The 72,089-nt window shown below is 41.4% G+C and overlaps 1 protein-coding gene across 1 annotated transcript; it reads left to right on the top strand.

Moving 5' to 3' along the window:
- Positions 1-16,008: 16,008 nt before the first annotated feature.
- On the top strand, positions 16,009-47,978 carry LOC147441673 (uncharacterized). The gene is made up of 6 exons (XM_086483776.1): positions 16,009-16,501; positions 16,602-16,624; positions 16,884-17,207; positions 17,326-17,406; positions 17,543-17,705; positions 47,619-47,978. The coding sequence occupies exons 1-5, from the start codon at positions 16,095-16,097 to the stop codon at positions 17,689-17,691; spliced, it is 984 nt and encodes a 327-aa protein (XP_086339902.1). The 5' UTR covers positions 16,009-16,094; the 3' UTR covers positions 17,692-17,705; positions 47,619-47,978.
- The last annotated feature ends 24,111 nt before the right edge of the window (positions 47,979-72,089 follow it).

Below are 72,089 nucleotides of genomic sequence, written 5' to 3'. Positions count from 1 at the left end.
AAATTGAAAACGCCGAACTTGAAAATGCAGAAATTGCAGAAATTGAAAAAACGCAGACAATAGCAGAAATTGAAACTTGACAGCAAATGCAGAAAACGCAAAAAACAGAAATCTCCACACACTCCTTCCCTGCCTTTCCTATGATAGAAATTGCACCACAAGGAAGCGTAAAGTGCTAACCGAGCTTAGTGTAGGGCATATCCTCGGCAGCGGCGCCAAAAATGTGCGCTCCTTGCCGCACTGTCGAAGCAAGGGACTTGCCAATACACCGTATGCGAGCCACAAACAGCTCCAAGCACACAACAAGCCTAAACTAGCAAGCTCAAGAAAACAAAGGGTGTGTCACTCACCGCTCTACGCTCGCCTTCGTGGTGGATTCCTCGCCGCGATGAAGAAGAAGCTACAGTCGTGCCGCGCTCAACCGCTTCGCTGCCGTCGTGCCTTCGTAATGCTCGATTGCACACACACTCTCCCTCTCTCTCTCTCTCTCTCACACACACACACACAAGGAGGTGAAGAAGAAGAAGATGGAGATGGAGCAAGAGCACTCTTCAATTGCACAAATGAGAGAATGAGTAAAAATTAGGTTTAGTTGGCTTTTATAGGAGCTCACCCCATTCACACTTGGGCGCCCATGCTTAACCAACTAATCCCTTGAATGTCCAAGTTAAAGTGCGCCTCTCATCGGCGATCACTCTACCTTTCCCTATTGGACCGACAAGCCCGGTACCTGACTCTACCAAATACATAATACGCGTCCATCGTAGGTGATGGGTGTCCGTGAGCCGTGAGGGTTAACACATCCTCAATGACAAAAGGACCATGTCCCTTTTTCTTGAGTTTGGGTATATGTTGTTGTTGGGTGTTCAAGACCAGAGTCCAATGTGTCAAGCCCATGGTGGGAACTTCCTTTATAATCTTTTGGTTCGTTGATCTGATTTTTTCATGTTTAGATATTGTCCCATTATCTTATCTTTTTTGCAGTCCGATGCATCTACTTTCATCAAGAATTGAATTTTGTTTTCCTTGCTGGTTTAATTGTTTTCCTTTTCATGTTGTTTTCCCATTTTCGTTGATATCTTTGTTGACTTCTATGATGCTGGTTTGGAAATTCAAAAAAAAAATCTTATCCTCCTTTGAGTAGAATTTTTTCTCTTATGTGTTCTTTTTTAGAGTCTGATTCCTCTGTTGTAAGTGTTTCTTCTTCCAAATCATTCGTAGCATCATAGTAGTGATTAGAGAAGATTGTTGCTCCGTGATCATTTCAATAAATACCATTCGGATAGGAACTATGGCATAGCCTTCCTCATCACAAAAGTGTGTGGGGGTGGCTTAGTTAACACACACATCCATGGTGGCCAGAATCTAAGTCCACTCAAAGGGTTCAAACATATGTTCAAGGAAAGGTTCATGTATGTGTTCTACATCATTTACTTCTTTATCCAATACACAGTCTTCTCGTTGTAAACTATCCAATTTAGAAGTCCCACACATCCAAATTGGAGTTTCTTTTTGTATCCATGATGACAGTTTAGTCTCTGCAGAGGTTTCAGAGTCCAGTTTTTGTATAGGTGTCCTCAAGACATCCTTGTACGGATAGTTAATCAAATTCATTCGAGTAACCCATCCAATTTGTGAAAGGTATAGGTAATCATTTCCCCGATCTTGGATCAATTGTGTTTGTATCATGAATGGTCTTCTCAGGATGATTTCATAATTGAGTTTTTTTTCCAAAATCTACAATGGCAAAAGTGTGTTGGTAGTGAATTTTGCAGAAGCTGACTTTCACATTTTCTAGTAAACCTATTGATTTCTCAATGTGTCCATCTACTAGTTGTAGTTTCATACATGTTTGTCTAATTGTTGGTTTCCCCCAGGCTTCCCAGACAGCTGTTGTTGCTATGGCAATGCCTGCTCCATTGTACAAAACAACAATGGTTGTTACGTCATTGTATAGTACCGAAAGGGTTGTGTTTTCTTTATTCCCCTCATAGTAGTCTCCTACTTTGTTCATGGGCACATAGTTGAGAATTTTAGCCCGTATCGCCTCATTTTTCAATGCCGCTAAGTTTGTTTGGGTTACTCCCTTTAACCTCATCTTTTCAATAGTAGATTTCAAATCTCCCCATACGTGTGGTCGTATCTTTAGTAGCTCACCCAATGTGATTGTTCATTGGATGGGAATTGAAATATGGATTGAAAATTTTCCACGTCCAAGGTTTTCTTGGGTCTATTTAGTTTTGTTGATTGTAGACCAATGATTTCTCTTCATTTTTACCTAGGTACAAAGGTAGTGCCCACAGTGTTCCCGCTTTTGTTAAGCATGATTGCAGACCAATGATTTCTCTTCATTTTTACCTAGGTACGAAGGTAGTGCCCACAATGTTCCCACTTTTGTTAAGCATGATTGCTTTGATCCCCAATCTCCATACAAAGATTGTTCATCTAATTCCATGGGTGGTCTATCTAGCCATACTTCTTCAATGATCCAAATCCAGCGTTAGACTCCCATCTTTTGCTTCCCTAACTCGTTCCCACAGGTGGTTTGACCAATCTTCCTCGAATATGGGCACTCCGTCCCATCCTCCTCGCTATCAGGAACTATCAATTCAGATGAAGGTGCATCAATGTCTCCTAGAGTTTTCTTCAATTCTTTATTCTCTTGTGCTTTTTCTTTGTTGGTTTTTGTCAAGATTTTTGCTAATTTTCCTATGATTTCTAGTTGACGTTTTTGTTTTTCCAACATATACTACATGATTTTCACCAAGTTTTTGTACGCTTCTAGTTTAGCAGCTTCCATATCAAGTGTTGGATAGTTTTTCCATTTGGTTTCCAATGTCTGACTTTCTTTCAATCCAGCTTGGAAGCTTCCAAGATTGTGTAGATTGGTTCGTAGATCTTGTCAACCCATACAAAGACTACTGATTTTGGTAGTGGTTCTTTGAAATCTGATGACAATGTCTGCATCTTTTTGTCTACCTTCTTGTGTATCCTCTTTTCAACCTCCTTTCATAGTTTCCTTCTCTTGAGTTCACATTGTCTGCATCGTTCTTCCTGGAGTCTTTGGACGATTAGCTAGGTACATCCAATCCACTTGAATTTTTTTGTTTATCCCCCTTAGCATGTTCCCTAGTTACTACCCGAATTGGAATTGCGGGTTCCCCTTCTGAGAATCTACTTGACACAACTTGAACTATGTTTTTTTCTTTGTTTACTGGATTCCTAGGGTAGTCTTTTGGAGAATGTCCACCCTTGCAACCCCACACTCCGCAATATAACTCTATAGGTCTTGCATTCTTATTTGATTCATTTTCCCAATGGCCTGCTCCGTAGTTATGGCAAGTTTTGGTTTTTGGTCTTGGCATTGGCTTGATCATAGGTAGTCGCTCCCAAGTTTGCAATGAAGTAAACAAGTGCTATATCCAGAGGTGCTTCATAAACAGGTGTCGATTGAGTGTACCATTCATCCTCTACTCCCATTGTTGTAGAACTCACTTCTTCATATGGTGCGATTGATACTATAGCCTTCTCACTCACTTGCTCTTCTGGAAGCATGTACGTGACTGGTACAGTAGTACTCCCTAGAAGTGGTGGGATGTTGGCCCAATACTAGTTGTGGTCTCTCCATAGCCATCGATGGTCACAGAACTAGTGCCACATTTTGTTGGGTTTCAGACCCTGTGGTCGGGATATGGCCGGGCGAGCACCCATCGCCCACCTATTCTTTTGGTTATAATGAATATAAGGAGATAGAGAGTTTACACTCTCTAGAGATCCACCAAAGATCTGAGCTTGCTCTTCTTCCCCTTCCCCTTCTCTCCTTCACTCTCTTGCACCAATCACCCCGATCCTTCAAGTGGTATTAGAGCCTACGAGCACCCCCCATCCCCACTCCCCCTACATTCTGCATGTACAGCGATCCCGAGTAAAGAGAATATTGGAAGCTCTACAAAATTAGGCCTCATGGCAGGCAATTGAGTAGAATCGGGCAAGGAAGTTGAGTGGAACGAGGCAGCAAGAGGCAGGAGACGAGGCTTGAAATTCAAGGCGAGCATCAAGCAGCAAAGGAACAGATTCGAGCAGCATCGAGAGCAGGTCGAGCAAAAAGAGGAAACCTTTGGGAGGCAGAGAGAAAGTCGGGCGTGCTTCAACCTTGGCAGTGGTGGAGAGAGAGTCGAGGGGGATCTGTCGCGGCAGCAAGAGGAAACGAGCTCACTGTGTGTGTGTGTGTGTGTGTGTGTGTGTGTGTGTGTGTGTAGGAGTAGCAGAATCGAGGCAGCAAGATCGGGAGCAGCATGAGGCAGAGCCATAACCATAGCCATAGCCATGGCTTGAGCAAAGCAAACTAGATGCAGTAAGACCCGAGTACACACACACACCTGTCGTCGTCAGGCTTGTCAAAGATCCAGAGCTGCAACATTTTAGTAGTTTACAGAAAGGAATTCAATTTTTTTTTATAATGGCAATATCAAGCTCACACACCTTTGTGTGCAAGCCCCTGTTCCTGCCAATCCTTCCCCTCCTCTCCATTGTAGCCCTCAACTATCCAGGCCCCTGACCCTTGACTCCTTTGACCCTACTCTCACACACCCCAAGCTTGACAGATAGAGAGCTATGAGAGACAGTGAGAGTGTGCTTGGGAGATTGAGAGATTGAAAGCAAGAGAGTGACAGAGAGAGAGAGAGAGAGAGAGAGAGAGAGAGAGAGAGAGAGAGAGCCGATTTGTAAGAGAAAGTAATCGAGTGAGAAAAAGAGAGAGCAAGATACTCAACATTGGCGATGCCATTTTAGGGCTTCGTCTTCAGGATCAAGAAACTCATGAAGAAGGCAAGTTTCTACCTCTTCCTAGAAGGCTCCCTCTATCAAAGAGGGAAGGATCAAGTGTATAGAAGAGAACCAACTATCGAGGAAATTCCAGCCATTTTAAAAGGTTTACATGAAGAGGCATGTGGTGGTCATTTTGCCCAAGAGTTAACTGTGAAGAATATTTTGCTTGCGGGGTATGTTTGGCCAAGTCTGCATGTGGATGTCCAACATTGGTGTAAAAGTTGTCACAATTGTCAGATAAATGGAAATAGAAGATTGGTTTATGGTCCAAGGCAAATTGTGCTTGCAAATGGACCCTTTGAAAAGTGGGGCATTGATGCTCTGCCTAGGACAAAAAAATGGTAAACTCTACATTTTAGTGGTTGTAGACTATATGACTAGGTGGGTGGAAGCACAAAGTGTGGCAAAGGTAAATGAGAGGACAATGAGCAAATTTGTCTACACTCACATTTGTTGTAGATTTGGCACACCTTTGGAGATTGTGATAATGGTCTAGGTTTAGAAAGGGCTTGCTCATAGAAGTTTGTGAAGAACTTCACATTCTACATCATCACAATACACCCTACTATCCCCAACTAAATGGTTTGGTAGAAAAAGCTAATGGTGTCATTGCAGGCATCATCAGAAAAATGGTGAAAAACCAGACAAAGTTGTGGGATGAATGCTTGGATGGAGCATTATGGGCATATCGAACCACGTATAGGGAGGCCACAGAATTCACACCATTTCACTTGGTCTATGGTCAAGAGGTTTTGCAGGCTATTGAGCTCAACATTCCAACAATGCTGCTTCATAGCAGAGATGCACAAGATGGTCAAGAGGTATGGGTGGATCGACTTCTTACATTAGTGAAGCTTGAGTGGAAAAGAGAAGCAACCTATGAGTGCTACTAGAAAAAAGCTACACAAGCGAAGGAGAAGCTTGACAAGAAACTGAAGGACAAAGGCATCAATGAAGGAGATCTTGTGCTGAGGTATGACAATCGACTTGATAATCATTTTGATGCCAAATTTGAAACTAGATGGCAGGGGCCATACATTGTCAAAAAGGCTTTCAACTCAAGTTACTATCAGCTTATGGACTTGAATGGGAAAGAGAACTCTAGGAAGGTAAACGGGTATCGCTTGAAGCCCTATTTGAGTCGCCTTCTACCAAAGGAGCTACCAAAGATTTGTCAAAAGGCAGCTATCTCATGTAAGTTTCATTTGCATGAAGCATGAGTGTAGCTCGAGACAAAATTACAAGGGGCCAAAAAATGAAAATCTTGTCAAGGACTCTGAAGCACTCTCTTTGGAAAAGATGCTTTATGATGGTACATGAATATACCATCATCTTGGGGGAGGGCTAATGATAGCCATTTTTTGGCTATCCAAATTGTCATAGTGAGCTACCTCACCCTACCAAATTCACCCAAACACTATGGATATCCTCACCCTTTCACTGTACATAGGCGTGTATGAGTTAGGGGACTTTTCCCATATCTCCTTTAAATCCTTAGCTAGTTAGTCATTGGGCTAGTTGAGACAAAAATAAATAAATTATATATATATATATATATATATATATATATATATATATTATGGTCCATTTGTGTGTAAATATTTCATTGTATATAGGGCCTAAATATAAGGATTTTTCATAATTATTTTGGTATTTATTTAAATATTTCTGCTTAGGTGTGCGTTATTTGCCTATGTATGCTATGTGCATTGACTCATCATTACCATAATTTTTCTTATCATTTTGCATACTCTTTATTTTATATAGAAAAATTTTCATGCAAGGTTCTCTTATTTTTGTTGTAACTCCACCTCAACAAAAATCCAAAAAAACTAGTTTTATTTGTGTGTATATTTTTTCCTTCCTACATCTATTCTCTTTTACTCTCATAAATTAGAACACTAAAAATATTCATCTTTTTATGGTAGGCTCATAATGAGAGAGATTTATTTTTAAGTTGATCCCTTTATATTTTTTCTACCTATATTATTTATATTTGACATGTACATATATTTTAGACCCCTCAATATTTGATTTTCTTAGTTGTATTATTCACTTATATCATGAGCTCAACAATATCTTCAATTATAGACCCACAAAATAAGGTCAAGGATATGTGGCATGCATGCATGTATTATGGAAGGCTCACTCTTGGAGGCATTCAAAAGAATCATTCAAAGAGGGACCCCACAAGGACTAAGTGCAGTGGAAAAAGACAGTCGGTTTTGCAGAATTTTTAACGGCCACTTGCTCTCCGAATTTCAAAAGGTGATAAAAACAAAATTTCTAGCTTGTGAACTGAACTTTAGACTCAATTTTTTCATATTTTTTTGAGCTATGAGCTCTGATTTTATTGGTGGACCCCAGTTTGTCCATGCCATGCAACCACACTCCCTCTTCCACTTTATCATTTCCCTCTTTCACACACTTCTCCACTCATCATCCCCATCTATTTCACCTCTCCTCTCTGCACCCTACTCACCTTCTCCTCAACCTTGAAGACTAAGAGAAACCATGGTGAACTCATGCCTCTCACACACACTTCCATTCCAAAATTGACCACCTAGTCTCATTTTTTCTCCTCCAAATTACCCATATCTATAAAAAAACCACAAAATTCAGCCTCTTCTCTTGAAAAACAGCATCATGGTGATTGATTACTAATCTTCAATTACCTTGGCTCCCAAAGAAGGTCAAGAGTGGAAAAAAAATGTATCATCAAAGCTAGTGGACCGTCAACAAGCATCAAATTGGTGCTACTCAAGACACTTGGAGCATCAACATTGTAAGAAATCCATTTTTTCTTACCTCTTAAGAATTTATCTTTCTTATTTGTATCCTACATGGATACTCCCATTGTAAATATCCAATTCCATTTGTAAATTAATAAAAATACTAACTCTACTAATCTACTAACACTAACCCACTACAAAAAGTCCTATTACTTCCATTTTTCTCCTCTCTCTTTTATTCATCTATCCCACCAACTTCTTGATAATTCCAAGAAAAAATAGATAAAATGTTGAAAATATAACCCAACCATGGTTAGAGGAGTAACCCTAGCCCTCAAAATTGCTAGAAAAGGAGGGTGTAGCTAGCACAAAAGGAGGGAAGCCATAAGCAAGAGCACTATGCTCTAGCTTTAAAAGCCAAGCTCAATCTCTTAATAAGGAGCTCTTGAGTGGAATCTCATTGGCTTATGCACATGCATGTGTTGTATGAGGGGTGATTAGCAAGGGAGCTCTATGCCATTGTAAGAGAGAGTGATCATATACTTGAGAGTAGGAAGCCCTTATTTCTCCTACAAGTGTAAGCCCAACATTTGCTGAATCAAGGAGGGTGGATTTGGACTAAGCATGGCTACTTTGTCTCTCTTCCAACATGAAGTCATGGAAAACAATGATGTGTAAGTGTCTTGGTGTTTTATTTAAGTTCTTGATAGCTTGTCTCCGGGTGTTGTTATCAATTTAGCCATAAATCCCACATGCTGTAAGTGGGCAACAAGGTAGAGAGGACTCCCCTGGCCTTAAAACAGTGGCTTGTCTTGTGATGTGTTGCGGTGTAATTTACTCAAACTATGTTGAACAAATGCTAATCTCACTTTGATTGGTCATGACAAATTTGTAATAAGGTATTAGTGCATCAAGCACCCCCTTCCCCCCTCTCTCTCTTTCTTATGTATATATTCGTGTTTGCTTGATCACTACCGATACGTTTCAAAGCAGCCTGAGCTCTCTCTCTCTCTCTCTCTCTCTCTCTCTCTCTCTCTCTCTCTCTCTCTCTCTCTCTCTCTCTACCTCTACGCATCCTAGTTTGCATCCAAAACTAGGTGGTGCCCCAAATTTGTGTAGGGTTAGGTTACGGGTTTGTGTGTGTGTTTGTTGTTTTTTTCCAACCCCAACCCAATTGAGAAGCACGGGAGCCTAGAAGGGTTCTTAGAGGACGCTCTTCTTGTTGCCCACCTCGGACCGCCTCAACAACAGTTCTTGGTGCATGTTTGAACGCGGTCACTCATGTGCATTGAGTTGTGGACACTACCCATTGTACTTCGTGTGGAGCCATTTTTTGGCTATTTTGACAGTTTTCTCGGCCGTTTCTCATACTCGGACGGGAAGAGCCCTTTCTGAGACTGTGGCTAGTCCTTTTGTGTCTATATTAGCCTTTGGAGGGTCAGTAGCGTGAGGTTTTCTTTGAGCCGGGCTATTCTCGAATGTTGAGATACCTTTGGTGATACATGTAGCTGGAGTTCCCCTTTATGGTACCCTCGCCATACGACATGTATCTGGACAATTGTTTTGTGCTTTTGATGACAAGTTGGCGGTCACACACCAGTGGTTTTGAGTATTTAATTCCTAGTGGTTCTTTTTGAGTAGTTTATGCATTTTTGAGTTGAGTTTTAACTCCTCATACAAAGGATACTCTGTCGGATTTTTCACGCGAGTCCATTTTATGCATTCTTGGTACTTCTAGCTATTCTTAAACAGTGATTGTACTACATTTTTGTTTGAGTTTTCGCTCTTGTTCTAGGGGAAACTCTACCAAAATTATCTCAAGAAATTTGCCATAAAGTTTTTGCCTAAATTCTCTTTATCATGGCTACGAGTAGTGCTTCCAAAAGAGAAGAGTACTACATCAAAAAGTTTGATGGCTCAAACTTTGTCATTCGGTGGCAGTGTATGCAAAATGTTTTGATCAACAAAGGCTTCATAGCACCCTTGCATGCAAGAAGAGAAAATGTGTACACTAATAATGAGTGGGATGACTTGAATGAGCATGCTACGGTGACCATTTGCCTACACCTTGGTGAATCCATTCACTTTACCATAATGGATAAGATCAATGCCAAAGATTTGTGGGATGCTCTATGTCAGGCTTGGGATGGCAACAACGCCTCAAACAAGGTTTTCTTGATGAAAAATTGATGTGCATGAACATGAAAGAAGGCAGTAATGTTAGTTCTCATTTGAACAAGTTCAACAACGTTTTTTCATAGCTTACTTCAAAAGGTCTTAATTTGGATGATGAAATGAAGGCCATTTTCTTTCTATGTTCGCTACCATCATCTTGGGATACCTTCAACACAGCCATAAGTAATTCTACACCTAATGGAAAGCTAGATTTCAGCAGTGTTGCTGGTGCATTGCTCATTGAGGAGATTTGATGTCAATCCCTTGATGTGAGTGGGCATGGTGATGCATATGTGGCTAGTGGCAATTGTGACAAGAAAATGTGGCATGGTTGCCCACAGGCTTCACAGGATCTCAGAAAAGGTTGTAGCAAGAGTCGCGACAAAGACATCAAAATGTAGACTGTTACTACTGCCATAAAAAGGGACACTTGACGAAAGATTGTCACACAATGCAACGTGATAAGGACAAAGAAAAAGCGAAGCCTGACAAACCTAAAAGCAATGTGAAAATTGAAGAGATCAATGTGATTGAGTATCCAACCATTGAGACAGTTTCTGACGCATCAAATGATGTTTTCATTTTCACATCGGATTTGGGTCGTGATGCATTATTTGCTCATGATAAGTGTTATGCACAGAATTGGATTGTGGACTCAGGTGCTAGCTTTCACGTGACTCCTCACAAGGAGTGCTTTTCTACATACACTGCCACACATAGCACAATGAAGCTAGGTAGTTCTTATGAGCTTGATATATATGCGGTGTGGGTAGCATTAATTTTTTTATATGTAATGGCATTGAGTTTATGCTGCACAATGTCATACATGTACCCAAATTGACAAAGAGTTTGATGTCAGTTGGACAGTTGGATGATTTGGGTTACACTACCATATTTTCTCATGCTTCTTGGATTATCAAGAAGGGAAATTTGGTCATGCTTAAAGGCCAGAAGTCTAGCTCAATTTTCTCACTTTATGTCTCTTTTGTGAAAGAGATTTCTATTTGTGTAGCGGAGCTGCCGTGTGAGATCCCCAACCCGCCGACACCAAAGTGGGATAGGGTCCTTGACAGGTCTCTAGGCCTAATAAAAATCAGAGTCTCTAAACAAGAAAAATCCAAGGAATAGACCTTTACCATTGACAATGGCTTGCGTCTATAGCCCTAATATAAGACCTAGTCCTGTCTTGCAGTGTAAACAGGACAACATTTCAAAAGTCCAAAATATTTCGGCCCTATAACTTCCACAAGTTGGGCTAAGATATCCTCAACCAACACTTTTTGTCCCCCCTAATATATGTGAGGACACAGCCACTGGTGGACTTCTCTTCCAAGTGAAGAAGTTTTCTAAACATTTTTAGTGTGCAAGGATGGATAGTTACCTGACTAATAAGGTCCACCCGTCCATGATTGACAACCTCAGTCAATCCCCACTTACCACCCCACACCCACACATGATTCTTTTATTTTCTAATTACTATCACATTGTTTTAACATTTAAAATAATGGTTTCTTTTAACTTTTCATTATAGTAATTCCTTCAATCAAGTATTAAAGACATTATTGAAAAGCATTTTTTTAACAAACAGACATATTTAAACTTAAGACAGGGTACTGTCAATAAAAAAATTGTCCATAATAACCATGACCAGTACTCTTCTTGTGTCAAGACCACCTAAGGGTTAAAAAACGGCACCCATTCCTTGTTCACAATCCGGGGTGGATAAATCCCCACCCAAGGTTCGGGGTGCCCATACACCAAACCAATTGCCCATACAACTGGGTGGGTCCCCTAGGATAAAAACGATATCCTGACTTATGTAGAACCATGAAGACATGACACGGAGTAGAAACTCATCTTTCATGGGGGTAATTGACTTGTCCATGGTTGGAAAGCCATCAATATTCATCAAAATATACCAAGGAGTCTGAGGTGTCTTGAGATAAGCTTTCTTAAGCATGATCAATCATATCTTTCTTAATTCAACAGTCTTCGCCCAAACAATTCTTTCCTAATTACAAACAATGCATGTTGGTTTCTTGGAAGTTACATTCCATTTACGATCAATTAATCCTTGTTTGATTATTATTCACTTCTTACGTATGCAATGTTAACTTATAAAAGAACTTGAACTATTTAAAGACTTAATTGAATAATGGAAACCCGCCTGGGACTGATCGGCCATCTGCTGCTGCACTGGTGCCTGATGACTCTCCTCCGTTGGGCCCTGCTTCGTCGTCGTGCGACGCTCTAGTTTGTTTTGGAGCTACGTCCTCATCATCAGATAGGATTTTCTTCGGTCCTTTTGCGTGCCGTAACTTCTTATCCATGGATAATCAGCTAGAGCTTTGCTCTCTAATGATTTTTGGGTAGAGTTTCTCTCTATGTGAGAGAGAAATGGCCAAGACTCCAAGTTTGTTCCAAATTGTGAAGCAAGGGTCATATTTATAGGTTTCTGGTTACTCATAGGCTGAAAATGGAAATAACTTATATCCCAAGGCAGTCGTAGAGCTCCACAAGCACCCCTACTATTAATTCTAGCCTGGGCAAGTTCATTAATGTCCCACACAGCCCCCCAGATACACAAAAATCAATTTTCTGCTATTATCTGACCCTTGTCATGATTAATTTTGGAAATATCTGCATTTATCAGTAAATATCTATGGATTATATGATAAAAGTATTTTAAAGTAATGATTACCAAAACCTTATAATTTATTTATTTAATTTAATCAACAGTGTAAACTTCCAGGATCCATAACTATGCCAGTTTTTATCAGAATTCAGTTCATACTTAAGATTCCAAAAATACCATTTTTTATTGCTTTTGAGATAGTGTTTTCACCTGATTGCCTGATCAATGCTTTCTCCTAAAGCTTGAGTTCATTCCCGATAGCTAGAAAGATGGAGACCTTACAATCACCCCAACTTAAGAATTTGAGATGCCCTCATCTCAACCGAAACTGGGGAAGTCTTTGAGAAAAACGGTTTCATTTTTCCAAGTGGCATCTTCAATGGGATAATCTTTTCACTTTACCAAGCGTTATTGACTACTCTAAGAGTTCTTTTTAGTTTCAAGGATTCAATATGGTTGGAGTTACTTGCTAGTCAGATTTTCCCCAAGAAACTCTCAATGTTGAGCCCATTTTAAAAACCTTTACAAACCAATTGTATCATCTCAAAAACTTGGTTAAATCCTTTCTATTATCCACCTTGTCAACATGAACGCGCTCGCTCTAACCGACCATTCAGAGCAACCAACGTTTGACAAGTATCATGTATTCGAGCTTTGTCAATATGAATGTGCTCGGCGTGTTCTTGCCATCTTGAGCAATTTTCATTTGGCACAAGCTTCCACTATTGCACCAGAGGTACCTCCTCTGTGCTCTAACATGGTTGACCAACAATATGTAAAGGGTTTTAAGAAGTATCTTTTCGGCTTCCTATTAGTCTCGTACATTAATACTTTCATATCTAGGTCATTTTCCAAGGAAGGCTATCATGTCTACAAAGAATGTGAGTTGGTTTCTTGATAACTATCTCATTCTCAAGATTCAAATTCTTTTCTTACTATCGAGAACCTCTGTCTCATTTGCTAGATCAACCCTTAATTTCTTGATTGAATGCTAATTTAACTTTAGATTCCTTGATTAATCTAGGGAAAGAAAATAATGTATATCGTTATAATATATAAGTAACTCAAAGTTTTACATTGTCGATTTATAGTGGTTTACAAAATGGCCTATTGTTGTTGAGCTCTAGGATTACTAAGTGTAGCCAAGCAAGTGGCTCTTTCATCTTCCACATTCATCAAGATTGGTTCTCCCATGATTGCATAAGATCCGGCTCCTCTTGCTCTTCCTCTACCTCGTCCTCCATTTCTACTTCCTCTTAGATTGTCTCCTTGATTTTGAGGAATGGCTCTAGCAGTAGTTCAAGGGGTTTTCTCTTCTGGACAATTATTTCTGTAGTGCCCCATTTGATTGCATCCATAGTGACCTAACGTTTGGGAAGTTCTTCTCCAAGTTCACTGCTGTAGCTACTCCACGTTGTTGATATCCTTGGTTGAAAGTTCCCCTAAAGGTATTAAATCCATTTTAGTTCCTTGTAGAGTTGGTTCCTTGAGCTGCAAGAGGCTTGGCCCTGAGAAGGGCATCCTGAATTGATGTAGGTCTCATGACTTCAAGACGTGTACTCAAGGGTTTATTGAGGCCTTGACCGAAGTGGGCAATTTGTTGCTCCATGGTCATCTGGGGAGCATAGCGTCGTAAAGACACAAACTTGGTGTAGTACTCCTCTAGTGAAAGTCCTAACTGGCATAGACCAAAGATTTTGTTCATCTTGATAGCCTGATGTGCAGGAGGGAGATAGCGTTCTTTGATTGCCTGCTCCAAGATGGACTACTTGTGGGATTATGTCTGTAGTGTTGCTTCCACCAAAGTAGTTTTGGCATCCCCGCTGAGATGGAACATACCCAACATTGTTTGGTTTTCTAGAGCAGTTCCTGTAGCTTTAAAATAGTCATCCATAGCATCTAACCACGCTTCAACATCTCACTCTAAATTGGGTCCCTCTCCCTTGAAGTAGGGAGTTGAACTTGCTTTAGTAGATTTTTTCTCTTGACTAACAGTGTAAAGGCTATTTAGGTGAGTATTCCCTGAGATTGAATTAGTGGAATTTAGTACCAGATGAAATCTTTCTTACTTATTCTTTTAACTTATCTCATACTCAAAACTTTTGCACAAAGGATGAAGACCATTGCCAAACCATAAACAAAACTGCTTATAGCATACCCATGAGAACCATAGTATGTACAAGAGTTAATACAATCCATGAAGGTCCTACTATGTACAAAGGTGATGACAATACTATACTAGAATCTTGCGGACTTTAGGTGGATCAGATATAGGATCAAAATATACAACATCTTTTGGTCCACTAAAACTAGGGCCTACACCTATGGGCCTAAATCTACCTGGGTCCCGGGGGATTCATTGTGTTTTTTCGTACGGTACCATGTGAGTGTACAATAGGGGGGTTTTTGGATTTTGTACATAAGCGTATACAATAGGGGTAGCCCCTCATTATTTCATACTCATACCGTACACATAAGGAGGGGGGGGGGGGGGGGGGGGGGGGGGGGGGGGGGGTTTACATTGGGGCTACATTGTTGCTAAATACACTAAAACTTATGTAAATTTCCTCGTTTTCTTCAAGCCAAGCTCAAACCCCTCTAACTTGTCGAAATTCCCAAAATACCCTTCAAATTTTTAAAATTCCCAAAGTACCCATGTATTTACTTTGGTAAGATTGTTCAAGATTTTCTACTTTTTATTCCTTTTTGACAATTGAGATGCATTTTTTAGTGTTTAGCATGTAATTTGTCACATATTACCTCACAAAACAGGCGATTATGTCCAAAATAGTGTTAGAAAAAAACCGGGGTCCAATGTATTTTAACCGGCTGAAATCCTAAAATCCCTGTTAGATTTTGAGCTTGCCTTAAGAAAACCGAGAAGTTTTCACAAACTTTAGTGTAACTACCAGCAAAAGATTTAAATTTTGACCTAAAAACTGGGAGAATTTCAAGCTTGCCCTTATTTTCTTTGATTAGGAAAATTGTATTTTTCTAGCCTTGGTCCAAAAATAATGAAGTGATTCATCTCCAAAGCCTACATAACCAATCTACTGTACCCTAACATACTTTCGACGCCACCACTAGGATCTACGACCATAATAAAAACTAATCTAGGGTACCCTAATTTTCTTTCATCGTCGTCACTGGGATCTACAATCCACAAGCCCCTGTCGTAGATCCCACCCTCCCATGCTCGTGCCACTTAGGGTGAAGTCAGACGCGATGGCCGATCACGTCTGACTTGGCATACCATGGCCTGAGTGTCCATAGAAGAAAATCTGCATGCTTCCACATAGCCTGTCACACAAGGCGGCACCTGTTGGAAGCTTTGCAATCGTATGATGAGCACTGATTGGCTGATCGAAGCCATGGGCGAGGATGGGCGACGATGACCCCTCGGACGTTTTTCTCCATCCCTGGTCGTGACTCAGCAGTCCAGCGTGGACCTTTTTCTCCTTGGCCACCGCCTAGTGTGACTTGAAAAGCTGAAGGCAGCGAATTTTCTTGGCTGCTCTCCCTTTCATGCGATGACCGCCGACCTAGTGTGACATGGGCCTTAGTCTTGAGAGAGGCCTACCATGTGGGGGTGTTTGAAAATCCAGAAGGGGGTTTTGAAAATCAAGGATCGGCGGGGACTTGCTGAAAGTCATGGAGGGCATTGGAGCCCATGCGTAGACGGGCAAAGAAAGCAGCTGTGCGGAGAGGGAGTCGAGGAAACGGCGATGGCTCGTGAGAAGCAGGAGGAGCAGCAGCATCATCATGTGGTGGCGGTGCCCTTGCCGGTGCCGAGACATCTCAACCCGCTCATGCGCCTCTGCAAGCTGCTAGCCAAGCAACAATCCGACATCATCATCACCACTTCCGACGCCGTCGATGCCTTGCCTCTGGCACAGGAGCACCACAATCCTTACCCAGCTATAACCCCTACGGCTACTGCTGCCCCTCATTCACTTGTCCGCAGCATCCGCCTCCCGCTCCGTGGCATCGACCTCTCCAACGGCTTCAAGCTCTCCTTGCTGGAAGCCTACGATGCCTTGGTCTCCATTGCCCCCGATCTCGAGCAGCTCATCCTCTCTCTCAGCCTACATGGCCCTCTTGTCACCTGCCTCCTCTCCGACTTCAACATCACGTTCCCTACCCAAGATGTTGTCGACAAGCTCGGCATTCCCTGATTGTGCTCTACCCGTGCTACGCTTCACGCCTTCTGTTCACCCATTACCTCACATTAGGGGAGCTCTATCCCTTGAAGAAGGTCTCTCTCTCTCTCTCTCTCTCTCTCTCTCTCTCTCTCTCTCTCACACACACACACACACACACACACACACACAAAGTTCCTTCTAGTTTAGTGGCTACCATCGTATCCTCAAAAGGGCATCAGCGTTTGTAAAGTCAAGCTTGCCTTTGCTGTCCTTGAGGTCTCAAGGACATTGAAGGTGAATATTTTCATTGTTTGTCTCTTAAGATTTTAAGGCTTAGGCCACCCTCAACATGTAGAATTTGGTGCCTTGCAGTGAAGGAGGCAACAACAGCAATAGGTGTAGAAATGCAAAAGCTTTTTCGGGAACTTTCTGGTTTGCCAACATTATGCAATGAAGATATTCCTCATTTTAGGTATGTCACAGATGAAACATTCTCTTTGTGGACCAACTCAACCAAGTCATGGCAAGTGTGCGACACTCGAGCCCACGCTGTCGTTGTCAACAGCTATGAAGATCTTGAGGCTTCCGCCATTGCCACTCTATCTAAATGTTGCAATGTTCTGATTTATGATGTGGGGTTTTGGGTAGAATCTCTCAATGAGGAGAGCGCCACTAGCTTGTGGGAAGAAGACAAAGGTTGCTTGGCTTGGCTAGATCAACATCCCATCTCATCTGTTCTATACATCTCCTTTGGGAGCACAACTATCCTTTCAAAAACCCAATGTGAAGAGTTTTTGAATGGCCTCCTTGCCAGCCAACAACATTTTCTTTGGGTTCTTCGAGCTGGGCTGGTGGATGACATCGACTACTCCTCTAAGGCCAAAATTTAGTACAGGTTAGCCAACATGCAACTTTGGACATTTAACTTCAACTTTTAGACAAATAAAATTTGATTTTCCGTGTTACAAAAGCTACTAGCTATTGTTTTTTGCTTAATTTTACAATGAATTGCACCTTGGTTGTTGTGCCAGTTATGTTGCAGCCTGCTACGCCTACTGCAAGAGTTCCTGAGTCTGTTCTGAGCTGCTTGATGCTGCGTCTTGGAGGCTTGGAGCTTGCTACGCGTGCTGCAACCAAAGACACAAGAGGTTTCAAGCTCTACCCAAATCCCGACGAGTGATATATAATAGCATTGTGAGTAATTCAATTATATCATGCCTTTGAGCTTCTCCATTTTAATCAATCATCTTGGTCTGCCTGTATGCACCGAGTGATTCCTCTAGCATAAGTTAGGTTGTCATTTGTGAGCAGCATGCTCCCATGATTGTGTGGAATTTGGTAGAGCAAGCAGCACTTGCATTGATCAATAGTGCCCTTTGGCAATTGAGCTTCCAGTAGACAATTAGGAAAGCTATGTGTAAGGACTGATAGGACAAAAGACACCCTAAATTTATAAAAGCCGGGTACTCTTCAATCTTATCACACTAGCGACTCAAATGAATTTAAACAAATTAACCTAGAATGATGCATTATGCCACTGAATTGAGTGTGATCTTCAAACTTCTCAATTTGCAACCTTTTTTCTGTCCCAATGGATGCTTCACAACAGGTAGTTGAATAGGATTGTGCCCACGAACCCACCCACATCTACATTTTGTAGGGGTTGAACCATAACCCCTTGTCATTACCACAACCTAAACAATTGGTTTTCCAAAGAGGAACAATAAGATGCAGCTTAGAAAAGTTTGCCATTGGGGAAAAGTTTGTCTCAGCTTAGCCTTGAGTACATTACATAGCGAGAGAGAGAGACGCAAAGAGGGGAAGGTGGACAAAGATCAACAGGGGTAGCTCTTCAGCCCTTCAAAGGCATTTAAAAGTTTCGGGTGTGTATCATGCGTTTTTATCATACGTTTTTATCATAATGCATGATGGCGCAAAGTAAGCCACATCCGCATCCTAGATATTTCAAGCATCGACAAGTGTGGGCATGCAATGTTGGCTCAATGCTCATATTGGAGGTTAACTCACCTAAGAAGGTTGCGAACATGAAAGCCTTGAGCTAGGCCTTAATGGATTAACATTTGATACCCACACATACTAGATCACATGCTTTACCTAGCCACTTGGTCAGGCCTTCAACTCGACCACCTTAGTCGGCCTTGTAATTTCATGACCACTTTATCGTGAGATTGATTTCTCAATAGGGCATGCAAGAGATAGTCACATTAGCTTCAACATCGTACTATATATATATATTAATAATACTTTAAATAATCTATAAGAGGAAAGATAATTGTAGCTAAACTATTTGTGATGCGCTCTAACTAAGATACAGTTTTACCAATCTCCAAAAATGGTATAATGGTAGGTACTTGAAAGAATCCAGCACTTATTTTCTCTTGTGTGTTACATCACTGACGCACCTGTGCGTTTGATCTACGTCTTGATGATGGCCCCAACGTAGGTGTCACTTTGCAGTGCCCTGGGGGTTTTGAAGGATCAAACTAGCATCTCCTTAGCCAAGGTAGCAAGTGCAGGTTTTCGTTGACCTTGAAGTAGCTATTGTGAAGGCTACGAGCCATGATGACACTCCGATGGAGGAAAAATACGTGCAAGAGGTTCTCCACTTGATGTCCTATTCAAAGTCTTATGTGAGTTCATGCGTCTAGGCTATTTCCAAGCGTGTGAGTAAGACTCATGGTTGGATTGTCGCCATCAAAGCCCTAATGCTTTCCCATCGCCTGTTGAGAGATAGAGATTATGCTTTTGAACAAGAGCTTACACTCTCTGGAAACGGGATCTGCGTGTCGTGAATGCTTCAGATTTTTAGATGAGGCTCATTCAAATGGTTGGGATTTTTTTTGCATTTATTCATGCTTATGGCCTCTACTTAGATGAACGTCTGGATTGCACTCGATCGGTTCGTTTGTATCTTGGTAAAAGACACGTCTAGCATACCTTGGGTCTATGTGTCACACATACACAATGTCTTTATTTTGTATATAATATAGTCTCAATTTGTCACATGGTCATATGGCTTGATCGGGTGTGCCATCTTGAGCTATCGATTTTCACCTTCAGTTCTTCTAGTTTCCAAAGTGAAATATGGTATACCAATGCCACATTAGGTTAATGCAGGAGCTCTGATGCAAATATAGTCTCAATTTGTCACATGGTCATATGGCTTGACCGGGTGTGCCATCTTGAGCTATCGATTTTCACCTTCAGCTCTTCTAGTTTTCAAAGTGAAATATGGTATACCAATGTGTCACATTAGGTTAATGCAGGAGCTTTGATGCAAATATAGTCTCAATTTGTCACATGGTCATATGGCTTGACCGGGTGTGCCATCTTGAGCTATCGATTTTCACCTTTAGTTCTTCTAGTTTTCAAAGTGAAATATGGTATACCAATGTGTCACATTAGGTTAATGCAGGAGCTTTGATGTGATAGTTTGACGTTGATAGGTGCAGCGGAATGATTGTTTGCGCTTTGCTGAAGATGAGTGCTCCGAACTGTGCTCAAGGTTCCTTTTGATTTTTATGGAAGGGAGAGCCTTCCATTCTTAATGGAAAGTGCTATGATCATGAACAAAGTGAGTGGACAATGTGCGTACAAGTGTATGAGTCTGAGAGATAGAGAGAGAAGAGAGATACGACACCAGAGACGTTGTAAAACCCTCCTCCGAAGGTCCCACTCTCGTCGGTGAGAGTGGTCTACTTATTGATTGCACAAAGTGGTACAATGTGTATGCAATGGACTGATGCAACTTGGGACTATGTGATGACGATGACGGTGATGATGACGACAACTTTAGGGCTGAAATCTGTGATCTTCTAACTGCTGAATTTCGAGGCTGTTTCGGTGGCTGAAAATGATTGTTTTGGTTGTGTTTTTGAGGGTTGAAAATGGGGATCTTTCGTCCGGTTACGACCAGTTGATATTGTGCTAATTATTTCTATCTTTTATGGTGTGTATGCCCTATCAACTACCTCATTTGTGTGCTAATTTTTTCGATTTAATGCTTCTCTTAGTGCTATGCTTCATTATGGCTAAGTCTGCCCTTGATCTCCGGAGTCATGACAGAAACTCAGTACGCTGAACTTTGTGTTTATGTATGCTCATGTGTGTGCACGTGTGGTGTGTGTTGTGTTTGGGAGCATTTGTTAGTACCTAGTTCTACACCCACTATTGGGCACTGACGGCGTTAGTGGGGATGTCGTGGTATTTAGTCAATATGCATGATGGAGTTGATGGTTATATTGTCTTGTGGGTGACTACCATAGGTCTATACCTTGCACTTTCCTTTAAGGGTGAATCTGGGTTTATCATGGATTCATCTAGGTATATATATATATATATATATATATATATATATATATATATATATATATATATATATATATATATATATATATATATATATATATATATATATATGTAGGTTGACTTGAATGCTTCTTATTTTTAATAGTATATCTATATAGTCATTATGGCAGAGGGTAAGAAGAAGGAATTTCTTTAGTCTCTAAGGTCAATTCTCTGCAAGGTGATTAGTCAATTACAGGAGAAGCAGGTACAAAGTATTGTGCAAAATGAGACGCTCATAGACAAAATGCTTGAAAAAGAAATTGTAAGTGCGGTCTTCAAGGAAACCTTTGCTATAAGCAAAGACAAAGCTTGTCAGTTTGCTTATAGTTACATTGGTAACATGGAGAAGTACGTCCATGATTTATATGAAGCTCTTCATGAAGGTGTTCAGTCGATAAAGCTCAAAGGCTTGGGATTTGGCTTGGTGTGTAAAAAGAGAGAAGAGTAAGCGTGCCAAAGATATAGATACACAATATGTGTTATCTGAAAATCTACGAAGGGAGCAAGTAAACCAATCAAGTGGCAAAGATGAAGGATGACTATGCTTTGAAAATATTGACTTAGAATTGTGCTCAGTACCTAGATAAAAGTATTTGCATAAAAAGATGATTTGCTCTATGAAAGATGTTTGTCCGACATGGCATGTGGACCAGTGAAATGTTGATCAAGGGATGCGCACTTCATTTAGGAAACTTTGTTTAGACATTTCATTTTGATGTTTTGATTTATGTATTTTATGCACACGGCAGCCATATGACATGGACATGCCATTTTGTTGATTGTGTAGTATGAGAAGCATGAGATACTAACAGTTGGAATGTAGTTTGATTTTCAGGGTTCTTAAGTTAATTTGGTAGGCTACTTTTATGTTTCATTTTGTGTTTTCTTTGTACATGATCGCCTATCGATGTGGATGTGGCCTTTTGGTAATCATGTGATTAGACTTTGTGATTGGAGGTTTCCTATGTACTATGATATGCAGGTCATACTACCACTTTGAAGTTAGATTACTTCGACTCTATTGAAAATGTTCTTGATTTTAATGTGTAAGATAATTCTTAAATCCCACGTGGGAGCCCAAGATGAGGTGGACATTTTTTTTGGAAAAAGAAATTATGTGATGAAAATCCCATGTGGGAGCCCAAGAAAAGGGTGTACTGGTTTTTTTATAGAAATAGGTCTCCGTACAAAGGAGACTCTGGCAAATTTTTTAAGATTTATATTTTATGTACAAACTCAAAATTAAATACAGATGGTGCTTTTTTAAAAGTTTCACTTTGCTTAAACATAGACGTGCATTCATATCACATATAATTGTTTTTTTTCAAAAAGATTAATCTTTTAATGGGTTGTTTTGTAATGTGTTTTGATTTGATGAGTGAAGTTTTTCATGGTTGTTTAAGAGTATGCATTATTTGTTATTTAAAGAACAATCCATTTCATATGTGTGCCTTAAATCCCATGTGGGAAGCCTATTAAGTAGGTGGCTACTATCATATGTTTTGAGATTGAGATTTGTATCAGTTTACAAGGTAAATGCTATTCGTTTTTTGACAAATTACATTGAAAATGATTGGTTTATTTTAGTTTCGTATTCATTATATTTGTTGCTTTTCATGGTTTGTTCTCTTAACATCTATTGTAAATGAAAACACACTACACTGTACACTTGCTGTTCATTTGTAGTTCATCATGTATTTTTACAACAGCATGTGCTTCTAAATTGTTATGTTACTAGTATACATAAAATAGTGGGTCATTACATTCCGTACAAAATCCGTATGAGGGGGGATGGCTCATTGCGAGAACGTCCGTATCTTGTCCGTATGTAGGGGGGTAGGTTAGCATGTAAGATACCGTACATAGGGGGGTTTCTCTAATTTTGATGCACGCAGGTGACATCCCCCCATTACTAATAGTGAATCCCCCGGGACCTGGGTAGGTTATTTTAGACACCAAATCAAACACCCACTGATTTTGTGATACTTGGATATCATCTATTACAAGGGTTTCTTCTCGATTCTCCATCCCAATGAGAAAGTATACTTCAATCACTTGAAGATCTTCAACCCATTTGAGTCTCTTCATATTTAGTTCTAAACCTTCTAACTCTCTCACATCAATGAAGAAAATTCCACCAGGATTTGACCACTTGATCCTCCAAGTGGAAGGAGAAAATCTATTATCTAGCCATTTCATCACGCTTTTTCACATTGAATAGTGTCGGGATAGGCAAGCCCTCATAAACCTAATATTGAAATCCATGGATTTGCGGTATGCCTGATGGAAATATTCCTGCAAAGATGGGGATATTCTCTTTCTTATTTTCTCTCCCTCTTTTCAATTAAATACCTCTTTAATTGAGTTTGCCAAAGATCACTTATTTCAACCAAACACCTTAAACTTTTTCCTAGGTCCAAGACTTTAATTAACACACACTCTGATATCACTTGTGAGATCCCCAACCCGCCGACACCAAAGTGGGATGGGTCCTTGATAGGTCTCAAGGCCTAATAAAAATCAGAGTCTCTAAACAAGAAAAATCCAAGGAATAGACCTTTACCATTGACAATGGCTTGGGTCTATAGCCCTAGAACAAGACCTAGTCCTATCTCGCAGCGAAAATGGGACAACATTTTAAAATTCCAAAACTATTTTGGCCCAATAACTTTCACAAGTTGGGCTAAGATATCCTCAACCAACGCTTTTTTCCCCCTAACATATGTGAGGGCACAGCCGCAAGTGGACTTCTCTTCTAAGTGAAGAAGTTTTCTAAACGTTTTTAGTGCGCAAGGATGGATAGTTACCTGACTAATCAGGTCCATCTGTCCATGATTGACAACCTTAGTCAATCCCCACTTACCACCCCGCACTCACACATGATTCTTTTATTTTCTAATTACTATCACATTGTTTTAACATTTAAAATAATGGTTCTTTTAACTTACCATCACAGTAATTCCTTCAATCAAGTATTAAAGATAGTATTGAAAAGCATTCTTTTAACAAATAGACATCTTTAAAGTTAAGACAGGGTACTGTCAATCAAAACATTGTCCATAATAATCATGACCAGTACTCTTCTTGTCTCAAGACCACCTAAGGGTGAAAAAGTGGCACCCATTTCTTGTTCACAATCCGGGGTGGATATACCCCCACCCAAGGTTCGGGGTGCCCATACACCAAACTAATTGCCCATACAACCGGGCGGCTCCCCTAGGATAAAAACAGTATCCTAACTTATGTAGAAACATCAGGACATGACACGGAGTAGAAACTCATCGTTCATGGAGATAACCAGCTTATCCGTGGCTGGAAAGCTATCATTATTCATCAAAATATACCAAGGAGTCGGAGGTGTCTTGAGTCAAGCTATCTTAAGGATGATCAATCATATCTTTCCTCATTCAACCAGTCTTCGCCCAAACAATTCTTTCCTAATTACAAACAATGCACGTTGGTTTCTTGGAAGTTACCTTCGGTTTTTGGCCAATTATTCCTTTTCTGATTCTTATTCACTTCTTACGTATGCAATGTTAACTTATAAAAGAACTTGAACTATTTAAAGACTTAATTGAATAATGGAAACCCACCTAGGACTGATCGGCCATCTACTGTTGTGCTGGCACCTGAAGACTCTCCTCCGTAGGCCTACTACTAGGCTCGGTTTCGTCGTTGTGCGACGCTCTAGTTTGTTTTGGAGCTACGTCCTCACCATCAGATGTATGATTGCTCCGGTCGCTTTGGGTGCCATAACTTCTTATCCGTGAATAGTCAGTTTGAGGTTTGCTCTCTAGTGATTTTTGGGTAGAGTTTCTCTCTATGTGAGAGAGAAATGGCCAAGACTTCGAGTCTGTTCCAAATTGTCAAACTGTGAAGCAAGGGGTCATATTCATAGGTTTTTGGGCACTCACATGCTGGAAATGGCAGTAACTTGCATCCCAAGGCAGCCCTACAGCTCCACAAGAGCCCCTTGCTACTAATTCCAACCTGGGCAAGTTCATTACTGTCCTACACAACCCCCCAGATACACAAAAATCAATTTTTTGCTATTATCTGACACTTTTCATGATTAATTTTGAAAATCTATGCAGCTATCAATAAAAATCTATGGATTTTATGATAAAAGTCTTTTATAGTAATGATTACCAAAATCTTCAATTTATTTATTTAATTTAACCACCAAGAGTGTAAACTTCTAGAGGCCATAACTATGCTTGTTTTTATCGGAATTCACTTCTAAAAATTTCTAGCCCGAGGTTTGTTGAGCTTAAGATTCCAAAAATACCATTTTTTATTGCTTTTGAGATAGTGTTTTTACATGATTTCCTGATCAATTTTTTCTCCTAAAGCTTGAGTTTCTTTCTGGATAGCTAGAAAGGTGGAGACCTTACATGCCATCTACAGAGTTGGCATAGCCGGCTAGTACATCTGATTCAAAAGGGAATGAAAGTCTCACAGCGTTTTGGTTTTATCCTTGTGTGTTAGATTACTCTAACTTCTCCTTACGTTAGCATTGTATCTATGGCAAACAAACTAGATTGTTGTCAGCGCCTTTGGACAAGGAGTTAGGGAGTCCTCTAGATCCCATTCATAGCGACTTGTGCGGACCTATGCCAATCAAGTCTTTAGGGAGAGAGTTATACTTCTTAACATTCATAGACAACTCTACTAGAAAGTTTTGGTAAAGAACCAATCGGGTAGAAAGCTTAAAGCTATGCATAGTGACAATGTAGGCGAGTATCTTCTCCGATTTCAAGGACTTTTGCAGTAAACGAGACATTAGAAGACAATATACCATGCCTCATTGAAAACAGTGTAGCTGAGAGAATGAATAGAACCATTCAAGAATGGGTCACATCTATGTTGTCTACGGCCAACTTACCTCAAGAATTTTGGGGAGACGTTGTTACGATGGCTGCTTACTTGATCAGGCGTTCACCTAGTACATCACTAAAATATAAGGTTCCGTAGGAGATGTGGATGGGCAAAGAGCCCAATTATGACAGATTATGTTGTTTGGGGGTGAGGAATTCTCACATGTGCCAAAAGCGCTTAGAAAAAAGATGGATCCCAAATCACACAAGTGCATCTTCATTGAATATGGTGTGGATGGAGAGATGGGATATCATCTCCAGAACCGAGAATCTAAGAAGGTTTTATGCAGCTCATAGGTGATATTCAACAAGTCTAAGATGCATAAAAATCCATTGAAAGACATTGAGTATCGCAGAGTATGATTTGAGGTTGTTTCCTGACCGCCAATTACACAGAATATTGGACGTGCTAGTGATGCACCTTCCACTAGAAGGCACACACTTGCTGCTCCAAAGAGAGCAAAATTGAGCACTCACTTCAAAGATCTACTTGTACCTCTCGTGCCCCTAAGCGTTTGGAGTCAGGATTAGACCACTTACTAGTCACTGATTGCGGTGAACCCACTTGCTACAAAGAGGTCATTCAAATGGATAATAGCGTGAAGTGGAAGAGACTATGCAATCTAAGTATAACTCAATTTTAGCCAATGAAACTTGGGATCTGACAGAGTTACCTATGGGTGAATAGACATTGCCATGCAAATGGGTGTACAAGAAGGAGTATATCACAGATGATCTCGAGTGTACGTATAAGGCTAGATTGGTTGCCAAAGTGTTCAAGAAAAGGAAAGCCATGGATTTCAATGAAATATTTTTTCTAGTGATCAAGATGACTACATTGCATCTTGTGCTTGGTGTGGTAGCCATCAAGGACTTGGAATTGGTCCAAATGGATGTGAAGATAGCGTTTCTTCATAGGGATCTGGAAGAGGATGTTTACATGAAATAGCCAGAAGGATTTGCGATAAAGCCTCAGAAGCCAACACGGATAGAATTGGTGTGTAGACTCAAAAAATCTTTGTATGGATTAAAGAAACACTCAATGCAATGGTACATCAAGTTTGATAAGTACATTCGATCCCAAGGTTACATACAAAGCCAAGAGGATCACTGCTTGTACACAAAGAGGTTGGACGATGGTTCCCTCATCATTCTAATATTGTAAGTGGATGATATGCTCATAGTCGGGAAGTCAAAAGATGTTATTGCACTTCTTGATGATGCCTTAAGCAAGAATTTTGCTATGAAAGATTTGGGCGATGCACATCACTTTCTTGGTATGTGTATCAAAAGAGATCGCAAACGTGGTATACTTGAACTTCTGCAGGAAGAGTATATTCATTAGGTCTTGCAATGTTTTAATATGCAAGGGGGAAAGCATTGAGTACCCCAATGGAAACATACAAAATACTTACCAAGCATGATTGTCCCAAATCGGATGCTGAAAAGGTAGAGATTACAAAGGTGTTGTATTATTTGGCATTTGGCAGTCTCATGTTTGCCATGGTTAGCACACAGCCAGACATTGCATATGTAGTGGGAGTGGTCAACAAGTTTATGGAAAATCCAGACAGAAAGCATTGGGAAGTAGTGAAGCACACCTTGAGATACATCAAGGGCTTAGCTACAAGCAAGTGCTTATGCTTTGGGAAAACAGTGATGCATCCATAGATGGATACATTGATTTGGATTATGTGGGTTGTATGAACAATAGGCAATCCACATCTAGCTATGTTTTCTTGTTTGTTAGAGCGGCAGTTTCTTGGAGATCGTGTATCCAAAATTACACTTTGTCTTCCACCATTAAGGCATAGTATGTTGCAGTTTCTAGTTCTAGTAATTAAGGAAGCTATGTGGTTATATCATCTAATGAGAGATTTTGGTTTACACCAGACTCCAATGCTACATTGCGACAACCAGAGTACAATTGCGTTAGCAAAGAATCCCATTTTTCACTCCAAGTCGAAACACATAGAGGTCAGGTAGAAAATGCATTGAGTTAGTCAAAGTTCACACGGATGAAGACCCAATGGATGCTCTAACAAAGAGCTTAGCCTGAGAGTGGTTCGCACATTGCATAGAGATGATGGGCATACGGTGAAGCTAGGATCATGCTTCACGTTCTGGACATTTGTACATAGTAGCCCCTATATTCTTTAGCCACTTGGGCCACGTCAAGTGGGAGATTGTTGGGTTTCAAGCCCCATGGACGGATATGGCCCAAGCGGGTGCCCGCCCACTTATTCTTGGGTTATAATGAAGAATAAAGAGATAGAGATTTTACACTCTCTAGAGCTCCACCAAAGATGTGAGCCTGCTCTTCTTCCCCTTCCTCTTCTCTCCTTGACTCTTTTGCACGTTGTCGTGCTGTGACACGTACATAGTGGGAACGCATGCTATAAGAGTTATCTTGTAACTTTTTAGATACATAATTATATTTTCTATAATGTATATATGCATATCTAAGTATAATAATAAGCTTTCTATCTCATCCTATTATCTCAAGGATAACATATTCTTACTTTACCCGCCAAAAAATACTAATGAAAAGAGTCAATAGCTCCGTCTCTTTAACTTGGGACAAAAAGAATGGATTATTTCTTTCTACTATCTCATTATTATATCACACCCTATCTAGATTGTATATCTAGGGTAACTTTCCATATATATATATATATATATATATATATATATATATATATATATATATTCTATGCATTTTTCTTTTATTTTTTTTAAAATAGCTACTAGGAAGAAATCAAATCCTAGTGGGACACTAGCTTGAATGATTCTCAAAGATACCCCTATTTTAATGCATTATTGCAAGCATGATTACAAAACTTTGTCAAGGAGCAATGTCATGCTTTTGTATTGCCCACATCATGCAGGGACAACTCATTTCCAACTTTTCCAGTTTCTATTCACACTGGCTCTTCTCTTCTTGTGTAAACCCTTGGGGGTTCCCCTCACCTATAAAAGGGACCTCTTCTTCTTTGAAAACCATTGAAGCATTCAAGCCATTCAAGCCATTGATGAGAGGAATTCATGAGAGAGTGAGTAGTAATGCTTAATTGTACTTAGCCATTAACATAAGCCTAAGCCTACACTTTCTTCTAGAGGAATTCTTGTAAGCTATCATTGGGAGATCAACTCTAATCGAAGAAGGTCTTGGATTTGGTGTATCAATCAAAGTTGAATTCTTCCCTCTTCTTCTCTCTCCATAAAAAATGGTGCCGAAGGGTTTGACAAGTAAGATGTATTCTACATTACTACTTTTTTGATTTCTTGTTGTTTTCTTTTTCATCTCTAATCCAACATATATATACCTAATCTCATCTCCTTAACCAAACCTATCTCTCTCACTGTTAGAAATTCATTCTCTCTACAAATTCTAGGTTCTCCTTGCTACAGGTACATCTCTCTCCATCCTTATTGCCTACGGGTAAGAATAGGGCTTGGGAGGGAAACTTCTCATCTCTTCACTTCTCTTATATCTACATCTCTTACATACTATCCTAGATGAATAATCCACATGATGAGAATTTATATCGCTTCTACTCTGTGCCGTCTATTAGGATTAACATATAGATTAGCCGTAAAATATACTTTCAACAACGTATAGTGTTTCTCTTTGGTCCAGAAAGGCTCAATGAAATACTTCTTTCACTGGATCCCATCATACTACCTCTTATAGACTATAACTTTTCTTTTGATGTAAGTGCAGTTATCTTGCTATGAACCAAGAGTATTTGTATACATAATTAATCCCAATCACTAGACAAAACATATATATTATGGTGACCACAAAACTACAATTCCAAAGAACAATTCGTAACCTGTTTGGTCGGCAAAGATTAAACGCCATTAACTCATCTATTAACCGTTTCATATTACCCATGATACGATATGACCATAGCCTTGATGTTTTCATCTTTGTGTTGTTTTCATATTCTCTTTTGTGTTCTTTCTTTGTGTGTGTGAGTACAAGAGAGAAAGAATGAAGCTTCTTTGATTGCACTTCCTTCCAAACCCTATATTTCATGGCATCTATGGTTTAACTCCTTCATATAGTTTTTGGAGGTTTCTCACAAACTCTCACAGCCAAAAGCCCGGCGCTTTCCTGGCAAGACGACAAATTTCGCGACATATTTTTGGTGAACCCGACACAAATCTGCGAGGGTGAGAGTTTTTTGATAACCATGGGTGATCATGTTGAGCAACAGGGTATGCATTTTGACCCAACAACAATGCAAATGTTTCAAGCATTTGCAATGTTCACGCAACAACAACATGCCACTGAAAGAAGGGAGATTTCATCAACCAAAGCCATACAAGCGGTCGTCAATAGAATGGATCATTTCAATGGAAAAGATGTAACTAAGTATGTGCGCGAGTATGTGAAGGGGGTGGAGCTGCATCGTGTGTCAGAAGGTGAGATGATTCAAAGCTTTGAGCTAGTTGTTGCTCCATAAATTAGGGAACATGTTTAAGGCAATTAAAGATGGGCATGCGAGAGATTGAGAAGAACTCAAAGTAGCTTTAAAGGAGGAATATTTCATGGAGGACTCTGAGAGAGTGACCAAAAGGACATTCTTAGAATGGGTGGTCAATCCAAAGCAAGGACTATCAATAATAGAGCTACTTAGGAAATTTGAGCGACGCTATGCACAACTCACCAGGACAAAAAGGGCCACACTAGATGTAGAGAAGACATATCTTTTCTTACAAGCTGCAGGTAAAGAGTTTCAAGAAAATTTGGAGCTTCTTCTTGAAGATAAAGATCCTAAGCAAGGACTAAAGACCGGCTGGAATGAGGTTGAAGGTGCTGTCTCACTGCTTGCCAAACGACAAAGAAGAAGGGACAAGATGGTAGTAAACACTACAAGTCCTTCCACCTCAAATTCTGACAAATGGTAAAGCCTACTTTTATCGCTTCTAAGTTTGATGAGTCCATGCTAGATGAGCTTGTGAAGGGAATGTGTGACTTGAAGGTGAAGCTTGAAAAGCTTGAAGAAAAAGGCCAACCGTGAGGGCCACTTCCTAGGCAAAGGCAATAGCCCAAAGAAGGGTTTGTTAATAGATGTATTTGGTGTGATAGTACAGATCATGTAAGAAGGGATTGTGATGATTTTAGTGATGCTTTGTCAAAAGATGTTGTCTTTTTTAAGGATGGTAAAATACACTTAAAAGAGACAGGTCTACCCTTGAGAACTAACTTTGGGAAGGGGGGAATGCAAACCTTACTTGAAGTTATGGAAACTAACCATGCCACCTCTTCAGTTGAGGCAGCTACTTATGGAGTAAAATTTATCTTAGTGATGAAGAGGTGAGTGGCCATCATGGTCAAATGTGGCCAAACGTCATGCAATTAGCTAAAAAGGGAAAGCGTACAAAAGAGATTCTACATGAAGCAGGTGATTGCATACGTCTAGAAACAGGATGGAATGATCCAATGGACTCATTGTCAGTGCATGCCTACATTACAAAATGCCAACAAAATGAGGCTATTGTAGAAGAGAAGCGCAGACGTGAGAATGATGATGAAGGACCATCAAAAGGATCTTCTAGAAGTGGGGGAAGAAGTGACTCAAATGCGTTCCCAAGCACCCCCGACACAAGGAGCACCTCCACTTGAAGTATTCATGGAGGAGTTTACAACAGGAAAGAAGAAAGAGCCAACAAAAGGTAAGACAAAAGGCCCAAGTTATAAACTACAGTCTGATATTGAGGTTGCTACAGATTTAAGGAAAGTCTTGGAGGAAAGGATCTTGAATACCAAGATTGAGTTTACTCTGGGAGAAGTTCTTGGCATTGCAAAGCGTGAATTCCATGAGGAGATCATTGACATCATCAAGAGGAAGAGGCAAACTCTTGCTGAAGTTTCTCGTCCACAGGTTGAAGGGGAAACCTTGAAGACACAAGGGATGCAGTTGCAAAATAAGGAGAATGGAGCTGTGGTAGGATGCTACCAATCTAGTGGGAGAGTAAAGCAAGTGCATTTCTCAAATGATGATGAAGAAGTTGAAGCTATTCCTAGGAGCTACTATTCACGAAGTCACTGAGCAAGGGCTACTACAGAAACTTTGGTCAAGGTAGGTGATCTTGAAGAGCCATTTGTTGCCTTGATTGACCATGGTTCAGAAATAAACATAATGTCAAAGGGTCTCTACAACAAGTGCAAATGGCCGATGGACACATATCATGGTTGGATGGTAAAAGTGGCAAACAATTCATCCGGTGAATTGTATGCAACTTGTCCAGGTGTGAAGGTGATAATAGGTGATTTTAAGATTGACCAAAACTTCTTTGTACATGATACATCTTCATATCATCTCATCCTTGGACAACCCTACATCGTGGGAGTTCGAATGGAAACAAAGGTGATGGATGATGGTTCAGCATATGCTAGGATACGTAGCAAAGATGGTAAACGAGTTGTCCAATTTCTCACAGTTTGTGTAAACCATGAAAGAAATTGTGACAACTTCAGAGAACATCATCTACCAAAGGTGAGCAAAGAGTTTCATGTTCATAGAGAAATGATGGGTTTTGGCCAAGTACCATTGTAAAACGGGATTGCAATGGTGCAAAAAGAAAAAGGGTCTCGCCTGATCCAAAAATAGGTAAAACTTTCTCAACGAGCTCCTTGGTAACAAGGAATGGATCAGTATGTTTTACAAAACTTGAAGATTTGAAGAGATGTGAGAGGCAATATGTACATAATGCACAGATAGGCATTAAAGAGAGTGCGTTGCTAGAGCCTACTAAAAATGTTTTGGGTTTGTGTGAACAAGTTTCGTTTGTAGATACTATGGGTGAGCTTGATGCTATAATGGGTGTTGGGGTATAGGCGCCTGTGCCTTGCCCGGCCGCCCAGAGTCTGGGCGCCCACTAACTTGTATACCTTATACATAGCATAAGTGTATAGGGGGCTGCTCACTCTTTGAGTCTCCCCACCCACATAGTGTGTGTCTCCTTCTCTCTCTCTCTCTCTCACTCTCTGTCTGTGGTGCTCCCCGATCCCCTTCAATTGGTATCAGAGCTATGGTGACCGCGGAGAGCACGACGGCTTTGAGAGCTTCGAGGCGATAGCTCGCTCGCTCTCGATGGTGGAGTTTCACGGAGAGCGATTTTAGCTTGAGGAGCATTGTCTTTGGAGCTTAGAAGCTTGGTGTGGTCAAGCTTGGTCGAGGAGGCGGTTGCGGCTTCCTTGGTGAGAGGAGCTTTTGAGCTCAGTGGAGCTCGTTAGAGAAGTGCTCGGCGGAGGAGAGCTTGACATTCGAGTGCTTGGATGCTGTTGTGGCAGAGCTCTTGTGTTGGAGCTTGCATTGAGAGGACATTGCATCACGTAGAGTGGAGCAGGAGCAGCTTCAAAACTGTGTGCAGCTCGTTTTTGCCATTTTTGGGCTCTAAAACGCAGTTTTTTGCGTAGCTCCGTCATACAGAGTCAGATCTACATGATCCAGGAGTCTAGGTCAGGGTTTTGGCACGCTCCGGACGCGATGGTGATGTCTATTTGCTGAAATTATGCTTTGAATTACAGCAGGTACAGCAGCAAGTTTATTTGTGCACTCTCGGGTCCCAAAAACACTGTTTTTGGCATAGCTTTCACACCCGGACTCGGATACATATGATCCAGGAGTCTACCTTGGGGTTTTGGCACTCTCCGGACGCACTCGTCATATCAGAATTGTAAAATTCTGAATGCTGAATTTTCTGCAGCAGCAGTTGTTTATTGTGTGTCGAGGATTCCACACATGGTTTGCTCTCAGATGTGAGAGTGATATTTGCTGCAAGTTTCCTCACAGGTGGGAGGATACGATGTATGCCTTATGTGGTTTGATGCTCAGGGAGACTAATGTGATTGCATTTTGAGCTCGGCAATGTATGCCTCGAGCATGTTTTTTGGCAGTCACAGGTAGAGCAGATATTTGTGTACTAGATTTGCAGGTGTTTGCAATGATGTATGCAAAGTGTGGAGATTGGTGCATGCATTTGGAGTACGGTTTGATGCGCTTTGGTTGCTCATGGTTTTGAGCGTGCAGTCAGTTTGGTTACTGGTTTTGTGGCCGTTTTACTGACGAAACTCTGGCGAAATTTTTCCAGGAGTTTTATGCGCATCATTTATGCGATCTAGGTAGAGATTGCGGGTTGCACTCAACATTTGCGTGCGGTGTTCTCTGCATGTGGGAGATTTGTGCGTGTATATGCATCGATACCGCACAGTGTGGGCTTGGTGATTAGCTCACAGATTGCAGTGTGATACTAGAGCAGGCGAGGCTTGTATTGACATTGCGGGAGCTCTATTTTGGAGTGTGTCTCACAGGTTTTACATTGTGTTTCTGGCCATATTTGTAGACAGTTTCCAGGTGTTGTTGGTGAGGTGGTTTTGCTTTCTAGTTTGCTACATTGTGCTCATGGCAGAGACAGGTGATCGATTAGATTGTGACCTCTCACAGATGCGCGTGTTTGATGGGTCAGACTTTGCAGCATGGAGAGAGTGTATGCTTGATGCATTGACACAGCGAGGGTTGCATCGACCATTGAGTGGTGATGCAGGTAGACCTTCAAACATGTCTGACGATCAGTGGCAGGAGCTAGAGGAGATGGCACTATCTACGCTCTCTTTGCACCTTGCGGAATCTGTATATGCTCTTGTTATGTATGAGACTACTTCGAGAGCACTTTGGCGCAGATTACATGATATGTATGATAGATCTGAGTCATCACGGACTCGTGTGAGACATGTACATTCACGAGCACGCCGACAAGTGACATGTTGGTATTGTGGTCATTCTGGACACGTTAGACGGCGTTGTTTTCGTCGTATGCGACATCGTAGGAGACATGGCAGTCTCAGAGATGTATGTAGTGATGCCATGGACTCAGTTGCTTTGACAGTTGAGGCAGATGTAGTGTCGAAGTATACTAGTGACGGGGATGTCACTTTTACCTCGAGCTATGCACGAGATGCTATACATGTAGATAGTGCACTCCCTTCGCAGTGGTTGCTAGACGCAGATGCTATGTTTCATGTCACGCCGCATCGTGCATGGTTTTGTAGCTATTCTAGCGGGATGCTTGGCAGTGTACGTTTGACCGATGGATCGGTGCATGCGATAGCAGGTGCAGGAGATGTGAGACTGTCATTACCGAGTGGTGCATCTTACTTGTTACGACATGTGCGCTATGTACCAGATTTGACAGTGAGTTTGATCTCGATTGGTCAGCTAAGAGATTGTGGATGTCAGATTTCGCTACGAGAGCGAGATTTTGTGATGCATTTGGGTTCGCTAGTGATTGCGAGAGGTGCCAGGAGTGGTACAGGTTACCCATTGCATGTGGATCACGCGAGAGACGGTGTTGTCTCTGTGATCATGCAGCCAGGTAGAGAGCGAGAGAGCAGGCGAGTCTCTTTTGCTTGTGGGTTGCAGGATGCTTTGCATGGAGTGCAGAGTAGTGAGATCGTTGTGCACACGGTTGGGGCACGACTTGAGCAGTCACATAGAGAGGTGACAGAGTCAGACATGCATGCTTTGCTAGTGACTGAGCAAAGCAGAGACTCAGTTGTGCTAGATACTTCTATGCAGGATAGACAGGTAGAGCGGTCTTGCTCTAGTGAGTCACGACAGGAGGACGTTTTGCAAGAGTCTATGCATACGGAGTTAGAGCATGAGAGCTCTAGTGAGTCACAGCAGATTGAGTGGTCATGTTTGCAGTGGATGATTGCAGAGGAGGCTGAGATGTCAGCAATTATGCAGTCATTCCTTTCTATGCTCGACAGTGAGCATGGGGATATAGTTGTGCAGGATATGTCTTCCAGCAGACACCTAGAGCAGCTGGTTTGCTCTGAGGTTGCACGACAGGTACATGTCTGACGATCAGTGGCAGGAGCTAAAGGAGATGGCACTATCTACGCTCTCTTTGCGGACAGTCAAGAGATGCATGTGGCTGACACGCCTTGTCACTCAGAGATGCCTATTGCCAGGGATATATATGTTGATGCATGCTCCGTAGAGCTAGCAGGGCCCGCTAGCATTGCATCGGCATTCGGTGGTCTCATGTACGAGATGCTGATCTCGAGGCCCGACATAGCAGCTGCAGTGGGAGCATTTGCAGCAGGGTTGATCAGTCGTTCGATGACTGATCTTGGCATAGAGCATAGGGGAGGTTTGCAGGTATTGCGTACATACTTGCAGTACGTGTGCGGTACGTCTGGTGGTGTATGGACTTACACGGGAGCAGGACAGCCGGATGCACACAATCACAGCCAGCCAGTGGGCATCGGTTGAGAGCGGTTTTCTCTCACCTTTTTTAGTCTTTAGACTAGGTTCCCTTGCTTAAAGGCACAATCGCCTTTAAGTGGGAGGTTGTTGGGGTATAGGCGCCTGTGCCTTGCCCGGCCGCCCAGAGTCTGGGCGCCCACTGACTTGTATACCTTATACATAGCATAAGTGTATAGGGGGCTGCTCACTCTTTGAGTCTCCCCACCCACATAGTGTGTGTCTCCTTCTCTCTCTCTCTCTCTCTCACTCTCTGTCTGTGGTGCTCCCCGATCCCCTTCAATGGGGTCTAATTTGCATCTTGAAAATGAAGTTGTGGAAGTTTGCTCTATGGAAATGTATCAAGTGATAGAAACCTTTAAAGAAAACCAAATAGTTGGCCCATAATTCCATGTTGAAACTAAATACAAGAGTGTAGCAAAGAAGGTGAAACCAGCAGCTTCACCCTTACCACCCAACAACAAGGAAAGGATTGATCAAACTTCTTTGCAACCAAGTTTAAGGAATCGGGCATACCTTCACAAAGGAGTCTTTTCAAGAGTTGCAGATCGGTTGCGAGGAGTTTCTAACACAGGAGGAGACAAAGTGCTTCAAAGAAATGCTTTCAAAACATGGTAAGGCTTTTGCATTTGAGCCACACGAGATAGGATGTTTTGATCCTTCTATTGTAGCTCCTATGGTAATTTTCACAATATCTCACGTGCCTTGGAATCTGCGGCCTATTCCGGTTCCAAAGGCTCATTTGCCAAAGTTAGTGGAGCTACTGAATGAGAAGATCAAAATGGGAATTTTGGAGCCTTCTTGTGCTCCATACTGAAACAGGTGGTTCATAGTTCCAAAGAAGAATGGTTCTCTACGCTTCATCCAAGATATGAAACCAATAGGCAAGGTGACAATTAGAAATGTAGGTACATGTCCAATTGCGGATGAGTTTGCAGAGGTGTTTGCAGGAAGAGCAATCTACTCGATGGGGGATCTCTACTCAGGGTATGATCAATTTCAACTTGCAATCGAAAGCAAAGACTTGACAACCATGAGGACACCTTTGGGTTTGGTAATGATGTGTACCTTGCCATAGGGAGCAACCAACTCGGTTGCACATTGATGAATGGGATGAATAAGGTCTTACGTGACTTTATTCCTAAAATCACAATGCCTTTCATTGATGATTTACCTATCAAAGGATGTGAAGAAATTGACAAAGATGAAGCTTTGGATCTCAAGGGATGTCGCAGGTTTGTGGTAAATCACATAAATGATTGTGATAAAATTTTGTCTAGGTTGGAAGAAGTGAATCTTACATTGTCAGGGAAAAAGTCTATGTTTGGTGTCAATGAAGTGCTCATTGTGGGGCACATGTGCGGGCCATATGGTAGGAAACCTTGTCCAGCAAAGGTAGATGCCATCCAAAGAATGAAAGAAACATGCACTAGCATCACTGAGGTTAGAAGGTTTCTGGAAGCATGTGTCTTCTATGTTATTTGGATTCCACATTATGCACATGTAGCTGATCCTCTTTAGCAATTGCTTAGAAAGAATCAAAAGTTTAAATGGATAGAAGCACATGTAAAATCCATGAAAAAGCTAAAAGAGTTGCTCCAGTCAGCACCAACTTTGAGAAAGGTAGACTATGAGTGTCAGAGGCCAGTAATAGTGACAGTAGACACCAGCCCTATAGGGATTGGATGGGCAATAGGGCACGATGACGAAGAAGGACGCAGGTATGTGGTAAGATTTGGAGCAAAGGTACTAAGTGCTCACCAATGAAAGAATCCATAGATGAAGAGAGAGCTATGGGGCATGGTTATGGCCTTGAAAAATGGAAAAGAGTACCTAATAGGTGCATGTGTGGTTGTAGAAACAGATTTTCTACCACTTCTTGGGATGATTACAAGCTGCTCGATGCCACACATTGCTATGTTGCGATGGATTGCCTACATTAAGTCCTCAAATCCCGAGTTGAAGCACATTGCAGGTAAAGACAATACAGTGGCAGATATGCTATCAAGGGCAAGGTATGAAGATGAGTCACAAATGATTGATGAGGGAGATGATGTAGGCACAAAGTTCTATTCTATCTCTCATGTCAAAGGTAACAATGTCTGCATGACTAATTCACTTGAATTGTTCTTGAAAGATATTTATGAAGGTGATTGGCTTCTTATTGGAAGCTACTTGAGTACTCTAACAAAACAGGATGATTGGTCTGAACAAGAATTCAAGAGGATATGCAGGAAAGCATATGGGTACTTTTTGAGGGATGGTTACTTGTGGAAGCATCCTAAACAAAAGGGTGCTATACCACAACGGGTTATATGTAAAAAAGAGACTCGAGTAAAGCTCATGCAAGAGTTTCATGAGAGTCTATGGTCTAGACACAGGGGTGTGTGGGCAACCTTCTCTAAGTTGAAAGAAAAATACTGGTGGAAGGGTATGTATAAAGATGTATCTCAGCTTGTAGAGTCGTGTGTAACTTGTCAAATGTATTCAAATGTCCGAAATTGTGATGAATTGCACCTTACATATCCATTGGCCATGCAATATAAATGGGTTGTGGATCTAGTCACAATGCCTTTAGGACTCTGGCAGATGAGATACTTGGTTCTTGCACGAGAGGACCTAACTAATCAGGTTGAAGGAAGAGCATTAAGAGATAAAACCACAGAAGCTGTGTGAAAATTCCTTCTCGATGAGGTGATTTGCCGTTATGGTTGTGTGGGAAAGATCACTGCAGATAGAGGTGAACTGGATGCCAAAGAAGCTCATTTCCAACATTTCCAGTTTCTATTCACACTGGCTCTTCTTTTCTTGTGTAAACCCTTGGGGGTTCCACTCACCTATAAAAGTGACCTCTTCTTCCTTGAAAACCATTGAAGCATTTAAGCCATTCAAGCCATTGATGAGAGGAATTCATGAGGGAGTGAGTAGTAATGCTTAATTGTACTTAGCCATTAATATAAGCCTAAGCGTACACTTTCTTCTAGAGGAAGACTATCCATTCTTGTAAGCTATCCTTGGGAGATCAACTCTAATCAAAGAAGGTCTTGGATTTGGTGTATCAATCAAAGTTGAATTCTTCCCTCTTCTTCTCTCTCCATAAAAAATGGTGCCGAAGGGTTTGACAAGTAAGATGTGTTCTACATTAGTACTTTGTTGATTTCTTATTGTTTTATTTTTCATCTCTAATCTAGCATCTATATACCTAATCTCATCTCCTTAACCAAACCTATCTCTCACACTGTTAGAAATTCATTCTCTCTACAAATTCTAGGTTCTCCTTGCTACAGGTACATCTCTCTCCATCCTTATTGCCTACGGGTAAGAATAGGGCTTGGGAGGGAAACTTCTCATCTCTTCACTTCTCTCATATCTACATTCTCACATACTATCCTAGATGAATAATCCACATGATGAGAATTTCTATTGCTTCCACTATGTGCAGTCTATTAGAATTAACGTATAGATTAGCCGTAAAATACACTTTCAACAACGTATAGTGTTTCTCTTTGGTCCAGAAAGGCTCAATGAAATACTTCTTTCACTGGATCCCATCATACCACCTCTTATAGACTATAACTTTTCTTTTGATGTAAGTGCAGTTATCTTGCTATGAACCAAGAGGATTTGTACACACAATTAATCCCAATCACTAGACAAAACATATATATTATGGTGAGCACAAAACTACAATTCCAAAGAACAATTCGTAGCCTATTTGGTCGGCAAAGATTAAACGCCATTAACTCATCTATTAACCCTTTCATATTACCCATGATACGATATGACCATAGCCTTGATGTTTTCATCTTTGTGTTGTTTTGATATTCTCTTTTGTGTTCTTTCTTTGTGTGTGTGAGTACAAGAGAGAAAGAATGAAGCTTCTTTGATTGCACTTCCTTCCAAACCCTATATTTCATGGCATCTATGGTTTAACTCATTCATATAGTTTTTGGAGTTCTCTCACAAACTCTCACAGCCAAAAGCCCGACGCTTTCGTGGCAAGACCGCAAATTTCTCGACAACGTATCACCCTGATCTTTCACATTTGGCTGATATCAAACAGAGGTTGTCCTTGTGATCTCATTGGAACATATTGGATATTTCATCATATTTGGGCTTTATTAGCACTTGTTTGTCTCATGATTTGTCCATGTTCCTTCAATGGCACACCATTTGAATGGCCTATGTTGTCCCGTAGGTTGTCCCTGAGGTGGTGTTGGGACAAGGATCCTAAGCCTAGAGGGTTAGGGACCTGAGCCAGGGGCTCGAATTGGACCAGTGTGGACTGGGGATCCATATGATGGCTAGGGCTAGGAGCCGGTCTATACATAGGGTGGTGGATCCGGTATCACAGTTTCCTAGGCCTTACGTTGGTATCAGAGCAACGTGGGAGAAGGAAGAGGGGAGATGGAGGTCTCGCATAAAGTTTTGCATGCTCTCTCTCTCTCTCTCTCTCTCTCTCTCTCTCTCTCTCTCTCTCTCTCTCTCTCTCTCTCTCTCTCTCTCTCTCGTCATGGAGAGCAAGTCAAGGACGAAGAGTCGAAGGTCACGTAGGAATTGTCCCCTGAGGAGGGTTGAAACAGCGGCAGTGGGAATACCCGCTTGCAAGACACAATCTCGGGGTCAACCACCACAAAAACGCAGGCAGCTTGGCTCACAGAGTTCACGCTGCGAAGGGGGAGATTTTTTGACATAGGAGCTTAAGCCCTCGTGGATTGCAGGCGACACCATCGTTCTCTCCTTCCCTGCACTGCAGACCCACCATCGCCATGCGTTTCCTCACGGTGGCTTACACAAGGTGGGCTCCCTAAGGGTGCCCTAAGGTCACCCTAAGGGCCTTATTCCACAGCAATTCCTCGGAAGGACAATCCTCTCACCTTGGGCTGCATGCAAGGTCGTAAGGGCAGTGAAGGACAATCCTCTTATCTTGGGCTGCCATGGTTTGCCGCAATTTTGATAGAGCGATGATCTTGTTAAGGCAGGCAAGCAACAGGTGAGTCTATCCGACATTGTGAAGGTTTGCGATGCACGAGATCTATCAGCTATGTAATGATCTCGCGCGACTACCCTTGGCAAGGCCAATTGGGTGGAAATTCTATAGTTTACATGGGTAACAAATTACAAGTTGAACAACGGTTTTTAGAGGAGTCTCAATGAGCAGTTCTTGTCTTGTGAAGCTGACCATGAGTATGGCCATGCCGAGATTGGCCTTGCATGGAATTTCTGAAAATACTCGTCACGGCCATGCGGCTAGCAAGGTTAGTCGGCACAAGTCAGTAATGAGGTATGCATTTGTTTTTGAAGTTGTTTGGAAAATTTGTTTGAACATGATGAGTGATTCTTGTCCCAGCAAGGCTATTGTACAAGTGATCAATCTCCATTCATTTGCATAGTTTTGCTAGCATGCATGATCATCACTTGCACATGCAACTGAATTATGCCTATAATGTGCATGCTGCATTGTTACTTTGAAATTTACATAACATTTCAGGCAAACAAGGCTTGCATGCAATCAAGGGGAGTGCACTTTAGGCATTCCAATCACAAGCATGGATTGTGACAATTGTTTTAAGCATTAAAATTTTGTTGGCATCGAACCAATGCTTAACCTGCCAACATGACTCAAGCATGCCTTGAGTACCTGCAGTCTTGATCTGCTGCATGGGTCAATAGCAGCTCACTTTTGATGCCCATGGAATCTCAAGGAGATTGGCACACCCTGTGGTTCGACTTCATGAAGGGTGCATAGAGCTCGGCATGGCCGACTTCTTATCACCGCTTCTAGAAGCCGGCGAGCATCAAAAGTGAGCCAATCTCAATTGAAATTGCTTGACAAGGTCAATTCTCGTTTGCCATGATCTTTGTACGTCGTCTATTGACTACGATTTGGGCATCTTGCATTGAAGATTCTCTCAATTGAACTATGCTATGAGCATACAAACTTGGCACGAGAATTGGCAATATGATTGCAGGTTATTTCATTACATACCAGACGGGTGTATCTCAAGACAACTGGTTACAGCATGACAACCAGGTTAGCCAAATTTATGTTTTGTTTGTTTTTTCATGAAAACATATTTACGTTTTTTGTTTTGCAAAGCAATGTGATTTGCTAGTTTCACATGAAGCAAGGCTTCTAGATCGTGCTAAGATACTGCCCATTGACTTGGCATCAAGGGCATTGGCACGCAAGTTTGGGGAACTGGTACAATAAAAAATATGTTCCCATTTTAGGCATAGTGACATCACGTTATGATGTATCACTACCACTACAGAATGTGCAACGCACTTATGGTTTTGGCTCTCGCGCTTGAGACCGTCATAGTAGCCAAGGGCTTACAACCTTACATGCAAGGCATGCTAGCCAAGTGGACTGAACTCCCGGGGCGGTCACTTTTTAGAATGTGTATGCTATCACGTGAGTTAACCGGAGAGGATTATTAGAAGATCAAAATGTATCAAAATATATACATACAGAGGGGGGTGGGGGTTTTCTAAATAGGCACGTCGTGTAAATATAGTATGTATATTGAGGTATTATTAATAACCTCTTGAACGCACGTGATATAGGAAGCTTTTGATAAGTGATCACCCCGGGATTGAACTCCACCACATCATGCATTACGCTTCCGCTATAACACCAGACAATTTGTCAAGGACAAGATAAGTTCTAGATTGTTTAACATGATTTTTGGGTCGTTGTCAAAACACAACAACACTAAAAAGAACCTAAAAGTCGGACTTAATTCAAAGGCAAACTGCTATCATTAAGTCACACTGGTTTCGTCACAACCACATACAATTTGTTAGTAAAGCACCACTACATGGTAGCTCAATGCCTGCAACAGTACCTACAAGTGTGTACCAATCGTATATACCTATAGGTCCTCGTACTCATGTAGTCCCTACCATTCCCATTGTTTCAACTACCTATGCTCCACAACCACAACACCCAAGTTCTTATTTCCATGGGACAACAACGGCTAGCATTAGCATGTCACATCCGACGTCTGCTATGCCTAAGGCCACACATATGATATTTGGCCCACCACATGGTACAAAATCGTACCCAACATGGAACCCAAGGGCTTCCTATGCACCAAGCCGAATGCCAATACCTACTCCACATGTAGTCTCTGAAGCGCCTTCACCCACGGTGCCTGCTCACTTAGGTGACTTGGCAACATTTTCTGAAGCTATCGATCGATCTATTGCTAAGAATATGCGTAACACGCCTGATAGAGAACCTAGAAGTAAAGTAGTACAAATATCCAAGCTCACACAAGAATTTAGTGGAGACGGGGATGTGAGAAAGCATATCGAAGTGTTTGAACAAATATGCGATTCTCTATGAGAACACAATGACCTGCATAAGAGTAATGCTTTAAGCCTAACCTTAAGTGGGAAGGTTGGGGATTGGTATAGAACCCTACGGGTGGAAGAGAAACAATTTACCCTACTCTTAGGATACTGTTATTGAAAGAATACATACAAGAGGGAGTGCTTTGGGGTGTTGCCTCTCAGCTCCAGAAAGCCCAATGAGAGGAAGGAGAGTCGATGAGAGACTTTATTAGTTGCTTAAAGCATTTGAATTCTCGCTGTAATCCAAATGAGCACTTCAATAAGAATCAATTTCTTGATAGATTCATTAGGGGATTACGACATGAGGATATCTACGATGGCCTAGTCATTAGAGGTATCACCACTTGGAAAGCAGTCACCACCAATGTGATCCAATTGGAGGATAATTGAATGATTCAATGAGAAAGAGTGTCTGTTGAGCCTAAATCCATTAGCTTGCAAGCATCGAGGCATCAGCCAATGACCCTAAAGCCTATTGCTAAGGAGCCAAAGATATCTGAGATGACTTTAGCAGATCTCACCACCAACCTTAGCATGGGCAGATACACCTCGAGTGCCTGCATTGATGCCGTCCCCACCTCTTGAACAAACGTCACAACAAATGGTCCCTAGGACCCAAAATGTTGTTCAAACAACACCCTTACCACCTCCAGTGCTAGGACCACAACCACCACATCCGAGAATCACTTCTGTGAATCAAGTGGGTTGTGAGTCATCTATTGCTTGTTTGGAAGGCTGTGAGGAAGATATAGATCCTAATATTGCCTATGGGATGGATGTGCTTGAAGAAAGTCCACAATACTACATGGAGGACTATTGGGGACAAGTCAAACCTATCTATCAAGTAGCTGCTCTTGCTGTAAGAGGCCAAAATATCAATTACACTGCTAAGAGACCACCTCTTCAAGGCTACAAAAGAACGCCACACTGATGCAAACCAATCAATCGAGCACGTCTACAATGCCGATACTCGTGGGTAATCGATGTGGCATAGATCATTTGATTGCCCAATGTCCAAATAATCCAAATGCACCGAAGATCATGCCATTAAACTTGATTGACGTTACCAAGGATCCATCACAAAGTAAACATGTGGTACCAGTAAACGTACTCACATGATCGATGCTCTAAAAACAAAATTATATTCTTGAGGAAGAGACACAACATCAATTTCCCAATCTCAAAAAAAGAAGAAAATACGAAGGAAGAGATCGCAAAAAGCAGCAAAGTCAGACCCAGTTCAAAGACCAACATAGGGAATGGTGACAACCCCGTATATATGAATGACACTGAAGAGGATTCTGATTCAGGAGAAACCATGGAGACCAAAATAACCACTAAGATAGAAACCAACAAGGAAGATCTTCATGAGCCACAATGGCCAGGATCCAAGAAGAAGATAAGAACTTATCCAAACCCTATAGAGGAGATTGAGCGAGTGAAGCAATTAAGGACCAACACCTAGGCAACACCTAGGTAGATCCAGATTACAGACACCATGTTCCCTATGCAACAACAACCTCACCAAGTCCATAGACCCTTAGCCATACCTAGTGTCATCCAAGAAGAAAGTGACTTAAAGTCCATAGACCCTTAGCCATACCTAGTGTCATCCAAGAAGAAAGTGACTTAAAGTGATGGGAAAGTGGGCGTACTCCCTTCTTGATGGAAAGAATGTTTACAGAGGGACTACCTGATCCTATAGAAGAAATGGAGGTCCCATCTTCCCCATGTCAAGGGACTGAAGCCCAAAAGGTGTCATTAAACATTGCCAAATTGATGGGTTTCATGTCTTCAGAAGTTAGAACCAGCATCATGTCCAAACTATATAAAGACCCTGAGCTAGTCTTAGCTCTTCGAGCTTTCCTAAATGGAGAACTAAAGTTTGGGCCACCACAATTTGCACAGATGGATGGAGCTGGGGAGATGCCAATAGAGGAGGAACACTTAGATCCACAACCCAACCTAGATGAGAACCTTGTTATAGAAATACCTGTTAACAAGTTGCGACAATACTTTGAGGGTGATCAATCCAATGCGACCATAACAATCACTACTAAGGGATTAAGTGTGAAGGGAATCCTTGATGGTGGTTCTAGGGTTAGCATTGTGACTAAAAACGCTGGGAAACTATGGGAAGACCTCACCTTACAGCCACAACCATAGTAGTGAAGATGGCCAATGGGTCTATAATTAAACCTATTGGGATGCTAGAAGATCTCAAGATCAAGGTCTTTGGACATAAAATAAGAATTACCTTCATTTTTATGGATTTCTCCAAGCATACTATGGCATCGGAGATGATCTTAAGACGTCCTTTCATGAGGGAAGAAAAAATGGTGCATGACTGGTCTAAAAACCATCTCTACCTGCAGTTCCAAGATTCTGTCATTCGAGTGGATCTTGTAACTGGTCGAGCACATCCCCTGGGAAACAAGTTTATAATTGATCATAGATCTGACACCATAGTTCACTCGGCACCATTGCAGTATTGTTACACTTTTAAAGTGGACACTGATGTTGGGGAAGATTCTCCTTATATGAATGTACTACCTGGGATGACTGAGTCGAACAATGTGGATTGGGTCCACCTAGAAGCAACCATAGACACTTGGGGAAATAGGGGACAACCTGGGTAACATTAGAGGGGGATGAAATGCAAACAGTTTGACCTACCCAAGGAAGGGGGGAAGTCTTCATTCACGTCAGCCTATTGATTTATTTACCTCTTACCCTTCATTCCCCGACCCTTGAGATTTCCGATCTTAGGGAATGTATATATAAAGCCTTATACTCACAAAAAAGAAAAATAGTAAAGAGCAAGAGCAATTAGCAAACAAGTATGCACAATAAAAGTCAAAACATTGACCCAGACCTATAGATTCACATCTGGTACACTGATACGAAACCCTATGTCATCAAACACCTTTGATCCTCATCAGTCAAGTGATGGAGGGTAGGTAAGATTAGTACGATAGGAGTGTTTCTGTTTTAGATTTTAGTGATTAGCAAAGTTCTTTCTTCCCATTGATGTGCCTCCTAGAGGTATTCTTTGTGTTTTCTCGTGTGTACAGGAACGTGTTGTTGTGGTTAGGATTTGGACCTTCATGGAATCTTTCTCTCATCCACTTTTCAAATCAAGCGCGATCATCAACACAAACAAGCGTTTCTTGTCCATTAGAATTGCCCCTTATCTTTTTTGCATCGATGTTTGTCTGCTTTAATTGTAATTGGTAGCATAATATTATTCAGTGCCTTTGCTTAGTATCAAACATTAAATTCAATGTAAGTTTTTGTTATAATCACTTGTCTAGGTTGAAAAAGCAAGCACTCCGACTAAGCTAGTTTGACCAAGCTAGGCGTTAGAGATCTTCTCTTAATACCATGGGGAATGTCTTCCTAATAATCTATGGTTACTTAGGCTCTTAGTCCGATTTAGGCAGCATTGTGTGCAACGTACTAGGGCTTTCTAGTGGGATTAGTCCCTATTGACCTTTAGCTTAAGTATTATAAAGGGAGTTTACTAGTGTGATGAGCCTGGGGAGGGTAACAATGTTATATGACCCCCCAAAGTTACAAAATTAAAATGCTGAAAATGAACAAACAAAAAAATCAAAGTGCCACAATGTAAAATCTTAAGCTAGAAGAGAAACCTCAGCTTGGTTTGGTACTCCACTCACATGTATCGCCTATGGTACTAGAGCCCTAGAGGTTCCCAATGTGGGCGCTTTTCCTTGAAAAGCAAAAAACCCAAGTCATACAAAATAAGCACACACATCAAAATTGAAACAATGTAAAAAGACTTTGGGGGGTCAAAGAAAAGTAAATAAGTCAGGCGATGATTTCATGAGAATTCCTTTTATCGTAGCTTAGCTAGGAGGTCTTCTAGGTATAGCCTCTAGTCAGCCCTCAAACATGAAATACTTGGCTCTCATGATTAAACAGCTCAATTGACCAGAGAAAATTGAGAAGCTTGCCCATGGTATTAATAGTCGATCTTTAGTGTCTTTCGATCGTTAAATTAGCGACCCCAGACTTGTTTAATTTTTTATCTTTACAAATGTTTATGCGTTTGATTATATTTCAATTTAATATTTATTATTGGCAAATGGTTTAAATTCTCTTACCAATCAAATTGTCTACCTACAACTGCATATGCTTTTTAATTGTATATGAGAATGCAATTACTATGCCAATGTTGTTTGATTTTGCAGTGATGACTGAAGAAGGCTAAGGACATTCATCTCAAATGCTCTTCCACCTCGACGAATAAGCTTCAACTCAATAGCTTCTAAGGACGGAATCTACATCAGGAAGGGGGACATGTTAATGCTCACGCACATTCCTATCACCTAAGACGGACGTCATATTATTTATTTGGTAGAGTCAGTTATCGGGCTTGTCGGTCCAATAGGAAAAGGGTAAGAGTGATCGCCAATGAGAGGCGCACTCTAACTGGAACATTCAAGGGATTAGTTGGCTAAGCATGGGCGCCAAAGTGTGAATCGAGTGAGCTCATATAAAAGTCAACTAAACCTAAAATTCAGTCATTCTCTCATTTGTGCAATTGAAGAGTGCCGCTTGCTCCATCTCCATCTCCTTGTGTGTGTGTGTGTGTGTGTGTGTGTGTGTGTGTGAGAGAGAGAGAGAGAGAGAGAGAGAGAGAGAGAGAGAGAGAGAGAGAGAGAGAGTGCGATCGAGCATTGCAATGACGGCATGGCAGTGGCGAAGCAGTTGAGCACGGCGCAACGATGCCTCCCTCTTCTTCGCGGCGAGGAATCCTCCACGACAGCAAGCGTAGAGCGGTGAGTGACACACTATCGTCATCTTTGAGCTTACTAGTTTAGGCTAGTTGCATGCGATAGATGTGCACAAGTACCGGGCTTGTCGGTCCAATGGGAAAAGAGTAAGAGTCACCTAAACCTAAAAATCATTCATTCTCTCATTTGTGCAATTGAAGCATGCTCTTGCTCCATCTCCATCTTCTTCTTCTTCATCTCCTTGTGTGTGTGTGTATGAGTGAGAGAGAGAGAGAGAGAGAGAGAGAGAGAGAGAGAGAGAGAGTGTGCGATTGAGCATTGCAACGATGGCACGGCGGCGGTGAAGCGGTTGAGTGTGGCGCAGCGGCGGCTCCTTCTTCTTCACAGCGAGGAATCCTCCACGAAGGCGAGCGTAGGGCAGTGAATGACACACCCTTGCTCTCTTGAGCTTGCTAGATTAGTCTAGTTGTGTGCTTGGAGCCATTTGTGGCTTGCACACAGTGTATCGGCAAGTCCCTTGCATTGACACGTGTGACAGCCGTGCACACTTAGGAAACTACTCTAAATCCTTTTTAAGGTCCGCTCTCTCCCTCTCTCTGTCTCTCTTTCTCTCTCTCATTTTAGTGTGAATGGATATCAATGTGATGTTTTTCTTGATGTACAATTAATTATCTGATTACTATTGTCTGACACTTTGTTTTTGTTTTTATTTTAAAAGATATGGATCTGTATTGTCTATTGTTGTAATATTTCTTGAAGTATAGTTAATGGTGTTGTTTGGCTCTCATTTTAGGATAAATGGATAGCAATGTGATGTTTTGCTTGATATCCAATTAATATTCTAGTTGCTATTGTATGATACTTTTTTTTTGTTTTATTTCAAAAGATATGGATACGTATTAAGTGTTTTCTTTTGTAATAGTTGTAATTCTCACTATCTTTGCGACCATCATGCTTTCCACCTACAAGCAAAAAGTCATCTTACGTGCCCTACACACAGAAGCAATCATTACAGTATCAAAAAATGCAGATGAGGCCATAAGAAAAGCCAATGAGTCTGATATCCTCATGCGGGATCTTATTGAGCAGATTTGGAAAAATACATTGCATCGACTTAGAAGAGAAGGCAATGCAGAATTGTGTGAAAGGCAGAAGCTAGCCAACTTTGATTATCAACACAGAACTCGCACCATTTTGGAAAGTATACGAGTTGCATACAAGGATTTACCATGATTTATGTCGACTGCAGCTATGGGATGCAATATGGAATGAATAGAGGTGAAGAGCAAGCACATGAGGGCATACTATGTCAGGGAGAGGCTCTCAGCAGGAGATATCAACTTGGCTTATGTGCCAACACAGGACAACTTTGCAGATCTTTTCACAAAGGCATTGTCTCGTGAGAAGTTCAAAACTTTCCACAAAGCTTTGGGCTTACTCCCCTTTGTGGACTGATCATTCCTTAGGACATGGCACTTCCCTTTACTCATGTGCTAGCTCTTGTTCACCGCATCACTCCAAGGGGGATTTGTTACCATATACATGTGGTAGTGATGTGTGTGAACACACTAGGACCGCCGGGGAATTTTTCCCTCTAGCTCTTGTTCACCGCATCCCTCCAGGGGGGATTTGTTACCATATACATGTGGTAGTGATGTGTGTGAACACACTAGGACCGCCGGGGCATTTTTCCCTCTTTAGGAGATTTTTTCCCCTGTGCATTGTATATACGCCCATTCATTCTAGGGCTATCTATCTTCCATTGCACACTAAGTAATACACTCTCAGTTGTGTGCCTTGAGCTTCCTTTGTCTTCTCCAAGCTACGTGCATTTCTCTGCAACCCTAATTCCAACAATTTTCCTAAAAATAGTATATGCATAAATTCTTATTGTATGCATGTCCAAGTATTTTTCAAAAACGTTTTAATGTGCTTTGAATGTTTTAAAGGGGTCTACAGGGGCTATCAAAAAATTTGAGCAAGTTTTGCTCGACTGTGCTAAAAGATGACCCAGAAAAATACTAATCTTATATGGAATTATTCATCTATATTTTTTTCCAACTCTCTACATGCCTTGAGCACAAATCCCTGAAAGCTTTTGGTGAGGTTTTCTATGGTTGGTGAGAATAAGAAGCTACTTATAGCCACTAAAGTGGATCATGTTCACATAGCCCTAGTGTTAACGTGGAACATATCAAATATCAAGAACCAATACTAGCCCCTAAGAAAGACTCTTGGCTCCATCAAATTGTTTATAATATAGCATGAGGGAGCAAGCAACATGTAAATTACATGTGCTGCTCAAATACAAACAAGCTCAAGTGACTCCAACATTGTCCCTAAATCTCCGCAGGTATTAGCTACAAACCACACTTTGCCCACAATTCAAAGAACTTAAGACTAGTGGCTCAGTAGCTTTAGACAATCCTATAAGGAAAGAATATCATCCCTAAAATAAGGATTTTTCTTCCCAAAAGGAGCCTCCTAGACAACCGAGAGTTCTAAACACTCCAAATATTTTCCAAAAAGCTAAAAATGCACCTAATCATCCACTCTATATAGTGATGGCATAGCCCACCGGGCTTTAGAGTTTTCCTAGCGGGCTCGCCGAGTAAACTTAATACCCGGTGGGGCCTGTCTTGTAAACCCTAAAGCCCAACAAGTTTATAGGTAAAGCAGGTTTAAACCAGTCATTGAAAAAGTTATGTGAATATAGATGTGATCACAACATAAATTATGTTATTAACACATGTTATTAACGTGTTCACGCATTTGTGAACACGTTGATGAAATCCTTGATTTCCATTGAAAGAGCACAAAGAGGGTTTGTATGTTGATGACCAGTGGGAAGAGATTCATGCTCGTGCCATGGAAACTATTAGGTTGCATCTTGGTAAGTCTATATTCTTCATGATTATGGACAAGACCAATGCTAAAGAATTGTGGGAGTCTTTATGCCTCAGCATGGGATGGTAAGAGTGCATCAAACAAAGCATTTCTAATGAAGAAGCTTATGCGTCTTGACATGAAAGAAGGTAGCAGCGTCATCTCACACGTGAACAAGTTTAGCAGTGAACATCAAAGGGTCTTAATTTTGATGATAAAATGAAAGCCATTTTTGCTATGTTCTTTTCCTACATTATGGGATACATTTAACACTACCATTGGTAAATTTGTCTTTACAGGCAAGCTTGTTTTCAGTGATGTTACTGGTGTTTTGATCACAAAAGACATTTGGAGTCAATCTCTTGACACTAGTGGACATGGTGATGCGTATATGAGAAATGGAAGTACTCAAAGGAACAATCAAAGGAGAAGAGGTTGTTGTCGTGGGGTTGTGATCATTTGCAATATCGCAAGACTGCACATAGCAAGAGCTGTGGACATGACACAAGGAACATTGAATGCTACCATTGTCACAAGAAAGGACACATGAAAAAGGATTTTTGTTTGTTGCAAAGAGAGAAGGGTAAAGCCATTGTCGTAAGTGCTGCACCTCCTAAGAGCAGTGTGAAGATAGAGAAGCTCAATGTCATAGAGTTTCCACATGTTGATGTTGTTCCTGTTAAAGTTATGGAATCTTAAGTGAACTACCCAATGTGATCCCAATATTTATTTTGGCTTTTAGGTATTTATTTTACTTATTCGTCAAAGTCTAGGTAGGGCAATTAGCTAAGGTGACTATATAAGTACACCTTGCCCCCATTATATAGGTATCAATTCATTGCCAAGGATGGTTGGTTCAGCAATCTCTCTCTCTCTCTCTCTCTCTCTCTCTCTCTCTCTCTCTCTCTCTCTCTCTCTCTCTCTCTCTCTCTCTCTCTCTCTCTCTCTCTCTCTCTCTCTCATATGATGGTCTCTACGCTTTTGCATCGGCGACTTTGACACGGTACCAGAGCGACCTTCTTGATGATCCTTGGAGGAGTCAAGCCACACGAAGAAGAGGAACATGAGTCGCAGCCTTAGAAATCGGCGAGGAGGAGTAGGTAGGAAGTGTCACCTCAAGGAGAACATGCGACTAGGATCAGCGTTTCAAAATTTGAGAAGCAGAGGAACTAGAATTTTCTTGGCATTGGCATTCTGGGAAACAAGCTCAAGCATCGGTGTCTTGAAACATTGGGAGGAGAAGCAAGGACAAAAAAGTCTATAGGCAGCTTTGGAGCAACTACATTTTAAAATGCTACCTATTGTAGCATTTTGAAAGGCATTCAAATGGAACCCTTGGTCTCCCTACCTATGTCTTGAGATGTGATCCACTATCCAAGTTTGAGACTCGGCAACCAAGAAATTTTGAAGAAGTCGAAAGCCAACAGGGGTTGTCAAGTGTTGTGGTGCCTAGGCCAATTGAAGTGGTGAAATTGGAGCCAAAGATGGTGCAAATGAATGTGGCGATGCAAGAGGAACCAATAGTTTTGTGGCTACAAAGAGATGGGGTAGTTTCCATGCCAAGGATGCCAATTAGAGCGGCTCCAACTGTGGAAGAAGTGAAGATGGTTCTAGATCAGGAAAGAGATGTGTTGTCAAATTGAGGTATGGTTTCTCAAAATCCTTTGAAGAATGATAGAGAGCAGAGGGCGGTTTGCAGATGAATTTGAGGTAGTAAAGTTGGAGGAGATTTGTGAGCCTAATTCAGAGGATGAGACTGGGCCAAATGATTGCGGCTCTATGGATGATGTTGATACAAAGTTGGCATGTGCTGATGATGGTGAAGATACAAGATCAAGTTTTTGGGAGACAAGTGAGGGGAGCATAGAGCGGATGAGTCTACATCCTATGGCAAGGAAACAAATTCTATTGAACCTGTGCTAGTAAGGTAAATCTACCTTGTTATGTGTCTGATGATTTGGTGATCGCCAATGCGAAAGAAGAGGAGGTTGATGTGCCCAAGCTTGTGGAAGAGGATATGTTTTCCAAGAGGGCATGCAATACTATGGTGGTGACCATGCTGATGGGAGTTAGTGGTAAGTGTTGTTGTGATACAATTGGTGTGTACCCCTTCAAAGAAGGGCAAGGTTGCATTTATGGATAGCCAAGCGGGTCTACCAAGTTGGTAAGAGGATGATGATGAAGTAAAAACCCTGGGGGTTGGGCATTTTACTCGTGATCATGATGCGTTTGATGCTGATCAAAGGGAAAAGCAATTGATATTGTCTATGGATTTCCATGATGATGTTATGGAAACAATTTCTTTGGGCTAGGTATGCTTTGCAAGCAAGTCTAATTGGGGATTTGATGACGTCGAGTTTGCTATGGATGAAGGGATGCAAGTGCTTGTTGATAGAGCTTTAGCCAGGGTACAGGTGATGCAAATATTAGCCCCTCAAAAAGAGGAGATTCCAGTGGATGAGCAGTGTGATATGGATATGCCGACAGAGGTCAATGTGGAGAAAATTTTATATCAACCGTACATTTTTTTGGAGGAGTTTCCTTGCATGGAACACCTCACTCTTTATGGTTGGGCGGGAGGGTCAGGTACATTTTGTCTATGTGATGGTGAGTCTGATGCTTCTTGGTATGGAGTGGATTGTTTTCCAATGGATGCATGGAGTGTTGAAGGTAGACCGTGGGCAACCTATATCCATGATGGTCTATGTGCTAGGGTGCAACAGGATGGGATGCAGTTGCAAATGGATGGAAGGAATCAATTCTAGGTTTTTGATCCAAGTGGAGGACATGATGTGAAGGAGGGGGTGGGGAAACCCACTTAAGTATTGACAGTAGGAAGAAAAATAAACCTATGTACATATTCTCTGATAGTGTTTGCTAGGGTTTGTAGTTTGTAGAAGAATAAAGCATTGTAGTGGTTGAACATAAATGTTCAACAAGGGGCTGGGCAATGATGGTGCATCCAAAGTTGATCGACCATAGAAGACGGCACGAGCAGGTATGGATATGCTAGCATGTGCATGGAGAAGGACTACAATAGATACAAAGATCTTGAACAGGCAAGCAGGAAGCAGATCTGTATGATTAATGTAGTTTTGTAGGCCTGAAAAGGCTCCAAAAGGGCCAATTTGGATGACATGCAAAGATGATTTGGGGTGTATTTTTTTGTTTGAGATTGTAGAGCTTGAAGTCTTGAGTGGGCAAGTCTAGATGGCTCGTCAAACGGAGCTGTAGAGTGCAAGGTATTGAAGTTTGAAGCTGGAGGTGGTTGCAGATCCAAGACGGATAGGGTAGATGATGACAAGTGATCAAAACAGATTTTAGCTAGTAGAAGTGTAGAGCTTAAATTACGGAGCCTATCGATCTTTTCAAATTATTCAATCGGAGTCATGGATGTTGAGATACTAAGCTTTGAAGTTTCAGCACGGGCAAATTTTGAGCCAGTTTGATCGCATTGGGAAATGTTCCATCGGGTGTTTTTTTGAGCTTGATGGGGTTTGCAGAGGTGATATGCATTGTATGGAGCTAACAAAAAGTAATTGCTTGTCAAACAGGATCCAGATCAGGAAGTTAGAGTGGGTTGAAGTTGGCAGCTGGGGATGACTATGGAGGATCTGACATTTTTTCCCATTTTGGAGCCTTCTGTTCGAGGTCGTACGGGAGTCAAAGTTTAGTGGAATTAATGCGGATTGAATTTGGCAAAGTACAGCTCGAGTGAGAAGTTGTGGCTTGGGGTTTTTAACCATTGGGCACCAACTAACAATGGATTGAAAAATGATGGGAAAGCAAGTGTTTTTTGATAAATTTTTGAAGACCTTGGAGGCATTGGAGGGGTTTGGAGAGCTAGTACGCCAATCAATAATATGTGGCACTATGAAAGATCCCACATGCGAGGGTGGCCGGCCAAAATTTGGGGTATTTGTGGTGAACCGGGTCTCACAATGGGCATCTCATCGTGTGGATCTCCTTGGAGCTTGGGAGCTATGGTGGATGCATTGGGTGCTACTCTTGGTGATACTGTGGGCGAGTGATGGCACGAGTTGTTGTTGACATGGTCGTGATCAGCACTATGCCATTGGTGGCATTCTCGGAGGTGGTGACATGGCAATCATTGGCCCATAACTTTTGAAGGTTGAGGGAGGGACCCCACTAGTGCTTCTGCTAGTGCCCAGTAGGGGCCCCTTCCCATGGTGCTAGGTCACGTGGAGAGAGACATCAAGCCCTAGCAAAGAGGGCCGTCCCGCGAGGCTTAAAGACAATAAAAGAGAGAGAAGAGTCGACAAGCCTAGCATGCATGTTTGCCAAGTCAAGCGGCCAATGCTCAAGCACTTACTAAAAATAGCCTACGGGGCTCTATAACATAACCTTTTTGCCCATTTTTGGGGTATTTTGGCATGAACCAACGAGCAGACCAAGGAGGCCTTTGGATTTTTTGCTCTGCAGTTGTGTGGGAGCCAATTCATGTGTTGGAGCTCGTCGAAGCTGTGCTAATGGAGTAGATATTTGTGCATGGTTGTTTTGATTATAGAGGCATCATTGTCGTCTCTTTTGTGTCGATTCCCCCTTCCCTCTTTTCTTCTCTGCTTACGTGCGTGTGTTTTTTATGGTAGAAGTACCCCCCACCCCCACCCCCCCCCCCGAGGTCTGTTGTGCAAAGAGAGATAGAGAGAGGCTATGTGCATGTGGAAGGCTACAAATTGAGTAGAGCGAGATGATAGGGATTTTTTGGTGTGTCACCACACATGTGTGCATATGGTCGTGTGAAACCGATGCTCAAGATGGCATTCTTCTAAGGTAAAAAATTTGAGGGTAGCATAATCGAGGTTTATCCAGTATCCTGGTCGATGCTAGGGTGTCCATGATAGCTTCTTCAGCAACTTGGTCTCACTATTTATGTCCACCATGAGCTACAAAGGGGGTGTTAAAGTAACGGCATCTCAAGTGAAATGCCCAATGTGATCCCAATAATTATTTTGGCTTTTAGGTATTTATTTACTTATTTTTCAAAGTTCGGATAGGGAAATTTGCTAAGGTGACTATATAAGTACACCTTGCCCCCATTGTATAAGTATCAATTCATTGCCAAGGTTGGTTGGTTTAATACTCTCTCTCTCTCTCTCTCATGCTTTCTCCCCATGTCTATATACTTTTGCATCATCAACTTTGACAATTCCTAACATGACACATCCATTAGATGTACTAGTATTCACTTTTGATTTGAGTTCAATGGCATTGTTAGCTCTTTACAAATGCTACAGGAAAAATTGGATCATTGACTCAGGTGCTAGTTTGCATGTTACTCCTCACAAGGAGTGGTTCTTTAGTTATGCTTCTACACATGGTTCAAATAAGCTCGGTGATTCTCATCAGCTTGAGATATGTAGCATTCGAGATGTGATTTTGTCTATGTAAAATGGTATTGAGTTCATGTTGCGAGGTGTTAGACATGTGCCAAAGATAACTAAGAGCTTAATTTTAGTAGGATAGTGTGATGAACTTGGACACACTACAATGTTCGAGAATGGTTTTTGGATGATCAAGAAAGGTAACTTGGTCATGTTTAAAGGCCAAAATTTTGGCTCATTATATTCCTTGTATGTATATTCTGTGAAAGAGAATTCTATGTATGTAGTCAAGCTGCATTCTAGTAAGTTGTGCCATAGCCCACTTGATCATATGAGTCAAAAGGAAATGACCTAGTTACAATGTTTTGGCTATATTCTTGTATTAAACTATTCTAATTTTAGTTTGTGTGAGCATTGCAAATAGATTGTCTTATCGCATTTCCATTGGATAGGAAGTTAGAAATTCCTCTGAATTTGCTTCAGAGTGATCTATGTGGGCCTATGCTGCATAATTCTTTGGGGGGGAATTATATTATGTGACTTTCATAAATGACTCTACACAAAAGGTGTGGGTCTACCTCTTGTCTTTAATGTCTTCTAAAAGTTCCTAGCTACGGTTAAAACCAGTCAAACAAGAAGTTGAAGGCTTTGTGCACTAACAACAAGGGAGAGTATTTATCCACTTGATTCAAGAATTTTTGAAAGAGGAATTCAATGACAGGTTACTACGTCGTACACTTCTTGGAATGCAGTTGTTGAGCACATGAATAGAACTATTTAGGAGAGGGTCACTTCCATGCTATCTTTGATGAATTTACCTCAAGCATTTTGGGTAGAGGCTCTTATGACAATGGTACATATAATCAATAGGTCACTTGATATACCATTGAACTACAAGATTTTGTAAGAAACGCGGGCAGAAAAGAAGCCCAATTATAACAAATTAAGTGTGTTTGAGTGTGAGGCATTCTCACATGTGCCTAAAGAGCTTAGAAAGAAGCTTGACCCCTAGTCATACAAATGCATTTTCATTGGCCATGGTGCAGATGGAGAGATGGGTTATCATCCTTGGTACCCAAAATATTAGAGAGTTATTCATAGCTCACAAGCCATCTTTAATGAGCCAAAGATGCACAGGTAGGCCGTGAAAGAGGTTGAGTATTGCAAAGTTATATTTGAGTGCGAACCTACCACTAGTAGTGCTCTAGAGAGAGGCTAGAGCTAGTGCTCCTAAGAGAGTAGAGTCTAGTAACAAGAAATGAGGAGATCTACACATGTATCTTGTGCTCGTGAGTGGTTTCAATTAGGATTAGACTATATGTTGGTAAGTGCGGAGAGCCTACCTGCTACCAAGAGGCTATTGAGATGGAAGATAGTGTGAAGTGAAAGTAGGCAATGCAATCTGAGTATAACTTGATTATGGAAAATGAAAGTTGGGAATTGATAGAGTTTCCAGAGGGCGAACAAGCCTTGTTTTGTAAATGGGTGTATAAGAAAAAGTATACAATAGAAGATTCCAAGCCTAAGTATAAGGCTAGATTTGTTGCTTGGGGACTCAATCAAAACAAAGGCAGGAATTTGATGAGATTTTGTCTCCAATACGTGAAGACGGCTTTCCTTCATAGGGATCTTGATGAGGATGTCTACATGAAACAGCGAGAGGGTTTTGGAGTCAAACCTAAGAAGGTTACAAGGGTAGAGTTGGTGTGTAGAATGCGTAAGGCATCTTATGGCTTAGAACAAGGATTAAGGTAGTGTGTTAGCGGGTCATCATTGTGATGAACGTCTATAGCATAGCTATCTTGAACTAACATAATGTCAATACTCAGGGAAGTGACTCGGAGGGGGCACGGGGACTCTTTGAGAGTCAACCTCAAGAAGTGAACCTAACGAATGAAGCCTTCTAACACACTAGCAAATCTATCACTCTCAAACCTGGCAAACTACCTATGTCCTATGTCACCGCACTAGGTTTTCACACCACTTCGGCACTCAAACAAAGTCCAAATGCCCCTACGATCCTAGTGTGGTCACACACATCACTACCACATGTATATGGTAACAAAACCCCCCTGGGAGTGATGTGGTGAACGAGGGCTAGCATGAAGATTAAATGGAAGTGCCATGCCACCCCGAGGACAGGATCAATCCACCAAGGGGAGCAAGCCCAAATCTTTACAGAAAGCTTTGAACTTCTCACGAGACAATGCCTTTGTGAAAATATATGCAAGGTTGTCCAGTGTTGGCACATAAACCAAGTTCATCTCTCATGCTGAGAGCCTCTCCCTGACATAGCGGTAATGCACCTCAATGTGCTTTGTGCGAGCATGAAAAACTGGGTTCCTCGCAACTGCCAAAGTTCGCTTTGACTATCAGTGTAGATCATGTTGGCAATGTCTTGTCCAACACCCTGTCCAACACCCAAATCATCCATAAGGTGTCTGAGCCATACACACTCAACCGTAGGACTGTGAAGACTGCCCTGTACTCAGCCTCACAACTGGAAGTGGCCACAGTAGGTTGCTTCTAGCTCAACCATGAAATACAAGAACTTCCAAGCATGAAACAAAAACCACTTGTGGACACTCGTGTGTTATAACAACCAGCCCAATGTGGTTGTTATAACACTCGTGTGTTATAACAACCAGCCCAATGTGAGTCTGAAAAAGCATGTAAATCTAGCAGCAATGATGCCCCCTTTGGATAACACAAGCCAAGATGCAAAGTGCCACTCAAGTAGCAAAAAATCTTCTTGACTTTGTACCAATGCTTAGACCCTTGGCTATGCATGAATATGCTGACCTGTGAGGCTGCAAAGTGAATATCAAGCCTTGTGTTGCATACATAAATGAGGCAACCAACATCATTTTGGTAAAAAGTGACATCATCAGGATCACCAGCATCATGTAGACTCAACTTCAAACCTGGTCCCATGGGAGTGGCAATACGTTTGGAATCCTCAAGTCCAAACTTACATAGCAATGTCTCTATGTAACTTTTCTAACACAAGGCAATACCACCTTCACACTGCTTAAATTGTATGCCCAAGTAATAATGCAACAGCCCCAAATATTTCATCTTGAAATTAGCATTCAAATCAGCCTTAAATTCAGCAATATGTGCCTCATTGGGACCAGTGATCAGCAAATCATCCACATAAAGAACAACAATAAGAAGTGCATCACCCTCACGCTTTACATACAATGTGCTTTGTGTTGGACTGTTACAAAAGCCTTGTTTGACGAAATGAGTGTCAGCCTTCTCATATTAAGCACGAGGAGATTGCTTCAACCCATACAAAGCTTTGTTACATTTGCACACCTTATCCTCTTGTCCTTTTTTGACAAAATCGTGAGGCTGCATTACATAAACTTCCTCAAATATATCACCATTCAAGAAAGCAGTAACAATGTCTGACTGATGTACATCCCAACCAAAATGAGCTGCCAATGCACATAAAAACACACCGTAGTCATACGACAAGTGGGAGCAAAAGTCTCTTCATAATTGATGCCTTTTTGTTGTGCATAACCCTTTGCAACAAGTCGAGCGTTATAGCGATTAATCTCACCATCTGGCTTGCATTTCAACTTGTAAACCCACTTCATACTGATGACCGTTTTTCCAGGAGGCAAATCACATAAAGTCCATGTGTCATTTGTTATAAGTGCATCATATTCTGATTCCATGGCAGCCATCTAATCTTTTGAATTTTGTGCTTCATCAAAAGATAGAGGTTCCTCTATATCACACAAGCTAGACATAGCCAAAACATAACAATCTGATGCATAAGAGGCATGGCGAGAACTTGAATGAGTATGATTAGACAAAGGTGCATCCAATTTACTGTCACGCAAAGTGTGCACCAGTCATTTTGGCATACCTCTAGCCTGCTCATTTTCAACCCTTTCCTCAATCAAGTACATCATGTACATTTGCATCAGTAATAGGCTGATCTGTAACATTTTTAGAAACCCCCATAGGCTGTATATTTGCCTCATTGGAATTTACATTCAAACTTTCACCACTGAAAAGAGGCAACAAAGTTTCATAAATGTCCTGTGAGCTTACATTTTTGTCTCTAGTACATGACAGCAAGGGCTAAACAGAATCTTCCACAAACACTACATCCCGTGAAACCAGAATACGCTTTGTTTGTGGATGATACAACCTATAACCTTTGGTTTCAGCACTCTAACCAACAAAAATACATTTGACAGTCTTATCATCCAATTTTTTGTGTTATGTTTGTGGCACCAAAGCATATGCCAAACAGCCAAAAACACGCATGTGCTCAATAGAAGGCTTTTTATCATGCCATGCTTCATATGGAGTAATAGACTGCAAAGCTTTTCTAGGACGCCTGTTTAGTACATAAGTGGCACACATGATGGCCTCAAGCCAAAAAGAATGCGGAAAAGCTTGACTTTTGACCATACATCGTGCCATTTTCGTAAGAGACCTATTTTTTCCCTCAGCAAGACCATTTTCCCGAGACGTATATGGAACTGTACATTGGTGTTCTACCCCACGACTAGCCAAAAATACATTAAATTCATGAAACATATACTCCCTCCCTAGATCGGAACGGAGGGTGCCCATAGTATATTTTGAGACATTTTTAGCCATAGCCAAAAATTGTTTGAAGCACATAAATACTTTGGACTTTGCTTTAAGAGGAAATACCCATGCATTCTTGGAGTAATCATCAATGAAAGCCACAAAGTAAAAGTAATTGCCCAAGGACAGAGTTTGCATGGGCCCACAAACATCACTATGCACAAGTTGCAACTTGCATGTGGCCCTAACTAAACCATTCTTTGGAAACTTCAAATGTTGCATCTTACCCAAAATACAGCCTTCACAAACATGTTTGACAAGTGCTTCAAGAGGCAACAAAGAAGCAACCATATCAGATTTTTGCAAACGCTGCAAACTGGCAAAATTCAAACGACCAAAACATGCATGCCAAAGTTTTGCATCTGAAATAGCCTTTGAATCCACAACTACATTTGCAAAATTTTGCCCACACTTGTCATACAAAGTGAGATTATAGAGCCCACGGCATAAAATTTTAGATGCAACAGTTTCATCACCAAAACTGAGATCATGTATTGTAGATTTGTCATCCACAAATTTCACTACAAGACCAAGTCTAGCAAGTGCAGATACAAACAAAAGATTCTTCTTGATCCCAGGTACATAAAGTGCATCAACAAGTATGAAAGAACTACCATTTGTAGCAGTAAGCACAATCTTTCCAACTCCCTAAACCGGATAAGAGCCATTGTTGGCACAAGTTACTCAATTCCCATGAGGGACAAAATCAAGAGAGGTGAACAAATCATGATGTGAGGTAATTTGATTTGTTGCACCAACTATCAAAATTCCACACATGTGAATCTGCATCAACAGACATGCATGCATCATGGACATCAGGATTATAGGTACACTCTACACTAAAAGCCCATTCTGCATCACAGTCTGCTTTCACAGAAGACTCAACAATGGCTGCATTTGTACTGGAACCAACATTTGCAGTGGAACCACCCTCTTTCCTTTTAGCCTCTTTGGCCTTCAACTTAGGACACTGCTTGATCAAGTGATCATTAGCTTTACAATAATGGCAACGGATCATCTTTTTGCCCTTATCACTAGAATTTCCAGATGCATTTCTACCAGCAGAAGCATTAGGAACATATGATTTTCCACTCGCAGAAGGACTATAAGAAGTGGATGCATTGTTGTCACCACCCTTTGTTTAAGAAGCAATAAAAGCATGTTCAACTGCACGTTGGCTAGTCCTATTCTTTTTGGAAAGTGACTCTTGCAACAGCAATGTGCACAATGCATCAAACTTGACAACTTCAGGATTTCCTTGGGTCATGAGTCTCCAAGTACTAGCAAAAGTCTGGTAAGAGTCTGGCAAGGCATCAAGAACAGATTGCACAAGGTAACTGTCTGAAATGACTTCACTTGCATAAATAAATTTCTCAATGATATCCTTGACACCAGCAAGGAAAGTATCCATATCATTTTTCTCATGCATAATCTTCGACTCCAGCTCTTTAGGCTAAAAGCATGCAATGGTGGTACAAAAAGGACTGTCCTTGACACAACATGGGCTTGGTGGTTCATTTGTGTATAAATTGGACCTTTTAATTGGAAATGGAGAGGGGCCATATATTTCTTTGTTTTTAGACGTTTCACTATTTGGAGGGGCCACTCCAAGAGAGGAGGTGGGGGAGAGGGCTAGAACCACATTATGGTTATTGGATTTCACGACACCACCTCTCTCTCTCTCTCTCTCTCTCTCTCTCTGTGTGTGTGTGTGTGTGTGTGTGTGTGTGTGTGTGTGTGTGTGCGCGCGCGCGTGTGTGTCTCTCTTGCTCCTTGCCAATGGAAATTACTACAAGAGTTTACCGCTCGGGTGACTCGTAGCTACTCTCTTTCGACGAGCTAGATGAGGAGGAATCATGCATGGATGAACAAATACAAAACCATCCCATTGTCAGCTCCATTGAGACATGTGTCATTAATCAAGCTTTTCTTCATGATTATTGGGCTGCAAAGAAATGCAAACAGAGAAGGAAAGAATGACATCCTTCTTTTGCACTTGGATTACCGAAAGCCAGGTCAAGGAAGAACATTTGTGCAACGGTGGCACAATGTTGGCGCAAGCAAATACTCAGGCTGTCAAGGAATGAGCAAAAGGAAATATTTCAGCAACTATTGGACCACCAGACATTTTTTGAGTTGCAAAAATCAAATTTCAACAATGTCAAAGACACCGTTCTATCGTGTGCGCGCAGCACTTTGGCTCAAATTAAGGTCCCACACTCAGCAAGTGAGCTTTTTGTTAAGAGAACCTCTCTGTCAATGATCTTGAACAATAGTACAAGTATAGCCTCAGTAAACCAATCCAAAATTGCTAGTGACCTGGGTGTCCATAGAAGGAATATAGCTGCTGCAACTTCAAGGCTGGAGAACAAAGATGAGGATAAAGTGTTGCCATTGAGGGCTTGTGAGAGACAATTTCCACAAGGAAACATTATCACTAATGAAACAAGAGATTTGGTGTATGCCTTTTGGACATCAAAAACCAGAGTTTCACCTAACAAGAAGGACATATGTAAGAAGAGAATTGGAAGGAAAAGTGTTGTCAAACATCCTGTGCATCTACTCGATGACTCTCAAGTACCAACAAATCGTAGCAATTGTAATTTTTTTGGTGATTCTTAAGGCTGATTTGGTCAAGACAGTACCAAATTTGGTGGTTTGCTATATGGCAGTGGTGGTATACAGTGCCTTACAAAGGTTGTATACAGAACCAGTGCATTCCTGGGTGGTTGCAGAGCTATCCTTTATAGAACCAAAGCCCTTATGCAGTACCAAATTTGGTAGTCTGCTATATGGTAGTGGTGGTATACAGTACCTTACAAAGGTTATATATAGTACCAATGCACTCCTATATAGTTCCAAAGCTATCCTGTAAAGAACCAAAGCCCCTGTGTAGTACCAAATTTGGTAGTCTGTTGCATACTAGTGATTCCAAAGCCTATCTGTACAGTACCAAAGCCTCTGTATAGTACCTTTTTCGTCCCTAAGGCGCCAAAGCCTCAATCTTTAGTACCAAAGCCTCACTCTATTTTACCAAAGCCTACTTGTGTAGTACCAAAGTCTTTGTGCAGTACCAAAACTATTCCCTGTATAGTACCAAAACATTCTGGCTTATCACTAAAGCATTTACAAAGTTTCCATATGGGTAATCTTCTGCAAACGATTCTAAAATGAGTCAAAAGCACACAGATAGTACAATTTTTGGTACCGCTCACAACCAATTTGGGTTCTACATTAATATCTTTGGTACTGTTTACAACCATTTTGGTTCTACAGTACAATATTTGGTACTATTTACATCCAATTTTGGTTCTACATTACTAAAATTGGTACTGTTTACATCCAATTTTGGTTCTACAATACTATCTTTGGTATTGTTTACATTCAATTTTGGTTCTACAATACAATATTTGGTACTTCTTACATCCAATTTTGGTTCTACAGTACAATCTTTGGTAGTGTGTACATCCAATTTCGGTACATCACTATCTTTGGTACTGTTTACAACCAACTTTGGTTCTACAATACAATTTTTGGTAGTGTGTACATCCAATTTTGGTACATTACTATCTTTGTTACTATTTACAACCAATTTTGGTTCTACAGTACAATCTTTGGTACTCTTTATTTTGGTTCTACAGTACTATCTTTGGTACTGTTTACAACCTATTTTGGTACTACAGTACAAGCTTTGGTAGTGTGTACATCCAATTTTGGCACATTACTATCTTTGCTAGTGTTTAAAACCAATTTTGGTTCTACAATACAATCTTTGGTACTGCTTACATCCAATTTTGGTTCTACAATACATTTTTTGGTACTGTATACAACCAATTTTGGTACTACTGCACATTAGTGGCATTTTACCATTTGCATGAAGTTGGAATTTTCTAACTCTTATTGTATTGGTTCCACAGGTAGAGCTATACCAAAGATTCAAGAGGACTCACCCTACAGTGGTTGTGCCTCTTAGATGCTTTGAGGCATTAAAGACGTACTTTGTTCGGAAGTTGAAAGAGCGGTATTCCTACTACTATGTATCCCATGTGCAGATACTCTATTTCAAAGAGGCTTTTAATCAGATGCGGCAAAACAAGTTTGGGCATCATGGGAAAGGTCACCTTTGCACTTGCTCCGTGTGTTGTAGAAGTGATGATATAGGAGAGTATTTTGCAAACCAGATATATGTCAGCACATCACTAGTATATGGGAATCCATCATGTGCCCAAAGCCAAGAGATAGTGAATACCATGCCAAGAAATTCTTGATGGGCGACTGCTCCCAATGTAGTGTACGGAAGTTGACATTTTGTCCAGATGAGATAGCAGAGGATAGCAGGGAGGTTTTTGTGAAGGTCTTCATGGATATTGGAATAGGAAAACTTGATGCAGGTGGGAGTGAAAAGAAGAGAAATGACTTGATTGTGCAATGGATGAAAAGTGCTGCTTTTCTTAGCCTGTTTTCAGCCCACCTCACAAGCTTCATCAAGCACAAGTTTGTCTTTCATTGGCAAGCCCAACAATTCAAGGATTGTTTGCTCAAGTTTCCTAGCAATGTCATTGTATCAGTTTACTGACTTTGCAGAGTATTATTCTTTTAAAATTCAGAATGAGATTCAGTCAATGCTTTGGTGGTCTACCCAAGTCACAATACTTGTGCACATCACTTATGTAAGAAATGCAGCAGGTGGTGTTCAAAAGACGATGCACTTTTACATATCCAATGACAAGCAGCATGATACATTTTTTGTACAAAATTGTCTCTTGCTTCATGACAGGTGGCTTAAATAGCAAGGACATTGTTTGCAGCACCATTGGGTGTGGTCAGATGGTGCAGCTTCACAATTCAAAGCACACATACCTTACTATTTTGTGGCCAGGTATTATCAGAAGACAGACTTGCATATGATGTATAACTTCTCAGCATCCGGGCATGGAAAATGAGAGCATGATGGGGCAAGGGCAGTCATCAAGAGAACCTTGAGAAATGAGGAATTGAAACCAGATGGCTAGCCTATGAAGTGTGCGGCTGATGTGGTGAACTTTTTGAACGCAACATTTCAGCCAAGAGATCGGTCTCACAAGTGTACTACACAGAGAGTCTTCTTGCTTATTGGCGTGGATGATGTGCAACCCGATCTCCAATGGGACTCTGATCGCATTGTGGGCTCCCACTCATTTCATTGTGCTGATGGGTATTCAAAGGACAACCCGTGCATTGTGCACTTTTGAACCCTTTCATGCTTCTGTGATCCATGTATGAGTGGGCTATGGAGAAGATGCAAAAATAGACTACACATAGAAGAATGGAAATATGTTTCCATCAAACCACTGTCGGAGTCTGTAAATATAGGAAGGTACGATGAAGAGGATGATGAGGAGGATGAAAAATATTCAGATTTTGTCCCGATGAGCCAAGTTTATAACCTGCCATTGTATGAAGGAAGCCCTGAAATGTTATGTGAAATGTAGTCCATTGGGGATAACTTTGCAGTTAAAGCAACCGAGACTAAAGAGTACTTCTACCTTATCAAATGCACGAAGGAGTTGTACCAGATGGTGAGATCACAAAAGGATATGTGGCATAACAAGATTGTTAGAGGCGGGAAGGTTGTTGAAGGTTTCTACTATGGCCAAGTCGAAGGAAAAGTTGATACATATAGCTTACTGGATCAGACACCTGTAGTCATAATCTACTCACATCTTGTAAGGGCCATACATTTCTCGATGGAGCCTATTGTTGGAGTCCCTAATCAGTTCAAATTATATGTTGAAGAATATGAGAACATATACAATAGCATGCCATGTGATGATGATGATAGTGATGATGGTGCATCCATGATACTTGAAGTTACACAATGCCAAAGCCCCTAAGTGGGCAAGTCCATGCTTTTCCTCTTAGTCAGAATATATCTTTTTGTCCTCATGGTTTACTGTTGTTCTTTCTATCCTTCACTTCCAAAATACAAGTATGCACAGCAGGGTCTCCAATTACTGATTGTCTCTTAAGACTTGTCCCTAACTAGAACTAAAATAATACTAACTAGTACCAAAAGGGTGCTAACCAGTATCAAAATAATGACAAGATGTACCAAAATTTGGTACTTTAGCCAAATTTGCATAATCACAAGACCATGGATCCAAGCTGCAACCCTAGGCTACCAAATACAAGTATGCACAATAGGGTCTCCAATTACTCACTGTCTCTTAAACCTTTCCTTTCACTCTAATACCATGTGAAAAATAGGGGACTGTGTTACCATATACATGTGGTAGTGATGTGTGTGAACACACTAGGACCGCCGGGGCATTTTTTCCCTCTTTAGGAGGTTTTTTTCCCCCGTGCATTGTATATACGCCCATCACTCTAGGGCTATCTATCTTTCCATTGCACACTAAGTAACATACTCTCTATTGTGTGCCTTGAGCTTCCTTCGTCTTCTCCAAGCTGTGTGTTTCTCTGCAACCCTAATTCCAACAATTGGTATCAGAGCAGGTCACGTCCTCCCGGGCTTAGTCGCCAGCTGCTCCAGCACACGCCTGCTCACTTTCTCCGATTTCAGTGAGCTTTGGCGAGCGTTCGCAGGTCGACAAATATTTTGGGCAAGCTCGAAGAGCTTGGTCTGCTCAGAATTTTGATTTGGGCTCATTTCGGCCTCCGTTTCCACTACGGGCAGTACTGCACAGGCTATTTCGTCATTTTGTGCAGATTTTCTGTCAGTGCCGTTTTCTGCATAACAGGTGCCTTATAGTCTTCTACGGTTTGTGCTATATTGCACAAGTTGTTCCCGCTCCATTTCTCCTATTTTCGGGCAGTTTTCACATCAGGTGCAGCATTTACCATGGCTGACAACAACAACACAGATGTGTTCAAGATGTTTGCTGCTGAGGACAGGTTGGATGGGGACAACTACCCTATGTGGGCTTATATGATGCAACATGTTCTTGTGTCAAAAGGTGTCTAGAACATTGTGCAGGGCATTGATGTACGTCCTGGTTCTGAAGATGTAGGCGATGTTGAGGATGTTGCAGGTCTTGCTGCAAGGATTGCAGCTGTTAGAGTTGTTTTGCCTACGGCAGAACAAGCTCGTTGGGATGTTAAGGATGCGCAGGCTCATGCATTGATTGCGTTATCTGTGAAGCGCACCATTATTCCTCACATCCGTTCAGCAAAATCTGCAAAGCAGGCTTGGGATATTCTAGCAGGTCTTTATGCAAGCCGCAATGAGGCTAAAATTGCTTTGCTGCGTAAAGAGCTAGAGTCGAAGATTATGCATGAGGAAGATGATATGGACACTTTCCTTGCTAGTGTCAAGGATATCAATGAGCAACTCATTTCTGCAGGTGAAGTCATTTCGGACAGTTCCCTTGTGCAGACTGTTCTTGATGCCTTACCAGATTCCTACCAGACTTTTGCTAGTACTTGGAGACTGATGACCCAAGGAAATCCTGAAGTTGTCAAGTTTGATGCATTATGCACATTGCTGTTGCAAGAGTCACTTTCAAGAAAAAACAGGACTAGGCAGCGTGCAGTTGAACAGGCTTTTATTGCTTCTCAAAGAAAGGGTGGTAACAGTAATGCAGCCACTTCTTATGGTTCTGCTGCGAGTGGCAAAAATTCTGTTCCTAATGCTTCTGCTGGCAGCACTTCGTCTGGCAATTCTGGTGATAAGGGCAAAAAGAAGATGCGTTGCCATTATTGTAAAGCCAATGATCACTTGATCAAGTCGTGTCCTAAGTTGAAGGCCAAAGAGGCTAAGAAGAAAGAGGGTGGTTCCACTGCAAATGCTGGTTCCACTACAAATGCAGCCATTGTTGAGTCTTCTGTGAAAGGAGATTGTGATGCTGATGTTGATGCAGAATGGGCTTTTAGCGCAGAGTGCACTTACAATCCTGCTGTCCATGATGCATGCTTGTCAGTTGCTGCAGATTCACATGTGTGGTATTTCGACAGTGGTGCTACAAAGCACATTACCTCACATCGTGAATTGTTTACCTCTCTCGAGTTTGTCCCTCATGGGAATTCAGTCACTTGTGCCAACAACGCCTCTTGTCCAGTTCAGGGAGTTGGAAAGATTGTGCTCACTGCTGCTAATGGCAGTTCCTTCACACTTGTTGATGCACTTTATGTACCTGGGATCAAGAAGAATCTCTTGTCTGTATCCGCACTTGCTAGACTTGGACTTGTAGTCAAATTTGTGGATGATAGATGTACAGTTCATGATCTCAGTTTTGGTGATGAAATTGTTGCATCTGGGCTTTTGTGCCGTGGGCTGTATAAGCTCACTTTGTATGACAAGTGTGGACAAAATTTTGCAAATGCTGTTGCAGATTCAAGGGCTATTTCAGATGCAAAACTTTGGCATGCACGTTTTGGTCATCTGAATTTTGCCAGTTTGCTGCGTTTGCAGAAATCTGATATGGTTGCTTCTTTGCCGCCTCTTGAAGCACTTGTCAAACATGTTTGTGAAGGCTGTATTCTAGGTAAAATGCAGCGTTCTAAGTTTTCAAAGGATGGTTCAGTTAGGGCCACATGCAGGTTGCAGCTTGTGCATAGTGATGTTTGTGGGCCCATGCAAACTCCGTCCTTGGGCAATTACTTGTACTTCATGACTTTCATTGATGATTACTCCAGGCATGCATGGGTATTTCCGCTTAAAGCGAAGTCCGAAGTTTTTATGTGCTTCAAACAATTTTTGGCTATGGCTGAAAATGTCTCAAAATGTACTATGGGCACCCTCCGTTCCGATCGAGGGGGGGAGTATATGTCTCATGAATTTAATGCATTTCTGGCTAGTCGTGGGATAAAACACCAATGTACAGTGCCTCATACACCTCAGCAAAATGGTGTTGCTAAGAGGAAAAACAGGTCACTAACGGAAATGGCACGATGTATGGTCAAAAGTCAAGCTTTGCCGCATTCTTTTTGGCTTGAGGCCATCATGTGTGCCACTTATGTACTTAACAGGTGTCCTACGAAAGCTTTGCAGTCTATTACTCCATATGAAGCATGGCATGATAGAAAACCTTCTATTGAGCAAATGCGTGTTTTTGGCTGTTTGGCATATGCTTTGGTGCCACAAGTGCAGCGCAGAAAATTGGATGATAAGGCTGTCAAATGTATTTTTGTTGGTTATAGTGCTGAAAGCAAAGGTTATAGGTTGTATCATCCGCAAACAAAACGTATTCTGGTTTCACGGGATGTAGTGTTTGTGGAAGATTCTGTTCAGCCCTTGCTGTCATGTACTAGAGACAGTAATGTAAGCTCACAGGACATTTATGACACTTTGTTGCCTCTTTTCAGTGGTGAAAATACAAATGTAAGTTCCAATGAGGCAAATGTACAGCCTATGGGGGTTTCTGAAAATGTTTTAGAACAGCCTATTACTCATGCAGATGTACATGATGTACTTGATGAGGAAAGGGCTGAAAATGAGCAGGCTAGAGGTATGCCAAAATAGCTGGTGCACACATTGCGTGACAGTAAATTGGATGCACCTTTATCTAGTCGTACTCGTTCAGGCTCTCGCCATGCATCTTATGCATCAGATTGTTATGCTTTGGCTGTGTCTAGTTTACATGATGTTGAGGAGCCTCTGTCTTTTGATGAAGCACAGAATTCAGAAAATTGGATTGCTGCCATGAAATCAGAATATGATGCACTTATAGAGAATGACACATGGACTTTATGTGATTTGCCTCCTGGCAAAAAAGGCCATTGGTACGAAGTGAGTTTACAAGTTGAAACGCAAGCCGGATGGTGAGATCGATCGCCATAAGGCTCGACTTGTTGCAAAGGGTTATGCACAACAAAAAGGAATAGATTATGAAGAGACTTTTGCTCCCACTTGTCGTATGACTACTGTACGTTTTCTATGTGCATTGGCAGCTCATTTTGGTTGGGATGTACATCAATCAGACATTGTTACTGCTTTCTTGAATGGTGACATATTTGAGGAAGTTTATGTAACGCAGCCTCGCGGTTTTGTCATAAAAGGACAAGAGGACAAAGTGTGCAAATGTAAGAAGGCTTTGTATGGGTTGAAGCAATCTCCTCGTGCTTGGTATGAGAAAGCTGACACTCATTTGGTTAAACGAGGCTTTCGTAACAGTCCAACAGAAAGCACATTGTATGTAAAGCGTGAGGATGATGTATTTCTCATTGTGGTTCTTTATGTTGATTTAAGGCTGATTTGAATGCTACTTTCAAGATGAAAGATTTGGGGCTGTTGCATCATTACTTGGGTATACAGTTTAAGCAGTGTGATGGTGGTATTGCCTTGTGTCAGAAAAGTTACATAGAGACATTGCTATGTAAGTTTGGACTTGAGGATTGCAAACCTATTGCCACTCCCATGGAAACAGGTTTGAGGTTGAGTCTACATGATGCTGGTGATCCTGCTGATGTCACTCTTTACCAAACTGCTGTTGGCTGCCTCATTTATGTATGCAACACGAGGCCAGATATTCAGTTTGCAGTCTCGCAGGTCAGCAGATTTATGCATAGCCCAGGGTCTAAGCATTGGCAAGCTGTCAAGAGGATTTTCCGCTACCTTAGTGGCACTTTACATCTTGGCTTGTTTTATCCCAAGGGGGGATCATTGCCGCCAGACTTACATGCTTTTTCGGACTCAGATTGGGCTGGTTGTTTTGACACGCGAGTGTCCACAAGTGGTTTTTGTTTCATGCTTGGCAGTTCATGTATATCATGGTTGAGCAAGAAGCAACCTACTGTGGCCACTTCGAGTTGTGAAGCTGAGTACAGGGCAGTCTTCACAGCTACGGTTGAGTGTGTATGGCTCAGATGCCTTATGGCTGACTTGGGTGTTGGACAGGACACTGCCAACACTATCTACACTGACAGTCAGAGCGCATTGGCAGTTGCGAGGAACCCAGTTTTTCATGCTCGCACAAAGCACATTGAGGTGCATTACCACTATGTCAGGGAGAGGCTCTCAGCAGGAGAGATCAGCTTGGCTTATGTGCCAACACAGGACAACCTTGCAGATCTTTTCACAAAGGCATTGTCTCGTGAGAAGCTTGAATCTTTCCGCAAAGCTTTGGGCTTACTCCCC

The sequence above is a fragment of the Adiantum capillus-veneris genome, chromosome 15 (assembly GCF_014529385.1).
Source record: "Adiantum capillus-veneris isolate H3 chromosome 15, ASM1452938v2, whole genome shotgun sequence".
In the NCBI taxonomy this organism is placed as follows: Eukaryota; Viridiplantae; Streptophyta; class Polypodiopsida; order Polypodiales; family Pteridaceae; genus Adiantum; species Adiantum capillus-veneris.
The sequence above is the reverse complement of the archived record's forward strand: the minus strand, read 5'-3'. Positions and strand labels throughout refer to the sequence as shown.

Coding starts and splice junctions, on each gene's coding strand:
- LOC147441673 (XM_086483776.1), top strand. CDS start 16,095: ATGGCTCGTGAGAAGCAGGAGGAGCAGCAGCATCATCATGTGGTGGCG. Junction 16,625..16,883: donor AGCTCTATCCCTTGAAGAAG/GTCTCTCTCTCT, acceptor GGTGCCTTGCAG/TGAAGGAGGCAACAACAGCA. Junction 17,407..17,542: donor AAGGCCAAAATTTAGTACAG/GTTAGCCAACAT, acceptor TTGTTGTGCCAG/TTATGTTGCAGCCTGCTACG.